This window comes from Gymnoscopelus microlampas, assembly GCF_963454915.1.
Source record: "Gymnoscopelus microlampas genome assembly, chromosome: 2".
NCBI lineage: Eukaryota > Metazoa > Chordata > Actinopteri > Myctophiformes > Myctophidae > Gymnoscopelus > Gymnoscopelus microlampas.
Window position 1 is genome coordinate 4782170 of NC_139939.1, and position 72089 is coordinate 4854258.

At 41.1% G+C, this 72089-nt stretch overlaps 2 protein-coding genes and 1 long non-coding RNA gene across 3 annotated transcripts; all 3 read left to right on the forward strand.

The window, feature by feature from the left end:
- Window positions 1-5567: 5567 nt before the first annotated feature.
- Window positions 5568-16588, forward strand: LOC311053408 (uncharacterized protein; the record flags this gene model as incomplete). The annotated part of the gene is made up of 4 exons (XM_084068920.1): window positions 5568-5644; window positions 11182-11376; window positions 16214-16422; window positions 16544-16588. Exons 1-4 carry the CDS (start codon window positions 5605-5607, stop codon window positions 16586-16588), a joined length of 489 nt encoding a protein of 162 aa, XP_083925046.1. The 5' UTR covers window positions 5568-5604.
- Window positions 16589-23710: 7122 nt separating this feature from the next.
- Window positions 23711-48721, forward strand: LOC311053416 (GTPase IMAP family member 8-like; the record flags this gene model as incomplete). Its single annotated transcript, XM_084068934.1, has 7 exons — window positions 23711-23728; window positions 42727-43312; window positions 43862-44569; window positions 44745-44863; window positions 46163-46751; window positions 48301-48464; window positions 48704-48721. The coding sequence occupies exons 2-7, from the start codon at window positions 43186-43188 to the stop codon at window positions 48719-48721; spliced, it is 1725 nt and encodes a 574-aa protein (XP_083925060.1). The 5' UTR covers window positions 23711-23728; window positions 42727-43185.
- A 614-nt stretch (window positions 48722-49335) lies between these two features.
- LOC311063055 lies at window positions 49336-55505 on the forward strand. The gene is made up of 3 exons (XR_014602539.1): window positions 49336-49429; window positions 49892-49992; window positions 54930-55505. It is a non-coding gene; the product is annotated as an uncharacterized lncRNA (long non-coding RNA).
- Window positions 55506-72089: the final 16584 nt, after the last annotated feature.

A 72089-nucleotide genomic window follows, 5' to 3' on the forward strand; every position in this document is an offset into this window, starting at 1 on the left:
ATCTCTAAATAGAACCAGAATAGAAAAGTTTAGCTTTAGTTGTCAGGTATGTTATTACCTACACATAGTTTAAGTTATTCAAGGATCATATCATAGACATTAACACAGTATCAGTAATACAACATACATATACATTTACCTGATCTCTTGCACTTTTTCTGTGAACTGCTGCATGCTTCTCTGGACAAAGACTGAGTCAATGTTCCTCTTCTGGGGCTGGTTGTAGAGAATGTCCACATGAGGCATGATGTGATGGAACAGTTCCAAGAAGAAGGTGAACATATCATCCTCCAGTAGCCTCACAAACCCTCCAGCTTCTCGCACAGTGGTATGATCAAAATCACCCGAGTCCCTAATGGTTTCAAAACACTGGAGGAGGTCATCTTTGTTCTCAAACACAGTGTTCACAGTACGGCTGTGGAAGTTCCATCTTACTGTGCTTGCTCTTGGGAGTCTGTGTGCCACCACTCTATCCATAACATTGGTTCTCTTAGGAGATTGTGAAAAAAAGGTAGTGAATCCACCCAGGTCAGAGAAGAACTGCCTGACTTTGGAAATGCCAGATGTCACCTGCTGCATGATGAGATTTAATTGATGTGCATAGCAGTGGACATAGTGTGCATTCTCATAAACATCTTGCACCTTCTTATTCACACCACCTGTGGCTCCTCTCATGACACTTGCACCATCATATGTCTGGGCGATGAGCTTCTTCTTCTGGTCATCAGGGAGAATGGAGCTCAACCTAGCCAGAAGTGCTGTGGAGATGGAATCAGCTGTGGCACTCTGGAGAGGTACAAATTCAAAAAATCTCTCTTGCACAACATGGGCTTGGTCAATGTAGCGGAAAACAATAACCAGTTGATTTTGAGTGGAAACATCAGTTGTTTCATCAGCCTGTATGGAGACAAAGTCTGCACTCTGGATTTCTTCTATGATGCGTTCTCTCAAAACAGAGAGCATACAGTCAAGGAGTTCATTCTGTACTGTCTTAGATGTTCCCTTAAACACAGTAGCAGCCTGCAGGTGCTCTTGTACAACTGCATCTATTGCTGCTACAAAATCCACCAATCCTCTGAAAACACCAGGATTTGCTGAGTCTTCACTTTCATCATGCCCACGTAGGGCTAACTCAAAGGCACCACATAATTTGACACAATCTATTATTTTAGACAAGATGTGCCTGTTTTTGTCAACCTCCTCTTTGTGTTTACGGATCCCTAGCCTGTAGCCTTCATTAAGCTGAGCAGCTATGTTCACTTTTCCAAACATGCCTAGTTTCACTGCATTGTCCATGTGGACTGAGGTTCCCTCATGTTTTACAGCTTTAATTGATAAGTGCCTCATATCTGTCACTCCAGTCTTTATCCATGCTGGGTCTGACCCTGCTGTCTGAAAAAGGAGGCAGGGAAAGCAAAATAAAGCATTGGACTGATTACATCCAGTTAGCCAAGCCTTCTTGCTGTACCAGCTCTTAGAAAATGATCTTGTGTATTCCCTTCCTCTGTCCTTAGTTTTCTGAGTGATGTTGACATCATCAGGTTGATCAGGTCCAAGCTGTTTTATTCTTAGTTTATCTGGCAGTGTTCTTCTCTCAAATGGAGTTTTCTGTAGTGATTTGACTGAATTCTCTTTTTCCTCCATCCTTTTACACCATAGAGTTAAAAAAATAAAATAAGGTTAACACTACTTTACTGTCTGTTTCCACAACGCTTCTCCTCCTCAATATCATTCATTGATGAACGCTGTGTGTCACTGTCAGTCTGTCTCTGTTATGATGTGTATGCTGCCCCCAAGAGGTTGGTGGTGTGTATTGGTCTGAACGCAGCTAATGTGTGACCAACAGGTCTCCTATCGTTTGCATTGAAGAGGAGCCAATGCGCATGTCCAACTTACAACGAGAGGCACTGAGTAAAGATCTCTGCGCACAAACATGTGACAGTCTGTAACCTATCAGTAACGTTATACAACGTAGAACATTTTTATCAACATTTGACATTTAATCAGGGCAGATTATACCTTTTACCCACTGGTTAGGCCTACTTGCTATTATATATTTACCTTGTTCATTTTAAATAAATTACAGGACGACGCAGATATCAAAGTGAAAGTGATTTTTATTCAGCTCGTGGGGGTGGTGGTGGTGCGGCGCACTTGCGCCCTCTATGGACCAGCCGCCACTGATAGACATCATGTTGTTCTGTTCACTGCTGGTGTTCCTAGAAACAGATTGTGGAGGCCTGTAGCCTTTGGGATCATGCTCTGTCTCTGTGTGAGCGCTGCCGCTGAGTGCTCTGTAGCATTTGGTACTGTACTCTGGGTCTGTGTGAGTGTTCAGGGGAGATGTTTGGCTCCATCAGTTTGCCTTTGCTTTGGCTTTGTGTCTCCAACATATGCAGGTTGTCCTCTTCCATCCGTGTGTGTTACAAAGGTCTCTGCATTAATGTTGAGGCCCTTTTCAAAGTAGGATTCCATTCCATCCAATTTCCGAGAAGCAGCGTTCCGCACCCCTGACCCAGACGTCCAAACATTCAGCTTTGCCACCGATGCGACTGAAGTTGTTCCTTTTGTTTTATTATTCGAGTGGCTTGTTCTTCTAGAGCATACTTTATTTTAGCTTCCTGTTCTTCAAACGCATGCTTTATTTTAGCTTCCTCTTCTTCAAGAGCATGCTTTTGTGCAAGCGACCTTTTCCGAGCCATTAAAGCAGTCATTGCAGCCTCGTCTTTAACACGTGCAGATGCAGTAGAGGAAACCTTTGATCTTATGGACTTTGAACCATGATTTTTGGTGCTATGGTTTGATATGCTGTCGTATGGTCGGGTTATGTTACGTTACCGTGGTACCTTTGAGACGCTCCGGTCCGGTCCTTGGTGTGTGTGTGTGCGTCCGTGTGTGTGTGTGATCATTCCATTGTTTGCATACCATGCATTGCTCGTTTGCTCCGCGTCCAACGTGTACTTGCCGGGTGCAGTACGTTAGTCCGACAGCGCATTCCTCCGACAGCGCAGCGCTCCGACGTTTCCAATACTAAAGCCGAACCAAACCCGCGCCCTAACCCTAACCGCACGCGGATGCCACATAGTCGGAGAAAAGGTCTGTCGGATTAACGCATGCCTCCCGTACTTGCCGGGTCCTTCCGTGGCTCCAATCCGTCTTGGTTTGTGTCACTTTTTGCTGACAAATGTATGCCGACTGTCAAACAAACTTATTCAGTCACTGAGAGGCTAAATCGGGGAAATGTTTACCTGCTTGTCATTAAATCACTGTTCCAGGGTACTGTGTTTTGTTCATTTTATTAAAGTTAAAAGCATTTCATTCTAGCGACATCATGACAAGGTGAATCATAGCATACTGCGTTGCGCTATACCGTGTGGCCCCATTCACCCCCTCTCCATTTCATTGATAAAAACCGCAGGTGAACAGCTGACTTTACTACCACTGCCTGACTGAAGTACTGTAGCACCATCACCACGTGGTGACCTCTTTGTCAATGACATGATCAATGAATCAATAAGAAACCATAACAACCCATTATAGCTGCCTATACCTGTCTCCAACACCGAGGAAGAAATGCCACTTGAACATTTTCAAATCAGCTTCATGGTGGCGCTATTACAGGCCGATTCGTGCTTTTACCTATAACTGCACCGATCCATGTACAACTTTGTATGCGAGGGAATTGCACTACGTCATCAGCATCAGTACAAAAGTATTACAAAATGTACTAAAGTACCAAAAGTAGAAAGTAATTATTATGCAGAATTTTACAAGTTTTCAAATGTATAAATTGTATACACATCTGTAAAAATAGCAGATCTACAAGCTCACATGTGAGCTTGTAGATCTGCTATTTTCAAATGGCCGATATGTATACAGGGCTGAAGTGGTTAATGTATGTTTTGTAATAATAATCTAAATCTAAAAGTAGTAGTAATAAAAGTATAGTAGTAGTAGTAAAGTAACCAGTAAAAGTTTTAAAATAATTGTAGTGGAGTAAAAGTACAATATTTGCCTCTGAGATGTAGTGGAGATGTGGAGTAGAAGTGAAAGTACTGAAATGTACATACTCCAGTGAAGTAAAAAATACCTCAACGTTTTACTTAAGTACAGTACTTGAGTAAATGTACTTAGTTACTTACACCACTGTTTATTTGGGGGTCCTTCCACTGCTCTAGTCATACTTAGTTTGTTCAGCATCTCAAAAATAGTTTGACTGACTTAAAAAACATCAATGTTATATTCAAGTGATTTCATAAAATGTAAACAAACAAACAAACAAAAACCTGAAAACAACGAATCATCGGAACCATTCATCGTCGTCCGCGCTGTTTCCGGTAGGAAGCATTGCGGTGACGGACAATGTTGCCATATTTTGTGAGAGAAATAAGCAACACGGATCTTCGAGAAAACAAGCAAGCCCAAAAGAAGCAACTTAGGCTAATTCTTGAACAAGGTCACATGAGCACAAATAGCCGATCTACAAGCTTACAATGCGTCGGGATGCAACGCGTTGTGAGCTTGTAGATCGGCTGTTTTCAACTCTTGCAATAAAATGTGGAGTATTTGGAATATTTTTTATTTTATTTTTATGTTCACAAAAACATTAATGAAAAATATTTGAGAAGTAAGCAACTACACTTTAGAAACAGGCCCCCCAAAAAAACGCAACCCGTAACTACCAATATTTACAAGAAACTTAAAAAGAAGCCCAAAGTCGCTTATAATAAGCCGACATGGCAACACTGGTGACGGAGCGATGCGTCCATGTAAACAAGCCGTGTGAAGCAGCGCACAGCTCTATGGTCAAGTGTTGTGTTACTTGTGTATATAATATTATATCTATATAAAGTTACATCATAATATAAACTCTGTGGTGTAATTGGTGTAAATTAGAACCTGGTGGTATTAATAATAATCCCCACAATTTTCTGTTGCTTTATTTGTTCAATGTTTTAAATGATAACATTAATTTCTCTAATAAAAACCAGCGACCCAGTGTTGCCATGTCCGCTTATTATAAGCGACTTTGGGCTCTTTTTCCTGTAAAAGTGGCTTGTAAATAAATTGGTCGTTTTTGGGGGCTTGTTTCTAAAGTGTAGTTACTTCTTTGGTCTTGTTTCCTAATGTTGTTAATATCAGTGGTTCTCAAACATTTTCCTGTCAAGGAAACCACCCAAATGTAGATATTTGTCCACGGACCCCCATCTGAAAACATGTTATGGCAGGGACCCCCATACAAGTGTTGTTAAAATATTTCATAAAATATTCCACATTTTTCAAATTTTCTTCAAGATTATATATTTTTTTAATAGCCAATGTAGAAGGGCTCACTTCTGTTGGGCTTGTTTTCATAGACCTGGGTGCTTATTTCTCTCGCAGAGCCTGGCAACACTGCCTGTGTTGTGGTCGTTGAGAGATTTATAACAGACATTATGAGGAGCATAATATTATATTTATTAGCATGAATATCATAGCTATATAAAGTCGTATTGTAATATAAACGGTGTAGATTAGAATGTGGTGGTATTAATGACAGACAATGAGGACCAGGCTGTTCCGATCCAAACAACACGTTATGAGCAACAACATAGAATAGTGGACATGGATTTAAACACAGCAGCCATCACATTACACACAGCAGGTTGGTGGAAAACATAGCCTCGAGGAAAACATAGCCTCGATTTCCAGGCTTTTATTTTCCTTTCCGTACACTACACTGCACTGTAGCTTCAGAAGTGTGTGTGTGTGTGTGTGTGTGTGTGTGTGTGTGTGTGTGTGTGTGTGTGTGTGTGTGTGTGTGTGTGTGTGTGTGTGTGTGTGTGTGTTCCATAATATTTTGCATTAGAAGATGCAATTCAACATTTGACCAGTAGGGGAATCAGTAATGTTATCTCTACGGGCGCAACTCTTGCGCAATGTCTTAAAAACATGGAACCGGATAGGATGAGGACCGAGGCAAATTAAATACTTTCTTCAACTCGTTGGATAGCTTTTATGGTGCGTTAAAACTTAAAACATCTGAGAGAATGGCGGAAAAACTTTACTTTTTGGCTACGATGTGCAGAAAGGGGTAAGAAACATGTAAAGTGGAAAATGTACGACAATGTCCTGCTCAAACGGCAGAGGGAAACGAGGAACCTCATCTCGGAGCTATACAGCGGAGGGAGAGGTTCCGTAATGGCTACTCTAGTACCTGAGATAAAAAAATATGACAAAGGTGCCTGAGCATAGCAGCAATGTATACTGTGCATGATATACTTATATGAGAGAGAGAGAGAGAGAGAGAGAGAGAGAGAGAGAGAGAGAGAGAGAGAGAGAGAGAGAGAGAGAATTGTCACCCTATGTCAGTGGTTCTCAACCTGTGGGTCGGGACTATAGCCCTGGTCTGATTGATTGATTGATGTACTTTATTTAGTAAGACATGAGAACAACAGTACATGGAAGTACAAATTCACAATACAAGGTCTACTAAACTGGAAGACTCATAAAAGCACTGAGCTTGTTTCAAATGAGTTCCCCATGCACACAAATCATGATGACATATAAGAGACAGACAGATATACACAACTACTATAGAATGTCATACAATCAGTTTACAGGTTACTGGTATGAAGAGTGAGAAATATGTACAAAGGGAGTAGGAGAGAGGGGGGGGGGGGGTAGGGGGGTAGGTTGGGTTAGGACTTAGACATGGGGCCATTTTCCAATTGCAGCCTCCTGAAGGTGTATCTTTAGGGCTGTTTTGAAAGAGAGTAGGGTTTTACACTCCTTTACTCCTTTTGGTAGGGCGTTCCACATTTTTGATGAATAGCATGAGAACGAGTTACTTCCAATGTTGTGATATATCTTGAAGACCAGGCCCATAGCAAGTTGCTGTACTCTGTCCGCAACCCTAAGCCATCCAATCCTATCAAAATGATCAGGGGTTAGATGGGTTTTGTAGTTGAGGCCAAGAAGTAGCCTTACAAGTTTGTTTTGGGATGTTTGGAGCCTTGTTTTTAAGGCCTTGGAGGTGTTGTGATACCATGAAGTACATGGCGTTATAGTGAGTTCTCTCTAACTCACTAACGCTCTGGGTAGGGGCCAAGGGGCAAGGCTTGGATATTTACGATGAGGCCAACACGGAAGCTTATGAATGGCCAGAGTGAGGCACTGTTTTACCCTGCGCCGACCTGCAGTGTCAGAAAGAATTTATTTTAACGCAAGTGAATGGGTTTTTGACAAACTTTAGACTAGATTTTCTTACCGTAATAAAAATTGTCATAAATTCTATATGCTTCCAGTCGCTAGTTTAAAGTCTCCTTTCAATCATCATGGTATGCGTTTTGCTACATTATGGTCCCATTTATTCTAAAATTGACGATAAAGTAGGCTATGCTCCAGGAGGGGCGGGATGATTTGATTGACAACCTACACAACCAATAGCATTCATTCCCCGCCCTACTCTTGATTGACAAGCTACCCAACCAATAGCATTTTTGGGGGTTGTTTTCCGGTTCGCTGGTCACGTGTCTGGTCTCAACCAATAGCGTTTGAGTTCCGGCGTGGCCAACTGTATATTAACGATGGAGGAATGCATGTTCCTGAACTATCGGCAGGGGATTTGTCCATTCTTTTTTACAGTCTATGGTAGGGGCCCCCAAATTATTTGTATTTTTTTTGGGGGGGGGGGGCATCTTCTTAGGCATCTTCATTTAATCTGGCTGAGATTGTAGCCTATATATTCCATCAATAAATAAAAGTATAATGTACAATATATCACCAGTGAATATATGCATGAACATATCACCCATCGATGGATATTAGTCTTGTTCGATATTGATGTCTCCATGACATTTCAGTAAAAATAGTATGATATTACCATTCAAAATCAATGTAACTTTTAAAATGGCCAACATTAATATCATCTGTACCTTCCACAGCTGACCATGATGCACGACCACTTACGGCCACTGAGTGGCGCAATTGGCTCACATACATACATATACACTAAATGTAAGGCAAGGCCTTCAATCTTTTGATTGATTGATTGAATAATTTATTAACAGTTTGCAAATTGTACAGAGGTACGGTCAGTGGTGTAAAGTAACTAAGTACATTTACTCAAGTACTGTACTTAAAGGGATATTTCACTTTCAAAACACATTTGGGTCATTTTATCGTCGACTCAGGTTTTTGTGAGCACCCCAGACAGTTTTTAAGTTGCTTCATTTGATTCAGTATTTAGATATTTGATATTAATTTTATCAGACACACCCCTTTCCTCTAAAACCCATTGTAACTTCAAACTCCATTTTAACCATGTTAGATTCATCGGAAACACCCGTCCTTGGTTCTGGTGACTGACATTGACTGACACGTTTTTGATGAATCTAACATGTTAAAAATGGAGTTTGAAGTTCTAATGGGTTTTTATAGGAAGGGGGCGTGTCTGATAAAATTAATATCAAATATCTAAATACTGAATCAAGCAATTTAAAAACTGTCTGGGGGGCTCACAAAAGCATGAGTAGATGATAAAATTACCCAAATTTGTTTTTAAAGTGAAATATGCCAGTAAAATGTTTAGGTATTTTAACTTTATTTGAGTATTTCAGGTTTTCAGTACTTTTACTTCATTTATTTGGATTATTAATACAAAACATGCATTACCCACTTCAGCCCTATATACATTTTGGCCATTTGAAAATAGCCGATCTACAAGCTCACAATGCGTCGAAGAGAAGATTTGTGCTAAATAAAAATGTAAATAATTAAAAAAAGATTTTTCAAAAATGTTCAAAAATAGCAGATTGTGAGTTTGTAGATCTGCTATTTTTGTCTTTCCTTTAATATCACTGTTCTAAAAACTAAGAGTTTAAAAAAACAAAACGTAAAACTATATAGATAAAATCAAAAATGACACGGATGCTTTCCCCGGTTTTAATAGGTTAAATTGTCACCTACAGGGCTGTCACGATCATGACATTTTACTTGATGATTACTTGTCATACAAGTAATTGTGATTAACACAATTTAATTGTGCTGCGGACTGGACTGACCAGTTGTAGACCGGTGCCATTTGGGGATAATGGTTGGATAATGGTTGCAAATAGTTGCAAGGAGTGGCGTCGTATACTAAAATTGCACTGGTCAGATATGATAAAAACCTACATATTTAATCATTTTATACTGTCAATTTTTTATTACCTTAATAGCTGATCTACAAACAAGCTCAAAATGTGTCACTTCGCAATGCATGGTGAGCTTGTAGATCTGCTATTAAAAAAACAAAAACATTTTCCAACATGGAAACAATTATGACGATTATATGATATAATTGTGATTATGACAAATAATTGGGATCAGGCAGTTATGTATTAGTTGTGACATGCCTACCTACAATAGTTGTTTGTCATGATTGGAACACATCTTGACCAGGAAATGACAGTGACAATGTCAATGGAAGTGTGCACTAGACCGTTTTACAAACACAGGATATGATGTTATTACCCAAAGTACCATGGACAAGCTTGCTTCCTGACCACATACCTGAATAGGACTAGGTGTTACAATCCTTGCTTATACCTTGAGAAACGTGGGTGGGGATAATAAAGTCATCACAGGGCTAAGGGTTTCACTGGGGGCGTCAGGTGGGTGGTGTCCTTCTTGGGTGTTTCATTGAATAGGCCCACATCACTTCCAGAGGGTTCAACAGCAACAACTGGCGTCCCAGATGCAGTGGCAGTGCAGGCTTAACGGAAGGGCTGTAGGTGCTGAAGCAATGCTGAAGTGGTAAAACGGTGAAATGCGGTCCATGCAGCGGACTGTACCGGGGGACAATGAGTCTATCACCTCTATCCCCATACATTATCCCGCTTATTACAAGGCTACTTAATAAATAAATAAATAAATTGACCCAAAAGTAACAACAAAACAAAGTATTTCCTTGCTTACGGCAATGAAAGTATTCCATAAGTATTGGGCTGGGTGGAGAAGTTCGCCTTGGAAAACAAATGACAGCAGTCCATAGGTAACCGTAAGACTCGCCCCAAAACACCCTCGCACCATTCTATATACCGCCGGATTTGCCTACAATACCGTCGGATTTGCCCCGGGGCGACTGTGTTTTGGGGCGAGCGTTTTGGTATTCTTGCGTTGGTGCGCCACGATAAACAAGGAAGTGCAGTGGATCAAATAGAATCACTCTTTGGTTAATGCATTGTCTATTTCTCACTTCAAATGTTTTCAAAAACATTCTTGAGAGCAACGTTTAGTTGACATTGTTTGTTTTTTACATGGCTGTCATGTTGGATTACAGCATAAAACCAAGCAGCGCAGGTTGACATGAGCAGGTGAGTCTCTGATTAGACAGCGGTCTGTTATAGAGCTCATCGGTCATTATCAAGAAATAATGACCGATGATTGACCAATCAGAATCAAGCATTCAACCAAGCCGTGTAATAAATAAATAAAGCTCTCCATCAGAGCTCTGTACTCCTCCTGGTTGTCATCTATGATGCAGCTGACAATGGTGGAGTCATCTGAGAACTTGTGTAGGTGGCATGTACCTGAGTTGAAGTGGAAGTCAGAGGTTTAGAGGGTGAATAGGGAAGCATGGTTCCTTGGGAAGCACCGGTGTTGCTCACCATAGGCTATATGCACAGCAGCCATATTGGGAATGAATTGGGCCCCTTCCTTACTTCCTTCACAGGTGTTACCAATGATACTAATTAAGGCTCTGTTCCATTTAGTGTGGCATAGCGGTTGGCTTATTTTCAAGGACCCCCATAACTCTGAGAGTGTACAAATGGAAACAAATGAACCCTTACGGGTCCATTTGGTTCCATTTGTACACTCTCAGAGTTAAGGGGCCATTTGCCACCATAAGGGGCCATTTGGGAACCAAATAGTTGGCTCACTAGTGTTTCTAGTGAGCCAACATGCACAATATCAGCACCCTGACCAGAATGGAACAGAGCCTTCATTAGTATCATTGGTAACACCTGTGAAGGAAGTAAGAAGAGGCCCAATTTCTTTCCAATATGGCTGCTGTGCATAAAGCCTATTACACATTACATCTGACCGGCTGCCCTGCAGTCTGACATACTATCAACCACCTACAACTCTAAAAGTATGGAAGGGGAAACGCATTGAGTTGCTCTGTGCTGATGTTGCCTCCTCTCTCTCTCCTTCTAGATCTCCCACTCTTTCCTGTGTGTAAAGAGGAGGTTTCCCCTGAACCGCAGGAGAGGAGACCCAGTCTGGTCCTGGAGGAACCAGAACCTCCACAGATTAAAGAGGAACAAGAGGAGCTATTTCAAAGACCAGAGGAGGTGGCTGGGCTAACGTCGACATTACTAGTTAGTAAGGTGTGGAGCGACGCTCCCTCAGGTAAAAACGTTATTATTACTCTCCGCAGGAGAGTATTGTTTTCACTTTCTAAATATGACTCACCGATTGGTCAAGCCTCACGTGACACGTGACAATACGGTGAAATACTGTATAAATACATGGCGTCACTTTGACAGTGTCTTTGCCACTGTCAAAGTGAGGTAAGACAGGAACCATCACGAAATGGCTGCATGGCTGATACATAATTGGCAGATAGGACAGATAGGACACTTATATAGACAGGAGGGATATGACACTTACACAGACGGATAGGACACTTACAGTACACAGACAGGACGGATAGGACACTTATACAGACAGGACGGATAGGACACTTATACAGACAGGACGGATAGGACACTTATACAGACAGGACGGATAGAACACTTACACAGACAGGACGGATAGGACACTTACATAGACAGGAGGGATATGACACTTACACAGACAGGACGGATAGGACACTTACAGTATACAGACAGGACGGATAGGACACTTACAGTATACAGACAGGACGGATAGGACACTTATACAGACAGGAGGGATAGGACACTTACACAGACAGGAGGGATAGGACACTTACATAGACAGGACGGATAGGACACTTATACAGACAAGACGGATAGGACACTTATACAGACGGATAGGACACTTATACAGACAGGACGGATCGGACTCTTATACAGACAGGATGGATAGGACAGTTAGAACATAAGAATTAGAACATTCCCAACATTCCCAACACAAGTCTGGTAAGAGTGAGGTAAGACAGGAACAATCACGAAATGGTTGAGAAATGGCGGATACTGTAACAATTGGATAGGACACTTACACAGACAGGACGGATAGGACACTTACACAGACAGGACGGATAGGACACTTACATAGACAGGACGGATAGGACACTTATACAGACAGGAGGGATAGGACACTTATACAGACAGGACGGATAGGACACTTATACAGATAGAACATTCCCAACATTCCCAACAGCGGAGAGTTGTGCTCCGAGGAGCACTTTTTCTAGTTATTATTATTATTATTCTCTCCGCCAGGAGAGTTTTGTTTTCACTTTCTAAATATGACACACCGATTGGTCAAGCCTCACGTGACACGTGACAATGCGGTGAAATACTGTGATCTGATTGGCTAGTGACGCATAGCGGCCTATAAATACATGGCGTCACTTTGACAGTGTCTGCGCCACTGTCAAAGTGAGGTAAGACAGGAACCATCACGAAATGGCTGAGAAATGGTGGATACTCTAACAATTAGATAGGATACATAATTGGACAGATAGGACAGATAGGACACTTATATAGACAGGAGGGATATGACACTTACACAGACAGGACGGATAGGACACTTATACAGACAGGAGGGATATGACACTTACACAGACAGGACGGATAGGACACTTATACAGACAGGAGGGATAGGACACTTATACAGACAGGACGGATAGGACACTTATACAGACAGGACGGATAGAACACTTACACAGACAGGACGGATAGGACACTTAGATAGACAGGACGGATAGGACACTTATACAGACAGGAGGGATAGGACACTTACACAGACAGGACGGAAGAGGACACTTACACAGACAGGACGGATAGGACACTTACATAGAATAGCGGCTAGGTAAGACAGGAACCATCACGAAATGGCTGAGAAATGGTGGATACTGTAACAATTATAGCCTGGTAAACCCTCCCTCCGGAAATCTCATTTCCATTTGATTTCAGGAAGGAGTCTGGCATGAACGCCCATTCTGCAATATTGGGGAGTTTCTAGCGAAATCACCAACTAACCGCGCCTATCAGCGTCGTCGCTCATCGTTCTGTGATTGACAGCTTACGTTGGCCAATCAGGTGGCGAGTTCGAGTGAGCCCGAATGAAGCCGAGTGCAGCCTGAGAGCCGCCGACAAAAGACGAACGGCAGCCATTGTTGTTGTCCGAGTGCCGTCACTTCTTAGTTTCGTTCTTAAAACGGTCTCAAACTTCTTTTTTGAGGCACGGAATTTACTATTAACATATCGTTTGGATAGAATTTCGTTGTTTAACTTCATATATGTGGTCAATTAATCATGACAGAGCCTATTTAAAAATATAAATTTAGAGAACCGGCAGGGCCGGGGAGTGACACGCATGTATCCCAATAAGGCAACCTATGTTCGGCATGGCCGTCCCAAAAGTCCCGTTGCGTCACATAGTCTGGAGCTCGTCAAAATGAACTGCTGATTGGCTGAAGGGGAAAAACGATCATTGGTTGAAGGGGTTGTCAGTCAACGGTATTACTCCCGCCCAACTCCAGCCCACAGCCAATATTGCAGAATGAGCAATCATGCCAGACTCCTTCCTGAAATCAAATGGAAATGAGATTTCCGGAGGGAGGGTTTACCAGGCTATAACAATTAGATAGGATACATAATTGGACAGATAGGACAGATAGGACACTTATATAGACAGGAGGGATATGACACTTACACAGACAGGACGGATAGGACACTTATACAAACAGGACGGATAGGACACTTATACAGACAGGACGGATAGGACACTTATACAGACAGGACGGATAGAACACTTACACAGACAGAAAGGATAGGACACTTACATAGACAGGACGGATAGGACACTTATACAGACAGGAGGAAGAGGACACTTACACAGACAGGACGGATAGGACACTTACATAGACAGGACGGATAGCGGCCTATAAATACATGTGTCACTTTGAAAGAGTCATAAGCCAGATTCCAATACCGAAAATCTCGGCCACTCGCTCACTCCCACTCGGTCCCCCCGACTTCGAACCGGAAGTAGTCGCGGTCCAATTGTTCATGTGCGTCTTAGAGGAGGCGAGTGATGTCGAGTGGAGGAGGCGAGGAGGCTCTCCACTTCCGCATTGAGCGAGTGTACATCAAGTGTATCCTCGACCACTCTCAACAGCTCCTCCGCGGCAGACTTCCGCATCACGTGTACACTCAAAGGATCGGACAAGTGCAGTCTATTTTTTAGCGGTGCCAACCGCTCTATACGTGGCTTTGTCTCCGTGTCTGTGTGTATGAGCCTGGGATGAGCACGGCAAAGAAGCAACACATACAAACACACGCACACACACACACACACACACACACACACACACACACACAGACTTGGAGATTGCCGTCTCCGTGTCTGTGTGTATGAGCCTGGGATGAGCACGGCAAAGAAGCAACACATACAAACACACGCACACACACACACACACACACACACACACACACACACACACACACACACACACGGACTTGGAAATTGCCTATGCCATCTCTCCTCTCATTTGCCACACGTGCCACCGGTTATCAAAGAGGGGTCCAGGGACCCCCAGGGACGTCCGCCCGTATGAGCACGGGATGAGCACGGGATTTTAAACAGCTATAACTCCAGTTTGCAGCATGCCACCAAGTCCAAATTTGGTATGTGGACTTAGACCACCAATACGGGCCAAGCATGAATTGCTCAAGCCCCGCCCCCTCTGTCTTCCCATTGGCTGGCCTTTAAACAGCCATAACTCAAGTTCGCAGCATGCTACGGACTACAAATTTTGGACATGGACTAAAACCACCAATAGGGACAAACTGTAATTACTTAAGCCCCGCCCCCTCTGTCTGGCCATTGGCTGGGCTTTAAACAGCCATTATTCCAGTTTGCAGCATGCTACCAAGTACAAATTTGGTAAGTGGACTCAGACCACCAATAGGGACGAACTCAAATGAGTTAAGCCCCGCCCCAAAGGCACCGCTTCCTTCACACAGGGTGTGATTTTTGTTAGAATTAGAACATAAGAAGTAGAACATTCCTAGAAGTAGAACATTCCCAACATTCCCAACACAAGTCTGCTGGCAGAGAGTTGTGCTCCGAGGAGCACTTTTTCTAGTTATTATTATTATTACCCTTATTACAATCTGGGAACCCATCGCCAAATGAAAAGGAAAAACAGCGCCCTCTGCTGTTTTTTGGGCGGTGCAACCGCCCCTATATGTGAGGTTTGGACATCGACATTCGCTGCACTGTGATTGGCCACCATTGAACCCCCCCACCCATTGCACCCCCCCAACCCTGCGCTGTGATAGGCCACCATTGTACCCCCCTAACCCTGCACCGTGATTGGCCACCATGACTCTATTCAGGACTGTGATTGGCTAGAAACACATGACACATGTGCGTAGCCCTATAAATAGGACTATGCACTTAAAAAAAACACATTTATGTTTTTTTTAAGTGAATCACTTCCATCACTGTGATGACCACTGTGACCACACCGCCCACTTCACTTGGCTCTGGGAGGAAGTCGATGTAGCACACATGCGCAAGGAAACCGGGGTTTTGGTCTGCCTTCAGCCTTTCACTTCCGGTGGTGCGACTATGTTTTCATTCCCACTAACAATATTTCTACACGGAACACTAACACCACTTCTCCCAGAGAACATGGATCGTTTTGGTTATAAGCCCACTTGTTTCTATGATGAAAGAGCAAGTAAAAATGTGAATATCTTTCCGTGGTTTTGTCTGCTCCGAGGACGCTATTGTTAAATTAGTTTCGGTTTGTTTCTAGTGGGAAAGGATCGGCGGACACGTAAATCTCGCCCACTACATTAGATTGGGTAAAGCGCGGCCTGCTTCCTGATCTGAAGGCACGCCTACTTGTAGGCCAGTGCGTACGCGATATGACGAACCCCCCGACAGATTGAAACGCAGAGCAGAATCTGTTCTTGAGATATTATCTGCCTTCTAACGCTTAAAACCGGAAAAACTAATAATTAACTCTCATGTTCTCTTTTTCTAGAGTTCCTGCACCTCCACGTATGTAAAGAGGAGGATTCCCCTCAACAGCAGGAGAGGAGCTCCAGTCTGGTCGAGGAGGAACCAGAACCTCCACAGATTAAAGACGGACATGCAGAGCTACTTCAAAGACCAGAGGAGGCCGCTGGGTCAACGTTGACATTTCTGTCAGTAAAAAGGGAAGATGATGATGAAAACAGAGAGACAGAACCTGTAGCCAGCACCTCAACTCAACACATGAAAACACATGCTGATGTAGAGTGCTGTGGAACATCACAACCAACTAGAGATGAGCAGCTCCTCTCTTCACACTGTTCTGAATCTGACACTGAAGACAGCGATGAGTGGGAGCAGACCAGGGAAGATCAGTCAGCTCTAAACACACCGAAATCACACAAGACACAACATGTGGAAGGACAAAGATTGTCTGTGGGTAGCAAGCTGTCCCAGGACCTGAACTCATCAAAACAAACTTGCATTTACGCAGAGAAGAACATTATTAGTTGTACAGAGTGTGGCAAAACCTTTAATCATGAGGGAAACTTTAAGAGACATGCAATGATTCATACAGGGGAAAGGACCTTTACCTGTACAGTTTGTAGCAAAAGCTTTAATCGCAAGGACAAGTTGAAGTTACACATGAGTACTCATGGGGAAAAGCCCTTTACTTGTACAGTTTGTGGTAAGGGATTTGGTCAGATGAGTGATGTGAGGACACACATGAGGAGTCATACAGGGGAAAAACCCTTCACATGTACAGTTTGTGGCAAAGGATTTGGTCATATGGGTGATTTGAATACACACTTGAGGATTCATACAGGGGAAAAACCCTTTACGTGTTCTGTTTGTGGCAAATGTTTTCGTCAGATGGGCAATCTAAAGACCCACATGAGGATTCATACAAGAGAAAAACCCTTTACTTGTACAGTTTGTAGCAAAGGATTTGGGCAGATGGGTAATTTGAAGACACACATGTGGAGACATACAGGGGAAAAACCCTTTACTTGAACCGTTTGTGGCAAAACCTTTAATGACAGACATAATATAAAGAAACACATGACAGCTCATACAGAGGGGGAACAGTTTTAGTTTGTGGCAAATGCTTTGGTTGCAAAAAAAATGCAACTCTTAAGAAACACGTGTATTCATACAGGAGAGAACGCTGGTAGTTACAGTAACATGTTTTTCTTTTCTTCGTTTTATGAAAAAGGAACACATTTGACATTGTAATCCAGACATGTGAAGTGCAGAGGATCTGATGTCAACAGAACCAAATAAAATCCACACAATTTCTCTGTTAAACATTATTTCCTTTAAGGAAGCAATGGCTCTCATTTATCAATGGAACGTAGAAACTAGCTTAAATTCGAGCCCAGGACGGGGCTCACGTGTGATTTATCAAAGGGTTGTATCCTGTCAATCACAGCGTGAGATTGGACGATGTGTTGATAAATCTGGCAGCTGCAAACAATCGGCATTTAAATAACATGCCCTTCATTCAGCAGCGCGTCCCGGCGAGTTCTGGGAGGCCAATAAGTAAGCAAATTCTCCGGTGGAAAGTTACCCCTCCAAACATATCAGTGGAGTCACGCACACGTATTTACATACACAGGCAGCCTGAGCCGTCAACAGAACAGCACACAGACATTATGGCTACATATGACACAACTATGATAAGTTCAACAAACCAAAAAGTGTCATAAGTCAGAACAGTGTGGAAGAAAATCACTGATGTGGAGAATGTTTGACGAACCATGTGTTGTTTGTTAAGCCTACTTGCCAGACATCATTTTAGAAGTGATGAGGTCCCTGTCTCAAACCTCCGTCGTGCAGTCCCGCGTTGGGACTGTGAAATCCATCACAGTCCCAACTCGGCACATTCAGGCACTTTTTCTTTCTTTTTTTGCCGTTGTAGTTGTGTATTTATAGAAGTAGACATTTAAAGTAAAGTAAATTAACTAAGTGCATTTCCTGAAGTAGCCTAATACATTTAGCTACAGTATTGCAGTATTTTTGCTTTAGTTGAGCATTTCCAATTTAATACTTTTACTTCTACTGGTTATGCCAGTATACATACAAGATGCATCATGAATAATACAAAAAAACATACACAACTTAAAACTTCCACTACCATTTTAAAACTTTAGTTACTTTTTAGATTTAGATTGTTATTACTAAACATACATTAACCACTCAAGCTCTATATATTTCGGCTATTTTCAATATATTGTTATACATTTTGACAACCTGAAATGGGACATTCTGCATAAAGAGTCAGCAGGTTTCCTCAGGTGTCAAGAACAGGAAAAACATTTAATAACAATGTAACATTTCCCCACGGGAACATTGGCACACAAAACATCTATGACGACTGACTACCAGATGGAAGAACAAACTGTTAACATACCAGAACTATTGTGGATAAAAGAAAAAATAAACAATAACCCTTAAATTTGAACCCTGTTTCACATCAAGTCATGACAATAGTGACCAGTACAATGTGTTAATTGTAATAATAAGGTATTTTCTCCGCAACTGTTCCCCTTGGCGCCGCCTCCTCTTCCTTCTTCATTTTTTCTTGTCACCCGCCACATCCTGATCCCTCTTGCCAACCAGCCGAGCATTCTATTACTTCTTCCCCTTTTCCAGGGCCTTCAGTTGACCTCTCAGTTCCTTCATCTCTTTCTGGTTTTCTGCAAAGGCATCTAAGATTCGTTGGCCCAGGTCCGCCAGGGCCTTTTCTTTTGCTGCATGGGCCTCTTCACGTGCGGTATTGTCCTCTGAGAGTCTCTGAAGCGCCATTTGGGTGTTTTTCTCCGACCGGTGAGCGAGATAGCCGAAGAACGCCTTCATGTAAACCCCAGCCACCGTGTATGACACTCTGAACATATTTGATTATTTGCCAAAACCACACTGACACGATATATATAATCTCACAAAACCTCTCTCGTTCAGGTTGAGTTGATTTGCAGCTAAACAAGCCTTTGAGCTCTGATTTTTCACATTCAGGCAATTCTGACCCCTCTTCTGGTGCCTATGCCTCTGATGGCACCCTGTCAATGGCCTGCCCATGCGTTTTTTTTGGCACATTGTGGAACATGCACTCCTACTTTGTTTGTGAGTGGGATTATCATATAGCCTATCATGAGGGAATAATCCTTGCCAAACTACACGTATCAGACCAAAATGTATGATTGCTGATTGGAATATGTTTTGAAAACAATTTCACCCAGCACTGTTTATATGACATCTCTACATGTGCGCCCTGGAGTTTGCAAAATAAAGATCCTCTCGAAAGCGCTTATTCTGTAGATATTAATAAAGCCAAATGCTGAGATATCTGTATAACAATTGAAGCTTCAAGCTCCCGTTTAAAGGGATATTTAACTTTCAAAAAAACTTTTGGTCATTTTATCGTCTACTCAGGCTTTTGTGAGCCCCCCAGACAGTTTTTAAGTAGCTTGATTCAGTATTTAGATATTTGATAATCATTGTATCAGACACGCCCCCTTCCTATACAAACCCATTATAACTTCAAATTCAATCCAACCCTGTAGATTCATCAAAAATACCCGTCCTTGGTTCTGCTGACTCACCCTGCCCTCCTAATGCGTGAGGGGGCCGTGTTTTTTCAATTACTTTTTTCATTTATTTTATTTATTTTTTTATTGTATTTAATTTTTTCATTTTCCAAAAAAACATATTAAAAATAAATGAAAAAAGTAATTGAAAAAACACAGCCCCCTCACGCATTAGGAGAGCAGTGAGTCACCAGAACCAAGGACGGGTGTTTTTGATGAATCTAACATGGTTAAAATGGAGTTTGAAGTTATAATGGGTTTGTATAGGAAGGGGGCGTGTCTGATAAAATGAATATCAAATATCTAAACACTGAATCAAGCAACTTAAAAACGGTCTGGGGGGTTCACAAAAGCCTGAGTAGATGATAAAATGACCAAAAGTTTTTTTGAAAGTGAAATATCCCTTTAAATGGGTGACGGATTAAGCATCCAACCTAATAGATTGTTTTGACTACCTCGCATTTAGATGCTTGTATTTATGTCACCTGTTAACACAATTACAACTACCTATTTATGTTAGGGATACTTACTTAAGCTAATTAATATGTTCGGTTACATCATTTTAAGTGAATATTGTGACACCACATGTCTACGATGGAAAAAAACTGGTGTACACGACCTTGAGACCTGCATGAGATTTAAGCGAGCCGTTATTTTGTGGTAATGTTCTTGTGCCTTCCTGTCTGCCAATACCCAGTAACCCTGTATTGTAACCCTAGTCACCTGTGTCCTGTTTGCTTGTCAGCCTATCTTGTGTTGATTGTCTTTTGAATTCACCTGTCTCTAGTTAATTTCCTTGTCTTTATATACCCTTCTGTTAGTCTGTGTGTTCGTCAGATCATCGCTTTATTGTCAGTCAGTGTAAAGTGTTTAGGCTGCTAGTCATCTTTAATATCCGTTATCATTCTTATTAGGGAAGCCTAAGTTGGTTAATAAACCTCTTGAATCTTGATCCGTTTTGTGTCGTACTGCTTTTGGGTCCTCCACACCGTTCCGGACAACAGCAGCATGCAACAAAGCCTAGCTCTGGAGGGATGAATCACTTCTTACCACCTACAGTATCTGTCTGGTTGCCTTTTAAGTCTGCTTGATTGATTGAATACTTGACAGTTTGCAAAAGGTACAAAGGTACAGTTATACAATAATACTTAAAGGATAACATTAAAAGCCCTGAGGGCTTGGTTCCATTGTGGCCTCATTGTGGCTTTTAATGCCTGTATGCCATGCATGTACCATGAAGCGTATGCATAGTTAAAATGACGTTGGATGAGTGCTCCAGCTAGTGTCCTCAGAGTGTTCCTACTGACCAACGGGAGGCATGCGTTAATCCGACAGACCTTTTCTCCGACTATGTGGCATCCGCGTGCGGTTGGGGTTAGGGTGCGGGTTTGGTTCGGGTTTAGTCTTGGAAACGTCGGAGCGCTGCGCTGTCGGAGGAATGCGCTGTCGGACTAACGTACTGCACCCCTGACCAACGAGGGGACCCTGCCCTAAAATGTTTGGTTGACTTTCTTGATTTCTTTTCTTGATTACTGTTGCTATTTTTTCCACTGAAAAGATTGTTCTCTAAAATACAACCCAGGTAGGTAATGTCTTCTTTCATGGATAGGGTTCCGTTCACATCCACCACCTGTTCTCTCTCTACTCTAGATAGGATTTTATCACAGGTGCATCAAAACCAATAAATTGCCTTCAACTTATCTATCAGTATAGAATGATTTACAGAGCCTTCTGCTCAGCTGCCCCTCAACTGTGGAACTCAGTCCCGGACCAGCTAAGAGCTCCACAGCCTGTCAATGATTTCAAGAGAGGAGTAAAGACTTTTAATAAAGCATTCAGTTAGCTTTTCGGGTTTTACCCCCTAGGACCCCCCCCCCCACCTTGTTTTTTTTCTTGTGCAAATGATTTTCATTCTGTAATGCAACACTTTGAGATTTGTTTCATACGTAAAATGCAATATAAACTAGAAAAAGTGCTCCTCAGAGCACAGGTCTCCGCCAGGTCAGGTATGTTATTGTGGCAACCTGGTGGAGCTATAATAGGCCAATGTGAAAAAAACACGATGTGTATGTGTGTGTGTGTGTGTGTGTTTCAATTTCTTTATTTGAGTCCACATTTATAAAATACATTAGAAGGGCACAAATATGTTTCAGTTGCTTCTGATGTCCCACACACTCAAAACATGTGTCTCAGTGCTTGAATCCGGGTGCAGTACGTTAGTCCGACAGCGCATTCCTCCGACAGCGCAGCGCTCCGACGTTTCCAATACTAAACCCGAACCAAACCCGCACCCTAACCCTAACCGCACGCGGATGCCACATAGTCGGAGAAAAGATCTGTCGGATTAACGCATGCCTCCCCTTGAATCCAATCAAGTCCAGAATGCACAGAATGTAAACAACAAATGCGCATGAACTTATTCACAGTCAGCATTGGTCATACACTTCAGGCTGCCATATTACCAACACCGGAGAAAGATTATGGTTACAGGAAGCACCTTCTCCTCCAAATAGATCGCTTCCTCTAAACTTGAATCAAAAACACAGCCAATTTCCAATAAGCCGTTTCGCAAATACCGCCATCTTTGATATGCCCAACTGCATTGTGGGTATGCGCAAAGCATTATGGGAAAAGAAAGGTCCCTACCCGCATCTATTTGCTTGATAGTCTTGGGCTGTAGTGCGCTACGACGGCAAGATGACAGACGCAGCGATCAATTCAGTCATTTAACTGTTCATCAGCAAGGCTGCACCAAATTAAAACAATATGATAAAGAAATAGAGAACCAGAGGCGGTCCAAATTGCTAACTAAGTACATTTACTCAAGTACTGTACTTAAGTACAATTTGAGGTATGAGGTATCTTTGCTTTACTGGAGTATTTCCAATTTTCAATACTTTCTACTCCACTAGGCTCAAAAGGCAAAGATTGTAATCTTACTCCACTACAATTATATTTGATTGGTTAGTTACTTTGCAGATATAAATTATTACATTATAAAACATACATTAAACACTTTAGCATTAACCACCTATTTTATACCTAGGCTATTTGAAGATAGCAGATCTACAAGCTCACAACATGTGAGCTTGTAGATCAGCTATTTTTAAAATATTTGTATACATTTAGAAAACTTGAAATGGGACATTCTGCATATGAGTACTTCTACTTTTGGTACTTTAAGTATATTTCGATCCCAATACTTTAGTGCTTTTACTCAAGTAAATTTTGAATTCCGGACATTTACTTGTAACAGAGTATTTCTACATTGCAGTATTGATACTTTTACTTAAGTACAAACTTTTAGTACTTTTTCCACCACTGCCCGTAACTAAATGGGACTTGCAAGCAAAGATACCTCATACCTCAAATTGTACTTAAGTACAGTACTTGAGTACATGTACTTAGTTAGCAATTTGGACCGCCTCTGGTTCTCTATTTCTTTATCATATTGTTTTAATTTGGTGCAGCCTTGCTGATGAACAGTTAAATGACTGAATTGATCGCTGCGTCTGTCATCTTGCCGTCGTAGCGCACTACAGCCCAAGACTATCAAGCAAATAGATGCGGGTAGGGACCTTTCTTTTCCCATAATGCTTTGCGCATACCCACAATGCAGTTGGGCATATCAAAGATGGCGGTATTTGCGAAACGGGTTATAGGAAAACCTCTCTGCTGTTCTCGACAATCACAATGACGTCCAGGGTATTTGCTGTTATATTTGCAAATATACGCACGCACGCACGCACGCACGCACGCACACACACACACACACACACACTGTCTGTCTGTCTGTCTGTCTGACTGACTCTCTTCATTACTGTCATTCCTGTCATTCTCGCTCAGTGAACATGAACTTGATTAACAGGAATAACTTTCACTGCAGCACAACACTTACAGTCTGGACTCATTTCTGCTACGACACACCTTGCACGCAGGTAAGCACTCTGAATGAGAGAAAAGTTATTATCTTTCAATACACAAAATATAACAAATAATATAAAGGTACTGTTTATTGGCAGACCACAGAAGAGTATATCAAATAATGAATGCATAATGATATTATGACTGAATGAATATTCACAGATTAGTGTTAATAATAATTTAACTTATTCATTCCAACTAAATAGATTCCATTGCTTACTTGTAGAGATGCTGCGATCTGATTAACAGATCGGATATCGGCGCTATATCAGCTAAAAAAAGATAGATCGGATCGAATCGGACTGCAGCGAAAATGACATCAAACGCTCTGATCAAAACACTCCATTCCAGTACTCTGCTCCAGCACTTCTATCCAGCACTTCTTCCCCGCACGTTGTGGAACTTTGTTGACTCTGATTATGGAGAGGTTATGTTCTATGTTTGAGTAATATCACTTGATCAATCCTTTTTTTAACATTTAGTTTTAACATAAAATCAGTAATAAAAAAGTAAAGATGTGTGGGGAGCGAGGACCGCCTGCCGCTCCAAGCCACCCCTGTCGGGCCACGCACCACATGTTGCACGGACTGACACAAATTCCATGCAACACAGAAGTGCGTAGCGCGTCTCTGATCAAGATTGCATTCAAATGTCTCCGTAAACCACACAAGTATTTTTATAAATACCTTGTGACTGTTAAGTTATATCACCAGCCGATCAAAGTATACAATTTGAAACGCAAGTGAAAGATCAACAACACTCACTTTTGCGACTCGAGCCCCTCTCTCTCGCAGTGGTGTAAAGTAACTAAGTACATTTACTCAAGTACTGTACTTAAGTACAATTTTGAGGTATTTTTACTTTAATGGAGTATTTCCAATTGTCAGTATTTTTACTTCTACTCCACTACATCTCAGAGGTAAATATTATACTTTTCCTCCACAACAAGTATCTGAAAACTTTAGTTACTACGGGTCATACTAATTGTCCAAAACTACCCAAAACTACCCAAAACTACCCAAAACAACCCAAAAGCGTACCCAAAACTACCCAAAACAACCCAAAACTACCCAAAAGCATACCCAAAACTACCCAAAACTACCCAAAACAACCCAAAACAACCCAAAACTACCCAAAACAACCCAAAACTACCCAAAAGCGTACCCAAAACTACCCAAAACTACCCAAAACAACCCAAAACTACCCAAAAGCGTACCCAAAACTATCCAAAACAACCCAAAACTACCCAAAACAACCCAAAACAACCCAAAACTACCCAAAACAACCCAAAACTACCCAAAAGCGTACCCAAAACTACCCAAAACTACCCAAAACAACCCAAAACTACCCAAAAGCGTACCCAAAACTATCCAAAACAACCCAAAACTACCCAAAACAACCCAAAACAACCCAAAACTACCCAAAAGCGTACCCAAAACAACCCAAAACTACCCAAAAGTACCCAAAACTACCCAAAACTACCCAAAACAACCCAAAACAACCCAAAAGCGTACCCAAAACTACCCAAAACAACCCAAAACTACCCAAAAGCGTACCCAAAACTACCCAAAAGCGTACCCCAAACTACCCAAAACAACCCAAAACTACCCCAAACTACCCAAAACTACCCAAAAGTGTACCCAAAACTACCCAAAACAACCCAAAACTACCCAAAACTACCCAAAAGCGTACCCAAAACTACCCAAAAGCATACCCAAAACTACCCAAAGCTACACAAAAGCGTACCCAAAAGTATCCAAATGTACCCAAAGGTACCCAAAAGAGTACCCAAAAGTACCCAAATGTAGATATAGATATGTAGATATATTTGCCCTTCAAATATAGTTGCATTGAAACATAGTTTCAATGCAACTGTTAGTACGTAGGTCAACGAGAGTCAGGTGTGTGGACAATTTACCAGAGTCAGGTGTGTGGATAATTTAACACAGACATAGCCAGAGCCATGCTCTCAACAGGTCTTACTCCAACTGTTTATGTTCTTCAAACATCAAATGGATAATCAAAATTACGGTAAGCAATATATATATAGACACCCATTTTCACTGGATCAGATATATAAAATACAACACAAAGACAATCTTAAACAATTAATGGTTTATTAAAAGCCAACAACAGCATTTTATTTAGGCCTAAACATTGTGCATTTTATTGCTCAAGTGTATTCCAATTCCCCAAAAAAAATGATTTTTACTCAATTTCCTCAATTTGAATGTCTCATGACCCACATTGTGAGATAATTGCACACAACAAATAGGGTGAACTATATGTCACAGTAGAAACATAGTATGAACTCATTTCATTTGTCTTTTTTTTTTTTTTTTTTTTTTTACTGCTTTCCCGGATGTGTATGTATAAAATTCAGTAAGTTTTTTAAAGGCTAAGCCTTAGTGGGAGTTTATTTCTTTCATTCCAGCCTTCCAACTTGTTCAGGGTTATGTGTTCCTATGTATTTACATCCTGGCTAAGATACAGGCATGTCCATGTTGTGTCACCTACATCTCACACATTCAGCAGTAATCATTTTTTGTCTCCCTGTATATAGATATTTTTTTCTTTAAACTTTTTATTATTATTTGGTCATTGAAACTGTTGCCAAAACTTGGAATATTATCTTAACCGTTTAGTTTTTTGTTTATTCACTTTAACCCTAGATACTTCATTGACCGGGGTCCACCAGGGGTCTATACCTGCCCCCCCCCCCCCCCCCCCCCCCCTCTGTACAACAAATCTATTAGCCGAACATAGCTGATCAAAACGCTTACAACACCATCATGAACTTGGAGATCTGGTCTTTCTGCAGATTGTTCACTTATTACAAGTTGACATGCCTAGCATAGGGGTGCTACTGGTTAAAGTTACTTGGTAACCGTCTTCCTCTTTTTTGTTGTAACACTACGCTGAGCCCTTGCTGATCTTTTCTGGCCAGGCTTTTTGGCCAGCTGAGAGACAGAGGGGATCTCCAGATGTCCATCTCGTGATGTTATCTTGGAAGTTTTTTCTGGAAGCTTTGCTTTTAAAAACTTCTGAAAAGCCACCTCCTTTTCCTCTGTACTTTTACTGTCCCATATTGCCTGGGAAACCTCATGCCCTTTGAATTCCCTCCCAACTTTATAGTTTCCCTGTCCATGCAGGCTCCTCCGTATGTCCAAGTACTGCAGCTCAGATATGGATTTGAGTCTTAAAATTAAGTCAGGGAGTTTTTGAGGTTTCCAATCTGTGGTGAGTTTTATGACATGATTCATTGACTCACAATTATTGTTGGTCCAACCTTCTGGGAGCCAGCTGATCTTGTTTTTGGGCTCTATGACCTTTTCCTTTAAAACAGGGACAAGATTCTTTGAAAAATAAGATATGAATTTTGGACAGTTGTTCTGAATGTATGTTTCTAGGTCAAGGACTTTCTCTTGAAACGCACAGTTGTCCTTTGCGGTCATGAGGGCATTATCGGCAAAGAAGATTTTATTTTCAACAATGGCTCTCTGTTTTGCATCCAATCCAACCTTGTCTCGCAGATAATGTGTAACATTCTGCTTAATGTGTCTTGAACACAACACATGTGATGCCACTGGAAAGTTAGAGGCTATAGCTTTGAGTATGGCTTGTTCTTGATCTGACCCTATAGCTATTTCTTCATGTATGTTTATCTCTGTTGAGATATCTGCCACAGACAACTTAGACTTCAGGTGGGCAAAGAAATCATGGTATGTCTCATAGCTGCCATCCCAGTGTAAGTATAATGGCCCGAGAAAAAGTGGTGGTTCCCCAGTATCTCTTTTTACAAGAGTTTGGTTTTTAAAAACTGTAAGTGTGAGAAAACAGGGTCCTAAATTAAAAGTTCTGTCCACCCCCAATACCGATGTTGCCTCTTCTCCACAACAGAATCTCCTAACATCTTTAAGCTGTTGGTCAAGGTATAGCATGACACAAGGCGGTTTCCCCTTCCTTGATATTACCTGTTGGACATAGTTATTGTCTTGGAGCATGTTCAGGACTGTCTGAATATCATCTGCAACATTTGTCCTGTTACCAGGAGGCTTCTTTTCCCTTGATACCTTTTGTTTGATATTTTGTACCTGCTTCAAGTCCCTTGGTGCATTTTCCTCATCCTCTCTAACAAATTGTGAATACACTTCACGAGGGGCCTGGGTCAGCACTGCCTCGGACACTCTCTTATTCACATCAGTTGGGGTCCTGATGTACTGTGGAGGATGGTTTTTACCATTCCCATGGTGACTTGGTATCAAAGGAAATGTACCCAGATATTCCCACACAGCAGCATCTTTGCCAATTGGTGAAGCCCCAGGAAGCCTTTCTATCCATGTTATTCGTCTTGTTAAATTATTGTCCCTTTTTAGTTTTGTATAATAGCGACACATCACCACAATGTCATTTGCTGTTGGTTGTGGCTCAAATGTTTCAAAAACCTTGCTTTTAATTAAGCCATACACACCATTTCTGTAGTGTACATGTTTAAGGTACCCTTTGTTGAACAAATAGTATGTTTTAGTGGTGCTTCCTGAACTGCTCTGCCAAACTCCACAGTCATCAACAAATACACTGTGTTGCTTGTTCTTTCTTCTGGGGACATTATAGCTGTTATCAATTAAGAAATATTGGTTTTGTTTTATACCCTTTGGGACATTTAATAGAACAATGTCTTCTTGCTGCTCCATCAGCAGAGTGAACACCCTATTAATGTCCATGAACCGGCCATTAAGTGTGCTATGAGATTCTGACATAGCTCTTACTTTGATGGGCTCTGTAACATTGTGTGATTCAACTTCTAATGGCTCACTGAGTCCGTCCTCAAGTATGTCCTCTGTGTCTTGGTAATCCATGCAGATGTCTTGGTAGGTTTCAATTGGACTGTCAGGCTGATCAGGGTTGCAATGATGACTGTGCTGCTTTGGTTCAACTTCTATTGGCTCAGTGGTTCCATCCTCAAGTATGTAGAGGTCAGTTTCAGGGCATGGACTGTGCTGCTTTGAAATGGGAGGATTTTCAGAGGGAAGCGCTGAAAAGTCTGCTTCACTTACTGGGGACTGGCAAGTCTCCTCAGCCTGGCAGTCTATCACTGTCTTCTTTGACAATGTTGGATTACGTAGGGAGGGAAGGTTTGGAAAGTCTGCTTCACAAAAAATGTACTGGCCATTTTCCTGGTTATCGACTTCCTGTGTAAATGGCACTAGCGGCACAAAATGATTCACAGATAGATGCTTATCAGATAGCTTCCAAGACACTGATGTCCACATAATGTGAAGAGCTGTACAGTTGGATTTAACTCCTCTTCCTTTCACCATGAGTGTGAAGGGGGACAGAGAGAATTTGCTGGAAACTGGAGGTGGGGGGTGGGGGGTGGGGGGAGAGAATATATAACAACTTAGTATAACAATATATAACTGGTAACAACAACTAGTGTTATCTATAATATCTACTGTAGCTATTATCTGTAAATTATTGCATATATGCTTATGACCCACTTCACCCATTTCAACCGTCATATAATTGGTCCTCACTAATCCTCATTATGACCCATATCTGTCTATTCCATATGTGCTGTGTGAGTGCTGTGGACAGAAACCTCCATACCAGTGACATCATTGGTAGGCCAGTTTGGTCATTTCAAACAAGATTTTTAATTAATTTGAATTGTATTTTTTAATTAATTTTAATCTATTAACTAATTGTATTCATTTTATTAATTTTATGAATGTATCTATTGTATTAATTGTATTAATTTGATTAATTTTAATAATTTATTACTGTATTTAATGCAAGAACAATGGCTTCTATTTCAGCATGCTAACTTTCCATGAAGAGAAACGCTGTAGCTACTATTGGCTTGGAATCCTCATTGATGATGTCATTGGTAGGCAGTATTCTGAACTGTCCAATGAGACACAGTGAGTAGACAGAAATTGTGCCATCTTATTTTTAGCATCAGTGAGGAAGTGCACTCACATTATTGTTATTTAACAATAATAACAAAAACAAAAGGCATGAATAAAAAAATGTATGCAAATTTTCAAAATCTTACTCACCAGGTGGGTAATAGCTCTGGATAGGGATGCCAAGTACAGCAGTGAGAGCAAGCATGTGGTTCATGTCAGAAAAGCTCCCCAGCGAGGCTGTTTTGCTCAGGTAGTTTTCATAGTCATCCAGTAAAAAACAGGGATTGTTCCGGAAAGGAGAGCAGTAGTTGTCCTTCTTTGGGTCATACCAGGTGGGATGATCTGCCATTTCAAGTAATGCTAGAAGTCTCAGAAGTAGATGATGGTCTTCTGACCCAAAACAAGCAGCAGAGATGGCACGATACAAACAGTTTCCATCAGCCCCAGTCTTCAGTGGTCTGTACTCAGAGGTGAGACCTGGTTGGTATTTTTGCAAAATGTTTAGTGATATAGTGTCAGTACATGCCTGGTCACTGTGGGATGATCGCTTTGGGAGCTTGACTCTGTAATGCTTCAGCAAAGCCTTTTCATTTTTGCACTTCTTTTGTACTTCCTCCACTCCTGAAGCACTCAATATTCTTTGAAGACATCTTTCCAAAGAAAATGGTTGCCCCACACACTTGGGGCAGATGAATTCCATATCTGTGGATATCCATGGCTGTACCTGTCTTTCATTCATAGACAGACATGAAGCATGGTAACACAACTTACAGTCTTGACACTGAAGAGATGCAGTTTTGCTGCAAGATTTGGTGCAAAAACCACATAGTTGACTTTGTCTAGCATTAGCCTTGACTTTTCTGGCAGCCATAGCTGTAACATGTAGAAAATGGAGAAGAAGACAATATAGCTGAATGTGATGCTATTTTGAGTGGCTCCCCCTATACTGAACAACAACTTCTTAAAGGGATATTCCACTGCACCCAGACTGTTGCATGTAGAACATGTAGAAGAAGACAATATGGCTGAAGTGATGCTAGTTTGACTGGCTCCCCCTACTGTACAACAACTGTACTCTTAAAGGGATATTTAACTGCACCCAGACTGTTGCATGTAGAACATGTAGAAGAAGACAATATGGCTGCAGTGATGCTAGTTTGACTGGCTCCCCCTACTGTACAACAACTGTACTCTTAAAGGGTCATTTCAATGCACCCCACTGTAGCATGTAGAACATGTAGAAAAAGACAATATGGCTGAAGTGATGCTAGTTTGACTGGCTCCCCTTTGCCAAAAACGAGTTAACTCGTTTTTAGAATCCATCACTTGCTTGCCTAGATCGAGTTAACTCGTTTAAAAAAAAAAAAAAAAAAAAAAAGTTTTTATTTTATTTTTATGTTTTAATTTGAACCAAGGAGATATGATCAAAGATTTAGACTCCCATCCACTTTCTTGTTAACTTAAAACTTAAAAATTCTGTATCTCGGCTCCTGAGTACTTTTTTTTTCAATCAAAATATATCTGGCAATAAACAGCAAAAAATCTGAAATAATTCTCGCAGTAAATGTGTTTAAAGGGATATTTCACTGCACCCCAGACTGTTGCTTAATTCAGTATTAAATTATTTGATATTATTTTTGAACCGACACACGGCTAGGGGTGTCAATATATCATCCCGCAATATATCGCGATATTGCTTCACTATTGCGAAAAAAAAAAAATAATAATAATAATAATTGTTTTAATTCCTTTTTTTCATTGCAGGGGTTTGAAACGTTTTTCTTTTTTTTTTTGTTTGGAGGAAAATGCATTAAGAGACTTGAATCAGGTACAAAATATGGAGGAAAAGTTGTCAGAGGAAAATTTGTCTCCTGGTAAAAGTACGCCTACAAAACTCCAATGACATTCCTGAACATGCTCCAAGACAATAACTATACAGATCATATCAAGAAAGGGGAAACCACTTTGTGTCATCCGTTACCTTGACCAACAGCTTGATGATATTAGGAGATTCTGTTGTGGAGAAGAGGCAACATCTGTATTGGGGGTGGACAGAATTTTTAATTTAGGACCCTGTTTTTTCCACACTTAAAGTTTTTAAAAAGAGATACTGTCTGGGAGCCACCACTTTTTCTTGGGCCTTTGTATTTACACTGGGATGGCAGCTATGAGACATACATACCATGATTTTTTTGCACACCTAAAGTCAAAGTTTTCTGTGGCAAATATTAGAGGACATAGCTATAGGGTATAAGATCAAGCATAACAAGCCATACTTAAAGCTATAAAGACACATTCAACAGAATGTTAACAGAAGTTTGATCTGATGCAAAACAGTAGCCTGGTAAACCATCCCAGTCACATGAATTAAAATGTCATGAAAATGTGAATTCACACGGGATGGAAGCAAAACAGAGCCATCATTGGGCGATTTTGTTTTTGCCGATAATGCAATAATAATAATGCAGGAGAAATACAGAAGTTTTGGGTAGCTTTGGGTACGCCTTTGGTATAGTTTTGGGTAGTTTTGGGTAGTTTGGGGTAGTTTTGGGTATGCTTTTGGGTAGTTTTGGGTACACTTTTGGGTAGTTTTGGGTAGTTTTGGGTACGCTTTTGGGTAGTTTTGGGTAGTTTTGGGTACGCTTTTGGGTAGTTTTGAGTTGTTTTGGGTAGTTTTGGGTACGCTTTTGGGTAGTTTTGGGTTGTTTTGGGTAGTTTTGGGTACGCTTTTGGGTAGTTTTGGGTTGTTTTGGGTAGTTTTGGGTAGTTTTGGGTACGCTTTTGGGTAGTTTTGGGTTGTTTTGGGTAGTTTTGGGTACGCTTTTGGGTAGTTTTGGGTAGTTTTGAGTTGTTTTGGGTAGTTTTGGGTACGCTTTTGGGTAGTTTTGGGTTGTTTTGGGTAGTTTTGGGTACGCTTTTGGGTAGTTTTGGGTTGTTTTGGGTAGTTTTGGGTACGCGTTTGTGTAGTTTTGGGTAGTTTGGGGTAGTTTTGGGTTTTGGGTAGTTTGGGGTACGCTTTTGGGTAGTTTTGGGTTGTTTTGGGTAGTTTTGGGTACGCTTTTGGGTAGTTTTGGGTTGTTTTGGGTAGTTTTGGGTTGTTTTGGGTAGTTTTGGGTAGTTTTGGGTAGTTTTGGGTATGCTTTTGGGTAGTTTTGGGTTGTTTTGGGTAGTTTTGGGTACGCTTTTGGGTAGTTTTGGGTTGTTTTGGGTAGTTTTGGGTTGTTTTGGGTTGTTTTGGGTAGTTTTGGGTTGTTTTGGGTAGTTTTGGGTACGCTTTTGGGTAGTTTTGGGTTGTTTTGGGTAGTTTTGGGTACGCTTTTGGGTAGTTTTGGGTTGTTTTGGGTAGTTTTGGGTACGCTTTTGGGTAGTTTTGGGTTGTTTTGGGTAGTTTTGGGTTGTTTTGGGTAGTTTTGGGTAAGCTTTTGGGTAGTTTTGGGTAGTTTTGGGTTGTTTTGGGTAGTTTTGGGTACGCTTTTGGGTTGTTTTGGGTAGTTTTGGGTAGTTTTGGGTAGTTTTGGACAATTAGTATGACCCGTTACTACTAGTTACTTTGTAGATTTTGATTATTATTACAAAACATACAGTAACCACTTCAGCCGTACTATTTTGGCCATTTGAAAATAGTCGATCTTCAAGCTCACAATGCATCTTGATGTGAAGCGAAGCATTGTGAGCTTGTAGATCTGCTATTTTCAAAAGATTTGTATACATTTTATACATTTGAATACGTGTGAAATGGGACATTCTGCATAATGAGTACTTCCTACATTTGGTCCATTTTGATACCAATACTTATGTATTGATACTTTTACTTAAGTAAACAATGGGAGTACTTTTTCCACCACTGCTCTCTCGGACCTGGTGATTAATCATTAACCCACAGGATTTAATATAGTCCGTCTTATTAAAAAAGACAATGTCTACATAAAAAGGAATCTTAGACAGCATAGAGACTTAAATATGTGCCATATTGGAACGGTACTGATCGGAATCGGATCGGTATTAATGCTGCCTGATCGGAATCGGATCGGGAGTGAACAATCTTGATCGCAGCACCTCTACTTACTTGACCAACAACAGGCATCAGTTAGTTAACATTCTATTTTGTTGCTTTTGGGCAGAAACCTTAAGGTCAAACCTTATTTGTTTCGTAAATGAACGCCCTACGTCAGTGGTTCCCAACCTGTGGGTCAGGACACCCAGGAGGGTCCCCACATGATTTTGGGGTGGTCCCTAGATGACAATGAAGTGACAATTTAAGGACTATTAAGACATTTTTAATACCTAAAACAGATAAAGAAAAAAGAAATGAAAAAAGCTGCATCAACAACTGGTCAAACATTGGCCGAATTGTCAAAAAAGCAATGCGAGGCGTTGTGAGCTTGTAGATCAGCTATTTTCACAATATGTATCTGTGGAGCCGAGTTCTAAACATAATGCCTCAACTCCTACAAATGCAAGTGCTTGTCAGGGTGGGGGGTCCCCAGTTCAAATTATTATTTTGGGGTTCGCGGCTTGAAAAGGTGTAGCACAAGAGTGTCATGAAAAAGTAGCAAAAATAGCCAATCTACAAGCTCACAGCACGTACTGTATGCAATATACAGCCGATCTACATACGAAATGTGTATGTAGATTACTGCTGAGTGAACGTGATGGCCCTCAGATTAGTTAGAACTAAACACAACCATGTTTTTTTTTATCTTTAGGGTCTCCCATTAATGAATTGTTGTGAAATTTTATTTTGGGGCAAAATTTGTTTTTTTTTGCTATTCTTTAGACAACCCCAATCTCTGAAAAAGGCAAATCCGAATAGGGTAAAGGTGACCAAAAATGCTATAACTTTAGAATGCTCACTCTTATCTTCATCAAATTTGCTTGAGGTATGAACCAGGTGTCTACTCGACATCACCAAAGTAATATACTGAAATATAGTCCTTTAAACATACCTTTAGTTTAGGCGGAAATTGTACTTTTGTAGTGAGGACTTCGCTACTTTCCGTCATTTAGAAAAAAAAACATACATTTATGTCAAATAAGCTGTTACTGCATAGCCTAAGATGCTATTAAACAATAACCAGTGGTTTTGCGGAGAGATCTAGTACAGTTTTATTGCAAATGAGACATACCCCTAATCACAGTATTCCATTTGTGTAATGCTTCAATGTACCATCAGTAGAGGTACACAAACACCACCACCCAACTCATTTGGTGGAGCGACTGGCTCTGGGGTCTCCTCCACCCAACAGCCCGGCACCACCCTCAAATTCAACGTGTTACGTCCAGAGGACTACCAGGCTGGTAGGAAAGGTCTGACATTTTTGGTGGAGCGGTAACAACAGGCAGCCTGTTTGGTGTTGCGGCTACAGCAACTCCCAACACAGCTACTGGATCTGCTGCCACCAATACTGGCTTAGGGCAGCCAGCGACCACCTTCGGATCCAACATTTCAGAACAAGTACATTCTCTGGTGTCAGATCATTCCAACGGATGTCATGGCAGAGAGCCAAGCTCCCAATCCCATTCCCCAGAGCTGTCAGACAGTTCAACAATGACAGAAGTGATGAAGAAAGCCTTCCCAAACCTCTGGTGTCAGCCGCCGGAGAGGAGAAACCACTTCCTCTGCTCCCTGAGCCTGTGTACGTCCAGCCCAGAAAGCATGGTGTAGATCTGCTAGCCAGTCCATCTGATGCCCCCATGCCCTGTGCTGCCCAGGATGGCTGTATCGATCGGTCAAATATGAAGCTGGTGAAGTTTACCAAGGAAGATACCATTGGTCTGACACTGGCTGGAGGGAACGATGTTGGCCTCTTTGTAGGTAGTGTGGTGATGGACAGCCCAGCCGCTATAGGAGGTCTAGAAGAAGGGGACCATATTCTCTGCTCAGCCGTTTCAAACAAAGTTCCCAGCCTATGAAAGGATGGTGCTAAGCGAAGCTGGTTTCTTGAGGCCTGTCGTGATATTTGGGCCCATCGCCAACGTGGCTCGAGAAAAACTCGCCAGAGAAGACCCGGATATTTTTCAGCTAGCCTAAACTGAACCTAGAGATGCAGCAACTGACCAGCGCAGTTCAGGAATTATCCGTCTTCAGACCATCAATGAGATCATTGAGAGAGGCAAACATGCAGTGTTGGACATATCTTCCAACGCTGTGGGCAGGCTGAGCTACACTCAGTGGCACCCGATCAAGGTGTTCCTCAACCCTGACAACCCGCAGGGTGTGGTCAGAATGAGGACCCGGTTGTGTCCTGAATCCAGGTATAGTTCCAGGAAGCTGTACCAGAGAGCCATCGAACTGAAAAGGAACATACACCACCTGTTCACCGAAACCATCTACATGAATAGTATGAATGATGGCTGGTATGGCGCCCTGAAGGAAACCATTCAGCAACAACTGAAACAGCGGGTGTGGGTGACAGCTGGAAAGGTTGACGGTGCTCCACAGGGTGACCTGGATGTCCATGATGATAGTCTGTCCAACCTGTCTGCCCCAGGCAGCGAGTACTCAATGTATAGCACTGACAGCTGCCACACCTCCTCCTACCAAGACACCGACTCAGAGTCCGGAACCTGGACTGACCGGGAGCTGGACGAGACGCTAACCGACGAGGTCAGCCTGGCCTCAGTTTCAACCCTCACCCGCTCCTCAGAGTCTGTATGGGAGGACCCAACCATCATTCAGGACACTCGTGCTTACCCGGCCGGATACATGCACCCAGTACAGCCTGACCGAGCCAATCGCCTCAACCACACCGTGTTCAAGATGGGCGCTTCGCAGCGGAACTACAGGAAAGATCTGTACAGCATGAAGAAACCTTTGCAAGTGAACCACCGTGTGAAGCCACCTGTGAGAAACCAGGACAAACAGCCAGATCTGTCATACGGATACAACAGGGGCAACTACGACAACCGTGTGTTTCACTACAATGAGCGGCAGCCCTCCCATGACCAGCAGACCTCGAGGCAACCTGTTGGCTCCCTATCAGTTCACCAGCCAGATGACAAGCTACTTCAAAGTCAACTAGGACCTGTGCGTTATGGCAAACCTCTGTCCCTGTTGCCTGCAGCCTGCAACACCCGCTCTCCTAATGGGGCAGAACCACAGGACTTCCCTATCAACTCACCTCGCTCGCCTGACCTCCTGAAGCAGTATAACGGTGACTCTTATGTGGGGACCCCAAACCACCCTGGGTCTCCCAACTGGGGCTTGGAGTCAGGGATGCTTGAGCCTGTGGTGAACTTTGACCCTCCCACACCCTCTCCTGAACTGGAGTCACCACCACCGTCCCCAGGTAGGTCGGACCTCGCCTTGGGCTGCATAGCTACTCCCCCTTCTCCCCTTTCTCCCCTTGAGTCCGACGAAGATTCAGCAAGCCCCAATCCGTGCGGAGCAGAGTGAAGCTGTTTGAGAACAATACACCTGTCATTGTGGACATGCCTACAGACGTGGCTGCTCCTGGTCCGCCCCCCCCCCCCCCCCCCCCAGGATGAGACGTCTACAGACGTGGCTACTCCTGGTCCGGCCCCCCAGGATGAGACGTCTACAGACGTGGCTACTCCTGGTCCGGCCCTCCAGGATGAGGCGTCTACATACAGTTCTACAGAACCGCCACTGGTGGAGGACTCAGAAGATGAGGACATGCGATATTACAAGGATCAGTTGGTGTACTACGACATGTTTACATAATTATTTTACTACAACAGTTGTCTAGCGTTCTTATTCTGTTGTGAGCGTTCAGCGGGGATGGCCGATCTACAGGCTCGCAACGCGCCACACGTTGCGGGCTTGTAGATCTGCTATTTTCGATGAAGATATTTTGGTACTTTGTTTTTGTTTAACGATATTAATCGTTTTGTTCCACTTGAAAGTTACATATTTACATTATTTTGTTACTGCCTCAAAACTGTAAAATACTGTATATTAAGGTTGTGTCTATAATGCACAATAGGTGCATTTATAATGCATTATAACAATCGTTGTGGATGTTTATAATTATGTGCTAGTATTATAAACAGTGCTAGTCATGATGCATTACATGTTAAGCTGAACAGCACATTATAACTACTGTACCATAAGTCAGTTATAAAGTTTCTTATTTTTTACAAGTTGTTATGCATAATTATAAACATTTATAATCAGTTTTATGAAGCCTTATAAGGGCATTATAATGCACGATAAATGTATTTGTATGCATATATGGTGTTACCGTCATATTGTTGTTGTGGTGTTGCGTTGTCTAGTGTTCTTATTCTGGTGTGAGCATTCGGCTAGGGTGGCCGATGTACAAGCTCACAACGCACCACGCGTTGCGGGCTTGTGGATCGGCTGTTTTCGGTGAAGATATTTTGGCACTTTGTTTTTGTTTAACGATATTAATCGTTTTGTTGCACTTGAAAGTGACATATTTGTTCCTGTTTAACAACACCAACTCTAGTGTTCTTATGGTGTGAGCATTCGGCGAAAGTGGCCGATCTACAGGCTCGCGTTGCGAGCTTGTAGATCTGCTATTTTTTGGTGAAGATATTTTGGCACTTTATTTACTTGAAAGTGACATGTTTACATAATTATTTTACTACCTTACAACAGTTGTTTAGCGTTCTTATTCTGTTGTGAGCATTCAGCGGGGGTGGCCGATCTACAGGCTTGCAACGCGCCACGTGTTGCGGGCTTGTAGATCTGCTATTTTCGGTGAAGATATTTTGGCACTTTGTTTTTGTTTAACAATATTAATCGTTTTGTTCCACTTGGAAGTTACATATTTACATTATTTTGTTACTGCCTCAAAACTGTAAAATACTGTATATTAAGGTTGTGTCTATAATGCACAATAGGTGCATTTATAATGCATTATAACAATCGTTGTGGATGTTTATAATTATGTGCTAGTACTATAAACAGTGCTAGTCATGATGCATTATATGTTAAGCTGAAGAGCACAGTATAACTACCATAGGTCAGTTATAAAGTTTCTTATTTTTTATAAGTTGTTATGCATAATTATAAACATTTATAATCAGTTTTATGAAGCATTATAAGGGCATTATAATGCACGATAAATGTATTTGTATGCATATACAGTGTTACCGTCATATTGTTGTTGTGGTGTTGCGTTTTCTAGCGTTCTTATTCTGGTGTGAGCATTCGGCGAGGGTGGTTGATCTACAAGCACCACGCGTTGCGGGCTTGTGGATCGGCTATCTTCGGTGAAGATATTTTGGCAGTTTGTTTTTGTTTAACGATATTAATCGTTTTGTTGCACTTGAAAGTGACATTTACATATTTGGCTTGTATATATTTTTTATAATAAAAGCAAAAACTTTCCCCCCAAAATAATATATAAATAAATAAATAAAATAGCTTAATTCCTTCATTATCTATCCTAGACAAGTACATTTTGTGTCTAATACCATGTTTTGGGGGCCTGGGAATCCATTAATTGGACTTCAAAATTGCAGAGATACAATTAGATAATTGTGAAATCCAATATTTTGTTTGTGACTCTATTAAAACACTCTGAAATGGTCACCCGTTTAACTAATTATATAATAAATGTCCAACTACTTATATTTCTTTTCGAACAAGGCTTCAAGATATCCTCAAAACACAACAAAACTAATAGTCACAATTTGCAGTAATTCAGAAGGTGGTGGCAGAGAATATTGTCAGTTGATAGATAGTATTGTTTTCAATATCGAAAGGTTTTGGATCAAATATAGCCAAAACTAAATTCATCTTTGACTATACACCCCACCCCAAAAGAATGTCTTGCATTATGAACCAATCTCTCTGCACCCCTCCCCTTACCCACCCAACTTCATAACTCATCCCCTACATACACGAGAATATTTATTTTTCTTGTGGACAAGTGCAGTGTCATCTTGTAGACACAAGATTTTGAAAAACATTAAATGGATGTTTTAACACATTAGATTGGGATTCTATGAGGAGACTGGAGGGGGCCATTTCTCTCCACAGTATCCCCACTGAGGAGTCTATCTTCCCCATAGACCAGACAAGTGGATTTTTTTTGTTTGTGTAGCGTTGTGAGCTTGTACATCGGCTATTTTCACAATGTTTGCCTCTTTCTTACCTAATATTTGAGATAATATTGAGTCTTAAGAGTAATTAGAAACTTTGTAAATGTGCAGATACCCTGTATACAAATACTGTATGTTGGTTTGTTTACTGTTGAGTGAGAAAACAATGTTGCACATCAAGCTAACCATCTGGGGACCCCCCAAAATCATTTGGGGGACCCCAAATGAATATCTGTGTAATATTCCCAGTCTATCTATTGACAGCCATGTTTTTACAAATGTCACTGTACTACCCAGTAATAATTAATGTATTCCTTATTGGTAACAAAATAAATCTTGAAAGCAACAGAATGTGAATTACATGTATAGGTGATGATGAATTCACCAATCCTGGGCATTATGGCATGTAGAAAAGGGAGAAATGTCAAATTACATTGTTAAATATGCTTTTAACCAATTGCTATAATATATAATTGTACTTATAATCACTTGACTATAATGTATATATGCTAGTTGGATTCCTAGATCACCAAAACATGGGGTTAGGCACCACAATTACTTGTGTAGGGCAAATAATGAAGGAGTTAATGGTATTTTAAGGAACTGGTGGCGGCCATCTTGGAAATTTGACATTTCTAATGATCAGATTTTGGTAAACTTTTGATATGTTATTAAGTACACCTGATACTACAATAAACCATTGAGAAACCTGTTGTTCTACTTATTTTTGGATCAAACCATATTTGTTTTATTTCCAGAGAAGGGGTATGTCTAAAGAAGTCTAATTTGCAATAAAACTGTACTAGATCTCTCCACACAACCACTGGTTATTGTTTAATAGCATCTTAGGCTATGCAGTAACAGCTTATTTGAAAGTAGAGTCCTCACTACAAAAGTACAATTTCCGCCTAAACTAAAGGTATGTTTAAAGGACTATATTTCAGTATTTCTTTAGGTAAATTATATTCTGACTCTTTGGTGATGTAGGGTAGACACCTGGTTCATACCTCGGCAAATTTGATGAAGACAAGAGTGAGCATTCTCAAGTTATAGCATTTTTGGTCACCATTGCCCTATTCAGATTTGCCTTTTTTTCAGAGATTGGGGTAGTCTAAAGCAGTGTTTATCAACCTTTTTTGTGCCAAGGCACACCTGGCTTAGCCAAAAGATCCCAGGGCACACCTAGATATACGGTGTGTGTGTGTGTGTGTGTGTGTGTGTGTGTGTGTGTGTGTGTGTGTGTGTGTGTGTGTGTGTGTGTGTGTATATATATATATATATATATATATATATATATATATGTATGTATACATACATACATATCTGATCCTGATAGCATTATTGCGGACGCATGCTCTGTTGCCGACTACAGACGAACACCAAAACTCTCGCCCCAAAACAGTCACCCCCGGGGAAATCCGGTGATATTCACCTGGTATTCCTAAACGTAACCTCATTAAACTATATCTAAACCTAACCTTATTCCTAAACGTAACCTCAGTAAAACTAATAATATGGCTAACCGTAAACTTATTTCTAACCTTATCCTCAGTAAAACAAATACAGGAATACAAGAACCGCTGGTCTGCGAAAAGAAATGGGGGCGAGCGTGTTTTGGGGCGAGTTTTCCGCCCGGAGTTTTTCTTTTCACAGAGTTTTTCTCTCCGTGGAGGAATAATTATAACCTGACACCGTCAAATGCAAGAAGCTTGCGACACAACTTAAACACTACAAACAACTACACGGATTTGACACAAACACACTGGAGTGATTTAGAAGCACTTTATAAGAAAACTAACACTTATGTATTGTTTTATTGTTGGACATTCATCATGGCATGTTATAACATGGGCTTTTGGGACAGGACAGTCCCTCTTAGCAGGTACGACGTTCAGGTCCGTGTATCGACCCGTTCCGACCCACTTAGTAATACTGAGTGCCAAAGCATGTAGGCCTACCCTGTGCCCTTTTTATACAGTACCAGGTAGGACAACATATTTGCATTCCTATGGGTGATGGTCGCTACACTGAATGGACTCGGCCGTGGCATGTGTGAAACGGATGATGGCCGTATCGATTGACGGACGATCGGCGCTTTTGTTCTCGAGGGGCTGGGTTCACACTTTCTTCAAACTTCACGGTACACCTGAGCAGTACCCGCGGTACAAAAGTGTACCTTCTACCAGGGTTGATAAACACTGGTCTAAAGAATAGCAAAAAAAAACGAATTTTGCCCCAAAATAAAATTTCACAACAATCCATGTCATTAATGGGAGACCCTAAAGATAAGAAAAAATATGGTTGTGTTTTGTTCTGACTCGGGTAGGGGTATCTCAAAAACTAAGGGCTTTTTTGAGGACTTGCTACAGGACTAAAAGTGTCTGTGTATTCAGCGTTGCACCCTCTGGTTTGAGGAACTCTTTATCTCAGAGTGTTGATGCTTTTATTACCCGAAGGATGCAATCGTTGGCCCAAACAAAGAGAAAATTCAATGTTAGGGGTCTGCTACACCTTCTAACAGTTAGAAGGACCAGGTTTAGTCTAAGCTGGGGGATCCATTTCTTAGACTAAACCTGGCCAAGAAGGCCCTGGTATAGACCTCTGTCTCCACCCTTCACACCTCCGTAGGCAGTGGTTACATTTTCCTACCCCCAAATATATTTGGCTGCGGACCTCGTCTGAAAATATTTTGGTGCCAGGGACCCACATATTGATTTGTGTTGTTAAAATGTGTCACAATTATTCACAAACCTTTCAAGGGTTTTCACACTGTTTCAAAATGAGCAGATTTACAAGCTCACAGCGTTGTTTAGTGTAAAGTCCCAGGTAGATTCAATAGCTCTCTCAGAGATATTGTGTTGAAGTTTCATCTTCTTTCAATGTACTTTACCTGGTGGCTGAATGATACACAAAATGTACCCTCTTTATCTAACTGTTGGATAAAGAGGGACACAATGAATGCCTGGGTGATAATTTGATCACATGCCCCCATCTGTACCTTTATTTATTCACAAAGACAACACGAAAATATTATTTGATCAACACTTTAATTTTTTGTTTTACAGTTGAAACAACAGCGGTGGAGAAGATGTACTACAGTCAAACAGTTTACAGTTTACAGTTTAAGCATTTAGCAGACACTCTTAATCCAGAGCAATTTACAATAAGCAAGGACTCAAGATAATACATCATAATACATCAATAATACATCAAATGCATAGAAATAGTTATCTAATAATAAAGTAATACATAAGTAAACCAATAATCTAATAATAACAAATACATACGTAAACCAATAACCTATCATCAGCCTACATTGAAACTATACACACTATAGGATGCCAGGTCAACAATGACCTGGCATCTGTCTACATAACATGCTATCTAAATTACATTTTAGCCTTTGCATAATCCTGCAAGGTCGTCAAGGCTAGGGCAAGTGCTACGGGCTGAGGTGGAGTCTGAAGAGGTGAGTCTTCAGATTACGGCAGAAGATTGGGAGTGAGTCTGCAGTTCTAATTGCTATGGGGAGTTCATTCCATAGTTTGGGAGACAGAAGGGAGAAGAGTCTGGGACGTGTGGAGCGTTGTCCCGGATGTTTTAGCTGGGTTTTCCCTGTGTTAGCTGATCAAACCTCAGCTTCCATCAGAGGTGAGTTCTATTAAATCCAGTGGTGTAGCTCTATTCTGCTATTAAGATGTTGGTCCCAATGAGCAATATTATAAATATTAAATATTATAGAAATGTATACCATCGAACGATGGTGTAACCATCAAAAATAGCTGATCTACAAGCTCACAAAGTGACACGATGCAACGCTATGTAAGCTAGTAGGCTATTTTTTGGTGTGCAACACTGACGTATGTAAAATGCTTAAAAGAGGCTTATTGTGATGTGACATGACAATAAATAAAGGTGTGTGTTCATGTATTTATTACCCTCCGTTCACATCTGCATCGGAATAAATTATAATAATGTATTAACATCCTAGCCTTTTGGAATAAAGGCTAGAATAAGAGTACAAAACCATACATTTTGCACACATGCACACGCACGTGCACGTGCACGTGCGCGCACACACACACGCACGCGCACGCACGCACGCACGCACGCACACACACACACACATACACACACACACACACATACGCGTGTGCGCGCATTGTAGCTTTGTTCCTTAAACAATGTTTTCTTTGACAGGACTGACTGACCTCAGGATTCTGTTGTTGGGATGGTGGGGGTCTGGGAAAAGTTCAGCAGGAAACACCATTCTGGGAGGAAGTGTTTTTAAAGCTGGTCAAAGGTCAGCGCAGTGTGAGGTCAGACATGGTGAAGTAGCAGGGAGACATCTGACAGTGGTTGAATCACCAGGCTGGCTCTGCAACAGTCCACTACAGGGCACCTCAGAGATGGACAAACTGGAGATCCAGAACAGTGTGTCTCTCTGTCCTCCTGGACCACATGCTGTTCTTCTGATGGTTCCTCTTTATAGAGAATTCACCAAAGCACAGAGAGTAGCAGTAGAGGAACACATGACACTTCTGTCACAGGGACTCTGGAGTCATGCTATTGTACTGTTCACCCATGGAGGCTGTCTGGGAGACACAAGCATTGAGCAGCACATTGAGGCTGAAGGGGAAGACCTCCGCTGGCTTGTTGACAAATGTGGGAACAGGTATCATGTCTTCAACAATCAGAAGAGAGATGACACTCAGGTGACAGAGCTGCTTGTGAAGATCGAGGGGATGGTGGCAGGAAACAGAGGTGGTCACTATGAAGTTGATGGAGATGTTGCTGAGAAGTTGTCAGAGAGGAAGAGGAACATAGAGGAACACGTCCAGACATTCATGACGAGTACACACAGACAGAGAGCTGCTCTGAAAGCTCTGTTTGAAGGTGAGTGTGTCAGTGAGTTCCTTATATTCATGTTTTCACTATTATACTCATATATCTAATGATTGGATTGCCACAACTTGCTGAGGAAATTCATGCTCCTCAGAAGATGCTCCCTAGAAGTGAATGTGTGAATCCAAACCCTACAGTCACATCAGTGTTCAGTGAACTAATGTAGAGTTTCTTCCAGGAGAACATCAGAGTCTTCCATATGTCAGGGTGATGATGGTTGGTGGCGACCAGCCTGGAAGGAGCAGAGCAGGAAACATCATACTGCACAGCGCTGTGTTTACAGAAACTTTAATCACGGTGAATAAATACATTTGATGGAAAGATCTCAAAGTAAACAGAATAGACAAACAAAAGAGGATTTCCAAATAAGTACTGCTTGCCAAAAAAGGTGTGAAATGCAGACTTGCAAAGAAAAGAATTCCAAGGCACTCCGTCTCAAGTGAAAACAAATATATGCATTTATTTAGAGCAAGGCATTAATGTGTATGACCAACGCGTTTCGACCTAGAATATCTTCATCAGGGTCTGTCAGAATAGACATCAGTGGTGGAAAAAGTACTGACATTTTCAAGTAAAAGTATCAATACTCCATTGCAAGTAAAAGGCCTGTGTTCAAAATGTTACTTGAGTAAAAGTAAAAAAGTATTGGCATCAAAATATACTTAAAGTACCACAAGTAAAAGTACTAAAATATTTGAAAATAGCAGATCTAGAAGCTCACAACGCGTTGCGATGTGGCGCGTTGTGAGCTTGTAGATCGGCTATTTTCAAATAGCCTGTGTATAAAATAGGGCTAAAGTGGTTAATACATGTTTTATAATATAATAACTTATATCTGAAAAGTAACCAGTAACTAAAGTGTTCAAATAATTGTAAAAGTAGAAGTATTGAAAATTGGAAATACTCCAGTAAATTAAACATGCCTCAAAATTTTAAGTACTGTACTTGAGTAAATGTACTTAGTTACTTTACACCACTGCATCATACATATAAATACATACATGAATGTTGAAATGTCTGATCATACGATAGTATGTGCTGTGATGAATGTTTGAGAATTATGTGACCAATCATTGTCAGTGATCAATACAGAATGTTCTGTATGCAATTAACTTGAGAGTCATTAGGTGATGGGATTTCTTTTCTCAGTCTGTCACACTGCCATGGTAGCTGTCTTTGTCCTTGGTTTGTTTTATTTACATGCAGTGGTTAAACACTGACTGACAGATTTGCACACAATCTAACACATATAGATTTTCATCCTGTCTGTAATCTTTCATTGTCGACTGTTTTATATTCACATTTCACAATGATCTGTGTTAGCAAATTGTTGCAGTTGTTAAATTGTCACTTTTCTATTCTGCATACTTCAATGCTGTAGCCGTAAGTGAATAAATTATTCCATATAGTTCATTACGGTTTGATTTGTAGTCGCACTCTTATACAAAGTGATGGAGAATAATAAACCAATGTGTTCATCTCTGTCAATCTTGAGGTGGAATTCTTCAATGACGACAGAGTAGTCATTTCAATGAAGGTTTTGTTTAAGTCGCATGTAATGATTATGACTAACATACAGTAATCCTCATATTCCAGGAGTTTAAAACCCAGACTAAACTGACACAATGTGACAGACAACAGAGACGAGTAGCTGGAAGAAATGTGAGAGTGGTGAACTGTCCAGACTGGTCGACTACGCCTCCATCACAGAAGATGAAAGACGTCCTACACGGTGTGTCTCTTTGTTCTCCTGGACCCCACGCTGTCCTGTTGACTGTTGATGTCATGTCCAGTTTCTCTGAAGCTGACAGGAGATCAGTGGAGGAACACATGGAGCTGCTGGGGGACAGAGTCTGGAGACACACTCTGGTTCTGTTCACATGGGGATTCTGGCTGGGCGAGAGATGTGTTGAGGAGTACATAGAGTCTGAAGGAGAGGCTCTGAGGTGGCTCCTGGAGAAATGTGGCAACAGGTACCATGTTCTAGACTGCTCCAATTGGGACATTTCAGAAGTAACAGAGCTGATGGCGAAAATACAAGACATGGTGAAGAGGAACCAAGGACACTTCACGGTGGAACAGAGTCAAAGAGGAGCAATGGAGGAGGAATGGGAGTCAGAAGAGCCAACCCTGCCAGCTGTCAGGAGAAGACAGAGCATAGATATAGCCCATTGTCCTCCAAGTAGTGAGTATCAACATAATTGATCTGCTGACAGACTTCAATGTGATCGTTCTTGCAATGATGACTGTAAATTTGGCGGTGGCGTTTGGACTCACCAAAAGTTTATCTTGATTTAAATGTAGTATGCAATTATGCATGCGTGATGTTGTTGATAAAACTAATTATCACTTGCAGTCAGTTTCCGCTAGGCATTCTTTTGGCCGGCCACCATGGCCGGCAGGATTATATTCTACCGGCCAAAGAATAAATTTATCGGCCATATATTATAATTAACGTCACGTGTTTGCACTGCATACATGTACCCAACTGATCATTACACCTTGTTACGTTAGAGCTGCACTTCTTTCCACTTTATCACAGATGCAATCTGTTCCTGTTTTTATAGATAACTGAATTATATGATTTACTATATCATGCAGAGATGTCGCTTGCCAAAAATGAAATGAATAAAGTGGGCAAGAGTGAACTGCTGCGCGACGAATACCAAAACGCCCGCTCGCCCCAAAACACTGTCGCCCCGGGGAAAATATGGCGGTATTCGCCTGGTATTCCTAAACATATCAGTAAACTATGCCTAAACCTAACCTTATTCCTAATCTTAACCTCAGTAAAACTATACCTAATCCTAAACCTATTTCTACCCTTATCCTCAGTAAAATGGGGGGCAAGGGTGTTTTGGGGCGAGTCCTCCGGTTACCCTGCGCCAGAGCCTTTCCCTGCGAGACACCGTCGCACAGTATAAACAAATTAATATATATTTTGGGCTTTACATCGATTCTCATTCAACCTTGATATGCAAAAGTAGGTTTTGTTTTGTTTTGTTAACGTTAATTATATATGTCATGATGTGGCCATGTGCGAGGTTGATTACTTGAATGCTGCAATCAGTGTCACCAGCTTTCACCAACTTTCACCACTTTATCCATTGCAGACAGACAGTCACTGTGCTTGCATAATATCCACGACCCACACGTGTTCGGGTCCCTTTATCGACAATTGGGTCCGGCTTGGTTCAGATTCTATCACCTCGGAAAATCCCGGTTCTGTTTATCAACACCCGAGCGAACCACCATACTCAGCGCTGATTAGGAGGAGACACAGCTGTGTCTCTCAGCTGTGTTGTGGCGTATCAAAAATAGCAGACATACAAGCACACAATGCGGCGTGTTGAGACGTGCTGTGAGCTTGTAGCTCTGATATTTTCTACGTGCGACACCATCGTACAACGAATAGGCTAATCTGCGCACAGCAGCACCAGCAGCAGGTTGTCGGAATTAAACCACACAGTCAGATCATGATAAAAACTTTAAATGATTATGATTTGAATGGTTGTAGCCAACTACTTTATCCAAATAATAATATTAATAATAGGCTTAAATGATAAAATAGCCTAATAACAGCATTTTCCCAACCGGCCACGGTGGGCGGTGGTGTTTATAATTACCGGCCAATTAAACATTTTACCGGTCAATGGCCGGTAAATACCGGCTAACGGTATCCCTGGTTGCAGGCATTTCTCATTCTTGTATTCTGATAAAATGTCTTGTTGCAGTGAGTGATGGAACATCACCATCTGAAACAGGAAGTTCATACCGCTGGTCACCTGACAAGGTCTCTGATTGGCTGATGAAGAGACCTCCTGCGCCAATAGCGTCCTCTGCAGGATATGACACCATGAGTGAAGCTCCTAGCCAGACAGAGGCTGATGGAACTATGGTATGTTTTGACAATTACACTGATTGTATTTCATAGAAATGCAGTTTCTTCCGGTGTGGTAATGATAACAGGAATCCATAAAGTGCATCATTGCACTCAAGGAGGCACTTCCATTGGCTATTTACTTATTATATCCATATCTTTTATTATTCTGGTAGAAATGCACATATGCTAATGTGATTCACCCTGTGCCAAATGGAGAAATATGTTCTTCATATCTGGTTGTGTCCACCAACCAGATAGAGTTATATCCATGACTGTCCACATTCATAACATCATTTGTCAGAATGTATTGAAAGGAAAGCCCCTTGACATGTAGTCATTTGCCAGGGGATCCTATCATATTATATCTCTGCTCTCCAGCAGCAACCAGCTAACTCCAAAACATAATATAAGTTTTTCAGGAAATGAAGAAAACCTCACAACGTGTGAATTAATGCCCTGATGCTTCATGACACTTATTATATAGGCCTTTAATAATAAACAGGACTTTAAATATTACAATAACTTCTGCAAAGAGGGGTTTACAGAGTTGGAGTTTGAGTAGAACTAGCGCAACATAAATGCTATGAACTAATTTCTTGTCACAATGCTCTCCTCATTAAACACTTCATAGATTTTAGAAATAGTAAAGGGTGTTCAATAGCGTTGATTTATGAAAAATCTGAAAATGGAGTTAGCTGGTTCCCGCTGGACAGCGACGATATGCTGTGAAGAGTGAAGAACTTTGTATGTAATCAAATTAAATCAATCAAAAGTGTTCACAGGGACCTTGACCTTTGACATTTTGACATTTTGCCTGACGTAATGAAATCTGCCCCCAGGCGTTCATGAGATATTGCATTTTTACTTCTCTTCCTCCCTCCAAACAGGAACAAATGCTTCTATCAGAGAAACAGGTCCTGGTTGAACAGCTGAAAGCAGAGAAAGAGGAGAAGAGGAGGATACTTGCTGACAAGAGTCTGGTAAATACACACACAATGCATTTATAGTTTTATCAAATTAAATGAACACACAATGCATTTTTAGTTTTATGAAATGAAACAAACACACAATGCATACTATAGTTTTATCAAATGAAACAAAAACACAATGCATTTATAGTTTTATCAAATGAAACAAACAAACAATGCAATTATAGTTTTATCAAACACTGCTTAATTAGATGATACTAAAAGAGTTGGTATGAAATTGGACCAAAGTCAAATAAAGCGTGTTTGTGTGTCATCTGTCACTAGAGACATTCACATCACTGAACACTGGGTAGTCTATGACTGCCCTCTGCTGGTGTGAAACCGGCATAACATGAGTTCACTAAAACAGTGCCAGCACTTTTCAAGAAACCATTTTCTTTCTTTCTTTCTTTCTTTCTTTCTTTCTTTCTTTCTTTCTTTCTTCCCATCCTTACTTCCTCTCATGTGGTGTAGTTGGAGCAGCAGGTGGAGAGTGTGAAGTTGGAGCTGGAGACTAAGAACATCCAACTGCACCTTCAGACAACTAAAAGAAACTCATGGTGATGAACACACAGGTGAGAGCAAAACACACACACACACACACACACACACACACACACACACACACACACACACACACACACACACACACACACACACACACACACACACACACACCTGTTTTTCTCTTCTGTTTATGACCACCAGGTATGATTGTCTGTCTCTACCGTAATTGTCTGCTCTGCTCTCATGTGTTATACTCAGTAGAGATGTAATAACAGTAACACACACCACCAGCAAATGTAAATCCACAGGCAGAAATTATGTTAGACAACTTTTTTTGTGTAACTTTATAATGTAAGTTTATACACATAGCCCAGGCTGGCAAATATGAGTATGCAGAGTATGCATGTATGCATAATGCAGAGAGTTAGTAGTCATTTCAAGTTCAGTCAGATAACTCATGAATATATACATAATAATATACATAATATAAAATGTAAATACAAGTATTATATTTGATCTTTGTGTTCGGGCTCACACACATGCGTAAGAACATATATGTGAACAACACCAAGTCCAAAAATACACTCACAAAGCCTTTCCAAATGATTTATAGCCATTTTTTTTTGCATTTTCCCCAATACTTTCATCTTTACTTCAATAGTAATCAACTATTCCATGGGTTATGACATCAGCCAATGTCTCATTCTTTTCATCAATCTTTATAGTCATTCCACAAAAAAAAATATTAAAATCAACCCTAAATTAAAGGAACTGTGGTGACTTTAATACCCTTATGCTCAAAATTCCCAGAGCCTTTTTTTTCTTGAAAACACCTGTACCCCCACAAAAGAAACGTGTAACACAACAAATTCAAAGCACAAGTATTTTTCTTTATGTTAGTTGAAAAATCACACCTAGTGTGAAGTGAGCTGTGCTATTTATGAATACTAATATATATTGTCTCTGTTGTGATGTCATAGTGATGAAATTGCTATCCTTGATCTTGATTGGCGTACATACATGCTAAACGTCCCATGACGCTTGGAGCTATACTCCTTCCAGGAGCACAGCTCAAAAAAGGAAATTAAACATTGGCTGAATAAAATAAAGATTATGACATGTCTAATATCACGAAAATGAAAATGATCAGGAAAATGAAAACAACTAACTAATCAACTCACTCACTGTCACTGTCTTCGAGTGTGAGTTCAACTTGTGAACATTTTTTGGGGTCCCCAGTGCAGAGACAGGCAATGACACACTTGACACCGGCTCTTGCACAGGAGCATCCTCTGGCACACTTGCTTTTCTTGCAGTGGCAATATCTGGTGCGCTTGTATTGTGCAGGTTTTGCATCCTTCAGCATCATTGTTGCCACCAGCTTACCATTGACAAGCTCTCTGCCAAAGTTGGTTGCCACAGGGTAGGTTGCCTGAGACATGTGTGCCCTCTTACATACAACCAACTGATGCAGGGCTCTGAGAAGGTGTAATTGGAAGGCATCTTCAGTAGGTGGAAGGCAACGCATGTCTCCTTTGATGTTGCCAAAACGATGGGCTCGCAGTGCATCCAAGTTACCACTGAAGTCACTCCTCTCATACAGTGAAGCCATGTATCGTCTAGCCGCTGTCACGACATCTTGTGTAACATCCAGACTTTCCCCAGAGTCACCGTATTGGCACAGAGGCAGAAGGTCTTTCAGGTGATCAACGGCAGCTTTGTAGGCACGTCTTTTTCCTCTTCTGTAAAGATAGCTCACTGTGTCACATCCAGTCAGTATGTAGGTGCTGAGGAGTATGGATGAAAGATCGGAAGCTTCAACATCATACTTCACTGCCAGGGCATCCACAATTGCATGAGCAGGTAGGTAGATATCCATCTTCTTTACCCATAGCTCCTGTAGGCCATCCATGTGTGTGATGTAATATATGCACATCATGATCACATCTGTGTCAGTAGCCACAACTACAGCCCGTTTGTGGTGCAGATGTTCTACTGAGTATGCAATGTGGGCAAACATCCTGGTATCTGCCTCCTCATGCTTCTCACAGGACAGTTCTGGAAGCTCAACCTGACAATCTGCTGATAACAGAACAGTGCGACTAGGATCACAGAAAGGTCCTCCCAGAATAAGTGTGCATCCAGCAGGAAGTGATTTGTGCTGAGCAGTCCATGCTTCTCCCATATAGTTCAACAGGTTTGCTTTATTCAGTGGATTTTCAACAAAGCCTTTCCATTCAGGTAAGGCAAGAGTATCATGTGGCTTGTACTCCTTCATCTTGCTGGGGCAAGTCTTCATTCTCTTCTCTCGTTCCTCGCCTTTCAGACTTTCAGCTGGAGAGACATCATATCGATCACCAACAAAGTTGCAGTCACAGTTGTCTGGGATACCACTAAGGAGCTGCTTCAGGTATTTTACTTGCAGTTCATGGAAGGTGCTGCAACCAAGATGTTGGTGACGCTGGATGAATGCCATGGCATCAACCACCATTACAACAGGCTTGTCGAATGGTGGCAATCTGTCCACTTCACACCATGAACTGCCTAGGGATGTCTTGATTGCAGCCAAGTAGTCAGCCTTATTCCCTTTTTGCATGGCATAACCTTGGTCAAGGGATGGATCTGGCTCAAACAGGGAGGCTGGGCAACTTGTCCACTCATGACCGAAGACTTCTACCTTCTTGTCTTCATCCAAGTCCTGCACAACGTACAGGTTTCGGACAACAGCACTCTCTTCCTCGTAGACCTTCTTGGCTTTGAGCGCCATGGACATTGGCTTTTTTGTCTTTGCTGCAAATGTGGTAAGTTTCATTGGGGCTATTTTCTCACTGTCTGTTCTTCTTGCTGCAGCCAGTGCCTCCAATCCTTTTTCACGGGCGTACACCAAGTCTTTAGATGCAGATTTGTGGCCAGTTGAAATGTTAAGCAGCTCCTGTTCTTCACATATGAAGGGATTGATCATCTGGTTTTTGACTACATCTGTTATTTTCAGAACAGTTTCTGTGTCCTTTTGTCCTTGGCTTTTGGAGTCTTCATGGTGTTTGGTGTCCAGATGTACCATAGCCTTTGTCTGCTCTGAAACCGCTGTCAGACACGGAAGAGCGCGCAAGTATTTCTCCATGGCTGCTGGCTGCTGACTGATGCCAGTGAAGAGTTTTGTTTTGACATCACGGTTGTATGTTTTCTCAAGTGCCATGTCTGTCCAGACACCATTTAAACAACCTTCAGTTTCATGCACAGTAAACTTCTCATCCTTGAATTCTCTATGGATGTCCGGAGCCAGTGTAAGTAGGCTTCTCATGGCTTCCAAGTAGTGGGGCAGGCAGGATACATACTTGCAGTGGCCAGCAGCTACAAGGTATGGTAACATCCTCTCTACTTCAGCCAGGTGTTCATCCCACAGGCCTGCACGCTCAGCATGGATGAACCGCTTCAGAATCATCACCATGTCCATGTACTGTAGCCAGAGCTTTGAGGTAGGTGAAGTACAATGTGTCATCAAACTCAGTCATCAAACATGACAGCTCCTTCAGCTGGTCAGTTGCATCAGCACATGCAGAAGATGCCTTCTCCTCATCCTTTTCTGAAAGGGCATCTAGGAGTAGCTGGACATTGATGGTAAGGGCAGATATCCACTCCAGGTCCTTCTCTTCAATGATTAGCCATTTGGAAAATGCTTCCCAGTGTAGGGCAAACATGGCTGCATGTACCATACTGTGGTCACGCAGCATTGCGTAGTAGGCTTTCCCACTGATGATTTTGTTTGCTGTTCCACGGACACAAACATCAGCTTCTACCATGATGTCTTCGATTCCAGTTGCCTGCATGAAATGCCCAATTGCGTTTAGGAAATTCTGAGCAATGTGAAATCCACCCATGTGCAAGATAAGTTTCCCATACATGTGAGGGTTCTTCTTTTGCAGACCCAGAACCTCTTCATAAATTGCTTGGTCACATGTAATGATGGTGAACTCTTGGCCTTGTTCTCTGGACACATCCATGCAGTATTGAACTGACTTTTCAACCACATCTGGGTCTGTTGGTGACTTGGGAAAGAAAGGGCCATAGCCAATCACAGTTGCAGGGGTAGCATCTGGGATGAGAAATGTATGGAATGAACTCCATGTTGGAGCAGTGCAGCTTGGTTTCAAGTCCTCCAAGAGCACAGTAGGGCAGATATGAACCAAATGCCATAACATGCTCAGGTGGTCAAGAGGTTCAGCTAGACACATGGGCTTAGGCTCTGTATCGACTCCAACCAGGGAACGACTCCTCTGACGATCTTTGAGAGTCAGGTGGCTATCCTTGGTCTGAAATGGCTGAGAAGGCCATTTCAAGATTGTTGTGTTACACGTTTCTTTTGTGGAGGTACAGGTGAGAAGAAAAAAAGGCTCTGGGAATTTTGAGCATAAGGGTAATAAAGTCACCACAGTTCCTTTAATTTAGGGTTGATTTTAATAAAAACATTATTTTGTGGAATGACTATAAAGATTGATGAAAAGAATGAGACATTGGCTGATGTCATAACCCATGGCAAAGTTGATTACTATTGAAGTAAAGATGAAAGTATTGGGGAAAATGCAAAAAACGGGTGCATTTTTTGGTACCAAAAATGTCTATAAATCATTTGGAAAGGCTTTGTGAGTGTATTTTTGGACTTGGTGTTGTTCACATATGTGTTCTGTGTATCTGGGAATCATTTATTGACAGCCTACACAACCTATTGAGCACTTTAAGAAAAGAAACCTAGTTTTTTACAATAGGCGGAAATGGGCAAAAAAATAAAGGCTTCATTATACAAAAATGGCCATAACTTTTTTTCGCGATGTTTCCGGCAGAGCAGGCCTCTCATTCTGTGGACCTTAATGACCAAATTAATAGAAAAAACACAAAAAAAAAGTATAGCATGACATCACAGGTTCAACCCATTTTCAAGAGCTTTTGGGCCTATGGATCCCCGACTACAGCCTTTGACAAGAGCGTCCCTCTCATGTGATGTCCACAGGTGTGTGTCAGGAGAACAGGTCAGGCTGCAGCAGAGTCTGCAGAATGAATCTGAGGACAACAAACGTCTCGTCATGGAGAACGGGAAGCTCCTGAAGAAACTACACCAACGAGAACAACTCATCCTGTTGGTTTTTAATTGTCGTTTTTTTCCTTCATCAAATAAAATACTAACTAATTGTAGGTGTGTAGGAAATATTAACCAATACAATTAATGTAGAGTTAAAATGAGAAACAGCATCCTGGTTTTGCGGCTGTGTCTGTATCATGGTGATAAGAGGTGACTGTGTGAATATTCAGTGAGGGTGTGAAACGTTATCTCAGCTAATAGAATTGCCATGGATACAAAACAGTGGAGTAGTTGAGCAAAGAACATGAATGACTAAACACTTTGACTATGCTACAGGAAATAGAAAGTTGATAACTGTGACTTAAATTTACGCAGAAGCCCGCCTGAGGGCCCCCCTGATGTATTTGGCCCCTGGGCCTCTGGGCCGTGGGCCTGGCAGGTCGGTTCTATAAACCACCTCTGTACACACAGCTGATGTGTATTTCATTTATTTGTATATATCACCACACGTCCTCATTAAAGAACCAGAGACTCAGTACTGCCTCCCACCTCTTCATTATCACAAACAATGGCACAATAACTGTGGTAAAGCAAACCACAATAAATGGTAAAGCAAATTGTGTGGTAGCCTAAATGATTGCACAAATGTAACATCTTAATGATAAAACAACCATAGTTAGTTACAAATTCAGGTTTACAATTACAGTTATACTACCGGTATGTAAAAACATTAAACAGTGTGCAGTTAGCCGTAATCAAAAAGCAGATTCCATGAGATATTTATTTAATTTCCTTTTAAAATCAGATTTACTTGGTGCCTGTATTTGTGATGGAAGACTTATACAGCTCCATCATTGCTCTATACATTACTGTGTGTTACATTGAATTCGTTTTTGAAATGGGAAACATAAAGAAATGTCATGTTGTGATGAATGTCTGGTGTTGTAGGTGTGTTCATCGGAGCTAAACTTCAGCCGGCCATACAGGACAGCCAGGGCCCTAATAATGCCTCTGACAAAAGACAGCAGGGAAATATGAAGTCTGTCCTCCACCAAAGGCCATCCCAAAATGCCAAAAAAATGCCAAATGCGTGTTTGTTGTTTTTGGCAGCTCTAGACCAAACCATTGGACAATAATCCAAATGAGTGAGGGCTAGTGTTTGCACAATTTGGGGAATGCATTGTTGTGGTATATATGTGGTACGTTTCTAGATAACGGACAGAGTTCTTCCCATTGCTGCAACAGACTTATCAACCTGCTTTGACCATGTTCATTTACAACGTGTGTGTGTGTGTGTGTGTGTGTGTGTGTGTGTGTGTGTGTCCACAAAGAGACAGCTGGCACCACTTATTTCACAATGGTTGTTTTTTTTTGGGAAATGTATGTGTGTCATCGGCAACAACTATGCAAACTATGCTAACCCAAACCTTAAAGCTGCCTCCATGCTCCAAATTAATCAATTCGAAGGCAGAACTTTGTTCCTATGACTTATCTAGCCACCAAAAGTTCCTTATTGATAAGACACTTCTCATACTCATATTTTACTGCCAACCACACTGAGGTGATTCCCCTCCTCCGCTCAGTAATCTGATGGAATTAATCACAGCTGTGTAGCTTGCTCTGTCCTGATTACTGGAGCAAGTTTGTGTACAGCGTGGATATTTTAATACCTGGATGTGGGACATTTGGATATTTTGTCACAGAGGTACCGTAGGATGTGTTGCTATTATTTGACTGTTTGTGTTCATGCATGGTCACTAGAGGGCGACACGTTCTTTGTAAAAACCTCAGCCCATACCTTCTTCCAATGCTTGCTGGCAGTGGTGTAAAGTAACTAAGTAGATTTACTCAAGTACTTGTTAACCGTCCAGCCCGCGCTGGAGCGGTACCTGTCTTGTCTCACCAGTCCTGTGATTTGCCAGTATTTCCACCTGTGTCCTCTTAGTCCCCCAGCCTATCCCAGTGTTGATTGTCCAGTTGAGTTCACCTTTGTGTAGTTAGTCCTTGTGTATTTGTACCCCCCCCTGTTCCTAGCAAGACCGTTAATCTATTCTTTCCCCAGCCAGTATGCGAAGTGCATGCATGGCCCACTGCAATGTCCTATTTCCTTTAATTTTAATAGAATTTTTCAAATCAGGAACAAACATACATGAAAAAGGATAGACTAGCACATTACTATCAAACAAACCGGACGTACAAATACAAACATATGGGGAGAAAACTGTCTCTCTACTTGGTCACTTATTGACTACTAATGAATATCCCACACATCTTCAAAACCGGTCAACAAAAAGTCCATTAATGGGACAGATTCAACATACACCCCATTCAATATGGGCAATCAAAGAAAAATAGCTGAAGGAAATGTTATTAAAATAACTGAAAAATAAAATCAGGTCTTATGGTAGAGACATGAGTAAGCCAACTGAATTCACTCCATGTGGGGGAACTAGTCATTTTCAATTGGTGTTTACGCACTGTATGCACTGTCCGTTAAGAATTGGGTAATGCTATATGTATTTAGCCACAGACCCCCATCTCAAAACATTAAGTTCCAGGGACCCCGAGAAGCAAAGATTTGAGTTAAAAGAGTACATATTCAAAGATTTGCCCATATTTTCACGATTTCTTAACTTAAAAATAGCAAGTCTACAAAGCTCAGAGCCCGACACTTGGTGCCGTGCTGAGCTTGTAAATCTGCTATTTTTGAGTAGCCAAAGAAATCTAAAATGACACGGTATACGTTCCTGGATTGAATGGGTTAACCCAGTGGTTCCCAAACCTTTTAGCTCAAGACTCAAAAGAGAAATTAGACGTTTGCCCGGGACCCAAACTAGTGAAAATAGCAGATCTACAAGCTCACTTTTTTACTTTTTTAAATGTAGGAAACAAAAACAAAAAATTAGGACATTTACTCCCTATTCATAAAAATTGGTCTGCGACCCAAACATGACCCATTGTTTGGGAAACAGGGCTTTAATACAGACTACTGCACTAATTGATTTGAATGTTTTACATTTGGTTGCATTAACCATCACACTGTGGCGTAAGAAGTACTCTAATTTTGGACTTAAATAAAAGTAGCAATACCACAGTGTAAAGATACTCTGTTATAGTCATGCATTCACAATCTTACTTACAAAAGTATTAGCATAGAATTATACTTAAGCAGCACAAGTACTCATTATGCAGAATGGTCATTTCAGAAATATATATGTTATTGGACTAAACCGCTTAACCGCTATTTCATACTTGGATTATTTAAAAAAGAATATTTGAAGATTTTGGATTATTTGGATTCATTATTATGAATCTAAATTTGCAAAGTAGACAGTAACTAAAGCAGTAAAATAATTGTAGTGGAGTGAAAAGTACAACATTTGAGTCAGAGATGTAGTGGAGTAGAAGGTATCAAGAAATGGAAATACTCAAGTAAAAGTACCTTGAAATTGTACTTAAGTACATTACTTGAGTAAATGCACTTAGTTACTTCCCACTCCCATTGCACAATCCCACCGGAGATCGAGACACAACTAGACGTCGCAATTCTGGGAAATTGCAAAGTGTGGTTGCGCCGACGCCGGTCGCGGCCGCCGGGACTTGAGGAATACGCCTGGAGGAATACCGTCGGAGGCTGCACCAATTACATTGTCACGTAACTCCTGAGATCACTTGTGTTTTATTTTGAGAGGATTGATCCCCCCACAATAATGTTTTTGCATCAAACGGTTACATTTTGCGCAGAGAATTATCGGCTGTCCTCCCCCTTCCTTGGACACACCCACCGCTGTCTGAAGACAGCAAGGAAGATTGTGGAGGACAGTACACACCCGAATCATCACCTATTCCACCTGTTGCGCTCTGGGCGGTGCTACAGGTGTATACAAGCAAGGACAGACAGACTCAAGCATAAACTTATCTGAACTTGCATACAGGCATTGACATTGTTGGCATATGAAGATTTTATTATATGAAAAACCCACATATTTTATTCAACCATGTATCATAACATAACTACATGTCTACCATTTGTAACAAAAAATACCACTTGAAAAAATCTGGTGACAAAGTCATGAACATTAACCAATAGCAAGGCCTCAAACAGTTCGGACTACAGAATAGGCAGGAAGGAATATATGTACAGTAAAAAAAAGTCAATCAAACATTGTCACTCAAGATTGACCATATAATACAGTAATATCAAAGCACAGCATATATTATATAAAACAAATAATAGACTGTTAGACAGTCAAACCTTTTCTATGCCACATAAACAAAAGGTACCATGTTTTTTGTTTTATAAATGAATCACTACTACTACTATCGTTTCATCGTATCAAATCAGGACCAGTGAACCATAGAATCTGGACATTGTGTATCTTAGTGATAGGGTGGGTAGATTTTATTGAGTGATGACACATGGCACAGTGGCCACAACGATAATTGTCATTTGGAATATAGGACTCAGTAAGGACCAGTGTTGGGCATAACGGCGTTTAAATAAACGGCGTTACCTAACGCCGTTATTTTTTCCAGTAACGAGTAATCTAATTAATTACAATTTCAATTTTGGCAACGCCGTTACCGTTACTGACATGAAATGTGCTCCGTTACTATGTCAAGTGTCCCCAAGCTTTCTGTTACCATGGGCTGGCTGGCTGGCTGGCTGGCTGGCTGGCTGGCTGGCTGGCTGGCTGGCTGGCTGGCTGGCTGGCTGGCTGGCTGCGTGCGTGCGTGCGTGCGTGCGTGCGTGCGTTCGTGCGTGCGTGTGTGTGCGCAGCGCTACAGGCTGGGGCCGCTGCTGCAAAGATGACACGGTTAGAAAAAATACCAAGGATACGACAGTGAGTGATGTCTTTTACTTTTTGCTGTTACGCAACCAGGAAGTAACACGGACTCGATGCTGTTTAAGAAGTGACATGTGACACGACATCACTGACGAATCCTTGGTATTTATATCTTCGTGACACACAAACCCAGCGCGGCGCACACACACAAACAAACCATCTCTCGCCAGTAAAGAGATGGCGAGTCACGAGCAATATGCATCTCCGTCGGGTTAAAAAAGCAAGAGAAGCAACACTTAGGTTTATAAAATAAATGTCCGTTTATAAGTTGTTGTGTCACTGTAGCTAGCAGCATGCTGAGTGATAATGACCCACAGCTGTTTGTTCTTCACATAGAGTCTCTCCGACGCAAGATCATTTTGTAATTAAAGAAAGCTTCTGCGCTGTATTAGCTACAAACACGCATGAACAACAACAACGTTGCTGGGACCGGGTGTACTGCTTGAGTTTAAAACAAAGTATTTTTCACAACTTTTCGCTATTGATGCCTTTTCTTTCTCTCTCTGCTGCTGCTCTCTCTGGGCTTGAGCCTAATTTACACTTCGCAGCACGACGGTGTCCCGTGCTTAAAATAGCAGATATACAATCTCCAACCCGGTCTCCCCCCAAACACGTACAAATAGCACGGATTCACCAAAATAAATCCGTGCATAGATTACTAGAAACTCCGAAACTCCGTGCATAGGAGACCCATTATCCCCTCCATTAACGTCAATGCGAGGCGGAGACAGTCACGTGACTCTCTACGCTCTCCCCATCACGTATAAATAACACGGATTTCAATTCCGTAAATACACAACTATAAACCCCCACATGCCCGGACCGCTGGCGTAGCGGTCCGGGCACCTAAGCTCCAAAGCAGCCTGTCAGCGTTTGTGAACGGCGCTCTCTCACAAATGCGAAATATAAGCTTGCCCCAAATATTAACTAGGTGTCCGAAGTATTTGTGCAATATATTAGTCCACGTTTTTCAATAAAGAAGTGTTTTAATCCCGTCTGTGGCCGAACGCCATTTCCCCCCCTCGTTTACTTTCTGTTTACATTGAGTGTAATTTCGGCTTTCACCGGATGCGCCCCGTCTCAGAATCGGCCACAGACGGGATTAAATCACTTCTTAATTGAAAAATATGGATTTATACATTGCACAAATTCAAATTCTACATTTGCATTTGTACATGTTTGGAGAATTACGGGCTTTACTGGTGACATTGCAGGGCAATCTGCGGGGGTTATATCTACTCTCGTAGATATAAACATAAATAATAAATAAAATAAGATAAAATCGATAAAATACATCTACAATAGTCTTGATCTAAGGCTAACGGTGAAGATGAATCTGACACATAGTTTCAGTGTTAAAACAGATCAAATACTGCAATACACCTCCCAACCAGTAGGGAGTTGTAGTTGAAAGCATGCGGAGAAAATAGCCACCGATCAGATTAAATGCTTTTCATTGAACAATACGGTTTACAATCAGAAAAATATCTGAACGTTTATATAGATGTAGATACCATCGTGTTTATTGCTCTTTCATTTACATTAAATTAAATGTATTATTTACCTTTGTTGTTAGCCTACCCTCTGGCAGATTAATGAGACGATTCCACAACCGTATCACTTCTCCCTTTTGCCTAATCTCCATCGGTTCCCAACCCATATCTCCCTGGATTGCAAGAGAAGGGGCAAATGCATGTACCCCAAGGAAACACCTTATGGCTCTATTCTGGATAGAATTGACTTTTTTGACATCCTTAAAACCCCAAACACCAGCTGCATAAACAAGAATAGGACAAACACATGCATCATAGAGCTGTGAGTATGTGGAGTAACCAATATCTTTACAGAATTTCATTTTACTAATAATTGACCCAACAGCTCTACCTGCAGAGTCTGCCAAAATTCCAATTCCAAAATCATAAGACATAAATTCATCTAGCGTAAAGCCCTAGTACTTATATGCATCAGTATAGTCCAGAGACAGGGTACCAAATGAGAAAATCTGAGAAGATCTTGCTGTACCTTTTTTTCTAAAGTGCATGATCTGAGTTTTACTCTGGTTGATCATAAGCCTCTATTTTGAGCACCAGACTTGAACAATATTCAGCATCTTCTGTAGATTATCTCCGGACTCTGCCAGAAGGACTATGTCATCCGCATAAAGTAAACAGTTTACAACAATATCATCCAAGATTACCCCTAAGCCTGAGTTTTTGATCTCCTGGACTAGATCATTAACAAAAATAGCTAATAAAGAGGGAGATAAAACATCTCCCTGCTTCACTCCAAATGGTGTTGAAAACCAACCAGAAGTAAAATCATTCACTTGAACAGATGCTACAGGAACCTGATATAATGCTTTAATAGCTTTGTAAAATCTACCATCAACACCACTCTGGAGTAGTTTAAAGAACAGCAAATCTCTATTAACCCAATCAAAAGCCTTCTGAAAGTCTATAAAACATGCATAAGTAGATTTTCCCTCTTCAATTCTTGCTCTAATCACTGTGGTTACAGTATAGATGTGATCAATACAGGCCCTGTGCTTCCTGAATCCATTCTGCTCATCAGCCAGTGCATCAGATACCTCCAAATAATAAGAGAGCCTGCTGTTTTAAGCAATATTACACGAGAGGGGGTGCTTTACCGTCATTATTGGCACGCCAGTGATGCGGTCAGGAACGAGGCGAAGCCGAGTTCCGCGAGCATCACTGAAGTGCCAATAATGTAAGGTAAAGCACACCCTCGAGTGTAATATTGCGATTATACAACAGTTACCAACAAAACACATCCAAATGTATTCATATTGTGGGGCAATTAATAATAAAAATGTTTCGCTATTGTCCGTTTCCCTGTAAAGAGAAGAGTTTTTGACTGAGAGACATTAAATAGTCCCTGTAGCAGCGCTTTGAGTTTGAGGCACCGTCTCATCAACACAGCTGAGCTATCAATGCTTGAGCAGTGGAATGAATTCCAGTAGGCTATATGCTCCGTCGTACGACCGTGTCACGCGGCCAAAATAACTGATCTACAAGCTGACAACAATCGGCTATTTTGGCCGCGTGACACGGTCGTACGACGGAGCATATAGCCTACTGGACTGTTAACGAAATGCGAGTAATTGTACTTTACACAGGAGGATATTTATAACCTTCTAACCATTGATCAACCGTAAATCCACCAAATTAACAACATAGTCCATTTTGCATAGCTGTTTGTTCTCCGGTGGCGGCGGTGGGTCAGGTTACTGTCTGTTTGTTTTCCTACCATGGGACAGCGTGACTTCACAGCACAGCTGTGCCATATATGGTCTAATCAGGTGCGGACTGGACTGCAGTGCGGAGTGATTTATGAATGTGATTAGGCCCGTGCTATGATGCTGGTTTGAAGCACGGCTAGAAAGCTATTTCAACCAATCAGATTGCTTGGTCGGAACTACCTGTTGTATAATATAGTTTGTAAACCGTACTCATGAGGCTAATGCCCCTATAATTTAAAGGGACCCTTGGGTCATTCTGCTGATTTAGGAATCGGTTTAATGATAGACTTATACCAAAGGGAAGGGATAATACCATATTTGAAACATGTCTGAAATAAACTAAACAAAACTGGTAATATATTGGGAGCCTTAAGAACTTCATTATAAAGGCCCTCTATTCCAGCCGCTTTTCCATTTTTTGCATTATCAATGGCCCGTGAGGCTTCTTCTAATGTAAGATTACCATTTAAAAGTTGGTTTACAACATATCCATCCTGATCCATCTCCCTCTCAAGAACATCTTTGGAACTACTGATGTTGGCCAGAAAACTCTCATCAAAGATGGGAGGGATACATTGTCCTGAATACAAATTAGCAAATTCACTTTCCCATATTTTCAGAACTCTTTCAGTCCTACCCTCCAAGTCACCATTAGGTAATCGTACCTCCATGTATTTTAACAACTTTCTTAGGACCCAGTCGATTAATTTCACTCCAGAATTTTTGAGGATTGTTGGACTGAAGCTGTTCCAAATGCATTGCTTGGCCCCTGTTGAATCTCCGCTTAAAGAAACGTAATCTTTTATCAAAGATATGTTGGCACCGTTTAAACTCATCCCTCAAACACTTTTTCTGCAATATGTCCTGGCACTTTAGAAAAATCTTTTCAGCCTTTCTTACTATCAGCCCATAGTGCCTTTAGTTCATAATTCCAAAAAGATTTACCTTTAAGCTGACGTCCTAGATTTTTACCTGAGGTAGAGGTCTTAGTGGAAGAGTGTCTATCCATCTCTGCATACAACACACTGCACAGTGATTTGTAGCAGAGATCCACATCCTCCTGATTACCCCGACAAGCCTCTATATTACTGATTCATTCTAATAAAACAGTGCAACACAACTTTGATGAAAGAAAATTATCTGGAAAAACTCTGGGTCGCCTAGTTTTGCTTATGAATTCTGTGGGCTGAACAGTTAGATACCTCTCAGCACTTGCTTTAAATTTCAACAACAATAGGGAGTGGTCAGGCACTTTACACCGATCTCCCAAGAGAGCAGGTTTCTGCTCTTGGGAAACCTGTCACACCTTCCCCCACCTCTCTCTCCCCTACATCCTCAATCCCTTCTCCATCCTCATCTCCCAAATCTTCCCCCATCTCTCTCCCCCCTCCATCATTCTCTCCTACCTCTTCCTGCATGTTGTTCCCTTCTGTAAAATTGCAAGCTTTGAAAACACAAAAACACAAAAACAAAGAAAAAAAGGTATAGTTAAGATGTTTTTTTTTATTTTTATGTTTTAAATCTGCTCCATTTGGACATAATACAGGACCAATGTCATGAATATATATATTGTGCTCTAACCTACTTTTCAAAAAGTGTTCAAAGAGGAGCAGAACCTTATCAAGGACCACCTCTCCCTCTCTGGGTAACTTGTGGGCGGAGTACAGTTCTGCCCCCCAATTTCCACCCTTTTTCATCTTGCCCCATATAAGTAGGGGAACATATAAGTAGGGGAGACATTTTCATGGTAGGGTTACAAAAGCTAATGAACGGCTATTTCAGTTTAATATTAAGCCATTATGATTCTCTGTCTTAAGCTGGTGTCGCTCATTGAAAAAATGCTCTGTATGCATCACTTCCAATATCGGCTAACAACACAGTCATACATAAATAAATAAACATTAGTCCTGTCCAGATACCTGTCTATTCGGTTCATTTGCTATAGAGTGCACAAATGTACCCTTAAGTGGCCCAGGGTCTCTCTGCAAGTCAGTTTTAAGAATATTTTTTGATGTTTAACACCACTTTGAATGACGTTTAAGACCAATGGATTAGAAAAGTAAAGACTGCTGGGTTAATTTATCGGGTCTATATGTGAAAAGGTCCTTTGTAGATTGTTGTGCTAACTGGAACTTGCAATGACTGACAAAACTAGAAAAACAAAATGTGTTTTACCTGTACAAGCGAACGGTCCACAACCTTGGACTGGTTTCCGCTCTTCATTGTTTTCTTTGCCCACGCTTGGGACGTCTTACGGACTCTTTCAAGGGCTTTGGTGTGCCTAACCTTACGGGCCAACCGCTTCCCACACTGTAAGTGGGTGTAAGTGAGAGAGAGCAAGGATGAGAGACAGCTATGAGGCATAATAAAAATACAAATGGGTTCTAACTTAGCTGTGATACTTTCTTTCGAGACTTCTATGAAAGTAAACTTGGAGTCTAAATTAAAATTAACTGAATACACACAAAATATGCTGTTAAAGGAGACATCCGTTCATTTTTAGTGTTATCTTTGATATGTGGCAAATCACTTACCAACGTAGAAATGCCCATTGATTTACTCCACAAATCCCCCTGTCGACCCCCACCGTTGGCATAATACGAGGCGCGACGATAGCCCAAATTCGCCTATTTTAACAAATGCAAAGTCTGTTTTTTTTCTCCTAGCACTCATTGAGGAGCCCCATGAGACCCTTACGGGCGATGAAAGCCCGACAAGCTAACCGCTAATAACAGAACGGGCTAACGCTCGTTGCTTGTTTCTCTCCGAAACCTGGCAACCTGGTGTTGCCAGGCAGAGAGATAAGCAGCCAGCGTTAGCTCTTTCTGTTATTAGCGGTTAGCTTGTCGGGCTTTCATCGCCCGTAAGGGTCTCATGGGGCTCCTCAATGAGTGCTAGGAGAAAAAAAACAGACTTTGCATTTGTTAAAATAGGCGAATTTGGGCTGACAGGGGGATTTGTGGAGTAAATCAATGGGCATTTCTACGTTAAGTGATTTGCCACATATCAAAGATAACACTAAAAATGAACGGATGTCTCCTTTAAGTTAATACACCACATGTTTTAATCATATTAAAGGTAGCGTGGTAGAAATTGTCCATTATCTAGCCAGACATTATGCCATAAGCTGTCATTAATACAATGCTAGTGGAGATGCTGCCATTTTTCTGTATTCCTAAACAAAATATGTATGGATAATTTCAATCACCTGAGTGACCACAGTTGAATACTAACAGACTCAATATCCAATTTTAGCCATAATAGGATGTAATTTAAACAAATTAGAGTCAATTTCTATTTCAACAGGTACCTAGCCGCATCAGTTGAGAAATGTTTTGAAAAAACACTAATGACAATGCCTAGTGTAACAAAGCAAAACTCTTGTCACTGTATTGCTCTGTCGACAAAGACTGAGGTATTTAATGCCAATGCAGTTAATTTGAACTTGAACTTAATGACTCTGGATATAATGTATGAAAATGGGGATTGACTGTTAATCAGGACTGTAGGCTAAAGGCTATTATATATGACCTACCTGTTTGCACAACCTTGTGCCACATGGCATTGTGGCTTTGCAGTGGGGGCAACTAGTTTTGTTTGACGGCATGACTCCAAAATGTTTCTCTAGTGGGAAAAGGGGAAAAATGCATTACTTAACGCAGCACTATATCACTTTTTTTAATGAATAAAATGTAATTTTATCGTATCTGTATAGTAATGCGTTAATACAATATCAATTCTACAATTGGGGGTTAGGTTAAAACTTTGACATTGACGGGGCCAGTTTGGAATTGCAGCCTCCTGAAGGTATTTTTTAGGACAGTTTTGAAAGTGAGTAGGGTTTTACACTCCTTTACTCCTTTTGGTAGGGCATTCCACATTGTTGTTGCATAGCGAACGAGTTCATTTCCTTGTTCGTGCCAATTCTGGGTTGAACATGATCAGTGGAGCTGCCTCTGGTGTTGTGATTATGAACTTCAGAGGATCTGACACACATTTGTACCTGATGTTCAGGATTCAATGTATCCCCTGAGCAAGCAGGCAGGCTCTATTAGTTCAATGTCAGCACTTGCACAGTTGAACCCTAGCATCCCTATTCTGGGGAGAACTTAAGCCAAAAATAGCAGATCTACAAGCTCTGTGAGCTTGTAGATCTGCTATTTTTGACACTGGGATATATGTGTCAAGGGAAAATGGAGCAGACCAAGTAAAACTTTTTTTTAATACAATATAGAGGGGGTCCCTGCTTCATACTGTATCTCTCTCAGCTAGGGGGTCTTTGGCTTGAAAACGTTGAAGACCCCTGCATTAGATGCAGAACAGCTTTACAATGTATTTTGCTTTTACTAATTTTGTATTTACGTATCTAATATAAAGTGTGTGTTTTTTTGGTTGCTTTACAGCAGGGGTTTCCAAAGTTGGGGTCGCGACCCCACTTGGGGTCGCGGGAGACTGACGGTGGGGTCGCAAATTTTTTTTGGGTCATTTGTTAATTCTAAATTCAACAGAATGGATGAAATACAACCTAAAATGATTACAAATAGTGCATTTTACCATTTTAATACATTTCAAATGCGCACCGAACGTGCACGTTTATGCGCATAAATTACCTCCAGGTTTAGGTGGGGTCGCGAGTCAATGGCCGCCTTATTTTGGGGTCGCGGGCTGAAAAGTTTGGCAACCCATGCTCTACAGGGTCTTCAACAGGGGGTCCGGGACCCCTAGGGGGGTCCTCACAGTTACTACAGGGGGACCGCAAAATCTTTGTGTGGTATGATTTTTCTTTCTTACATTAATCACTTGAACCCTAGCATCCCTATTCTGGGGAGAACTTAAGCCAAAAATAGCAGATCTACAAGCTCTGTGAACTTGTAGATCTGCTATTTTTGACGCTGGGATATATGTGTCGAGGGAAAATGTAATACAATATAGAGGGGGTCCCTGCTTCATATCTCTCTCAGCTAGGGGGTCCTTGGCCTGAAAACGTTGAAGACCCCTGCTCTACAGTCGTACAACATGTCGCACCAAGATTTGCTACTTATTAAAACAAATTGCACATTAAGAAAACAGGTAGCTTTTACATCTACTGCTAGGCCCACGTTAGCTAGCAGGCAGCTAATATGCTAAGCTAAGCTAACCTCATTCATATAAGCTGTTACGAGGACAATGCAATGATTCCAACACATCATGTAACGTGATGCAAAACAATTATAACACTGTCACAACGACAATAATTCCTTTGATACCGTGATTTCGTTACGGTTTAACTTTTTTATTTTGAAATCAATAAGAGCCTACAACGCATTGGCACAAATGATATGATAATTCATAAATACGTGCGATGGCCTGACCACCACCATATTTCGGTTTACCAGACCAGAGCTAGAGAAAGTGAAAATGAAAATAATATTTTTTGTTGATATTAATAATTATTATTATTAGAATAGAATACGCACGGTGTAGTTCAAAGTTCAGTTTACACCTTTTAAAATGAACTAGCAAATGTAAACAAATCCTTTGAAAATTGCAGATCTACAAGCTCATTGTCAGCTTGTAGATCTGCTATTTTTAAATGGCTGAAATGTATGCTGAAGTGGTTAATGTATGTTCTATAATAATAATAATAATCCAAATCTACAAAGTAACTTTTAACAGTATAATATTTATATATATATATTAGTATAATATAATATATATAAAAGTATAATATTTGCTTCTGACATGTAGTGGAGTAGAAGTAAAAGTACTGAAAATTGGAAATACTCCAAAAAAGTATAACAAATACCTAAAAATTGAACTTAAGTCGTACTTATGTACAATTTTGGTCTTACAATTTTGGTAAGACCACATGGCTAATTTGCATACGCGCTATTGAAGTTAATGGAGGGGATAATGGGTCTCCCATGAACGGAGTTTCTAGTAAATAAACAGGTTTTTTTTTGGGTGAATCCGTGCTATTTTTTATAACCCCCGCGATGCAACTCATTGTGAGCTTGTATGTCTGCTATTAAAACATTATGGCTACAAATGGCATAATCCTGGATTATATTCATATAATATAATAACACCTGGGTCCTCAACGTTTTTCAAGTCAAGGACCCCTTAGCTGAGAGAGAGACCCTTATTTCATTTGTTTTAATATATATATATATATATATATATATATATATATATATATATATATATATATATATATATATATGATAATTCATAAATACGAGCCCCCGCCCCGTCAACACAACATTTGGAGCGACACCCACTACACTCTGGTTGGTTGGGGAAATGAAACACTTATGCCCGGGACACCGACTCGCTGGTCCAGGCTTTTATTTTTTAGCAAAAATAAAAAAATAAAAGCCTGGAGATCGAGGCTATGTATCTATAGGCTCGATCTCCAGACTTTTATTTTTTATTTTTGCTAAAAAATAAGAGCCTGGAACAGCCTGTTGACGTTCGTGGAATAGGAAGTGTTTCTTTTCTTCAACCAACCAGAGTGCAGTGGGCGTCGCTCCTGTTGTGACGTAAGAGCTCTCAATGCTACACATTGGGGAGGAGGAGGGGCATGGGGCGGGGCGGGGGCTGACGGACAGATCGGTGAACCAATGGGATCTCACATATTTTTTCTCCGGAGATTTTGAACCCGCCCCTCTATGCCAGATATAAGACACGCTAGGGCAGCCTATGTGACCTGTAGCTTGGACCTTTGACACAGGCTACTAAACTTGCTACCATGTGTTCTAGCAGATTATACAGTAGATGGGTACATGAATAGAATCGTACCATACAGAAATAATTTGTTGTCACATGGGGTCTTAGTATATAGTGGCTGGTTGTGGTTTAAGACAGACAGGAATCGCATGAAGGTCGTTTTGTACCAGTATAAGTCTTGTCTTCATTGTTGCAACAATTAATATAATCAGTCATGCTTTAAGATATTGTATGGGTTTCTTGTATCTTTGTTTCTGAGTCTTTGTTTCTGGAGTAAAGAAATAAACGACAGATGCACACAGGGGTCCAACAACGAATAGCCTATAGGTTATTTTACAATTTAGCTTTGAGTAAAGTTCTAGCTGAAACGAGATTTCTACTGCTTCAAATAATGCCCGCTGTTCTAGAAGGGCTCTATCACAAAAAGAGGACAAAAATAATACAATTATGTATGTAGTGGACCCAAATGCAGACCGGTAGCGGAAACTATTACAACAGTAACAGGAACTCGGAAGTACAACAGTAACCGGAGCACAGAGCAGGAGACTAGAAAACCACTGAATGCACCTGTTTGTTTGTTTGTTTTTGTTTCTTTTACTTATTTTTTTGTAAAGACAATACAAACTTTAAAAATACAAAATGATTTTCGGGCTGTATATCATAGTAAAAACACTAGACGCGTCGCAATTCTGGGAAATTGCAAAGTGTGGTTCTTTCCGCCATTTTGAATTTTCTTCAAAACACACTTTTAGCACCTCCTCCCACAAATGTTGTCCAAATTTCACAAAAATCGGTACACATGATCTCTGGACCCATGCGATAAACATCTCCAAGCGGAATTTTGATAGTCCATACCGTTCGTCCGTAATTGGCTTCCAAAGTTAGCGGAAAGGGCCTGTTTTACAAAAATCACAAACGAAACCTCCGGTCAATCCCAAATTTGAATCACATGTCAAGGGTGATTTCCATTTTGATCCATAGGGGGCGCCACAAATGCACAAAATGTAACCGTTTGATGCAAAAACATTTCAGATCAGTTCTCTCAAAATGAAACGTAAGTGACATTCTAAAGTGGAGTGAGGAGTCACTTGACTGTCTTAAAGGGTGTTTTGATTGTACTTTATGGGACATGTTTAATGACACATGTGCTGATCTTGAGGAACTGAACTCTGTTAAAACGCACTATATACAGTTTTGTACAGAACAGATAGTGTTATTCCATCCAAAAAATGTTTCCAAATTTTAATAGCTTAGTAATGAATGCACAATAACATGGTATGTTTATACATATTTTGTAGAGAAAAATCAGTGGTGTCAGTTCAGCAAAAAAGGTATGGCAAGGTTATGGTTGACAACTCCAAGAGATTAAAATAAGGGACATCCATCCTTTTTTTAGGGGGTCAACCCTCCCAAAACCCCTGAAATGCATAGAAACTATGCATTATACCTATAACACAATGCAAACACAATGGTCTTACACCTGCATTAGCCTACTATTCATGATTTGTTTTTCTCTTTTTTTTCTGGAGCCAAGGTATGGCACCTGCCATGCCTTGCCATACCCAATTGACGCCCCTGAGAAAGGTCCTTTTGCACACCTACTGGGTCAACCTGTGCGTAGGAGAAGGCAATTGTTTCATGTTTATTTATATAAAACACAATTTTAAACATAAATATATGATATATAGTAGCATACCCCCTACCCTACGAGGTAGGGGGTCCCTGATCCATCACCCCATCAGTTTGGGGGTCCCTGGCCTGAAAAGGTCGAAGACCACTAATTATTCTGTGAATCTAATGTGATTAATGTGACCCCTACTTCAGTCAGTGAAGTTCAGGGCTGAATGTGACATTTTGAGACCTATATACTTTAAGTAAATATTGGTCATTTGAAAACACATTATTTTGTGAAAAAAATGGGTTATATTTCACAGATAGTTATACAATTCTTATAATATATTAAAATACAATCATCCTTAAGCTTCAAGTTAAATGCATTATTTCCAGGGACTTAAAAAAACATTTTTTTTTTATTTATTTTTTGGATTGCCTTCCTGCCCTGGCATTTGGCCTTTGTGCCCTCCAAAAAATTACAACACCAAAGGCCAAGTGGCCTTGCCCCTAAAATGACGAAATTCCAGGCCTGCTTGTAAGTACACTCATCTATATACTGCAAGTGTACTAGTTATATACTTCTAGCCCACTTTGTGGTTCATTGAAGTACACTTTAAAGTATGTCCTCAGTAAACTACGAGTTATACTTTAAGTATACTATTT